This window comes from Apodemus sylvaticus, chromosome 2 (genome assembly GCF_947179515.1).
Source record: "Apodemus sylvaticus chromosome 2, mApoSyl1.1, whole genome shotgun sequence".
NCBI classification, from domain to species: Eukaryota; Metazoa; Chordata; class Mammalia; order Rodentia; family Muridae; genus Apodemus; species Apodemus sylvaticus.
The window spans coordinates 92,228,935-92,301,023 of record NC_067473.1 but is presented as its reverse complement, the minus strand read 5'-3'; the positions used below and the strand labels follow the sequence as shown (position 1 = coordinate 92,301,023).

Genomic DNA, 72,089 nt, shown 5'->3' with positions numbered 1-72,089 from the left:
TATTTGTTTGGGTTTCCAAATTCCCTTTGTTCTGTTAAAACAACACTGCAGCCAAAAGACTCTAATGAAGGTTTTTGTGTGACAAGTCTGAACAATGAACCAATGGGAATGAAAAAATCCAACTAATGAGAAAATGATGTAAAGGCCAGATTTCTGCCTTCCCAGAAAGCTTTTAATTACAGAGAAATCAACAGATGTGCCAGGGGTAACACAAGAGTGCTGGCCATGCAAAACAACACCTTGGAGTGGAATGAATTTGGAATAAATGAACTGGAAATATTGGCTTTCCAAGCAATCAACAACACATGAGGGAGAACACAGGGCCCTTCACTTTGGTAATAGTGCTGATCACAAACTTTTCTATAGCATCTGAACCCAATGGGCATGTGTCATGTGTGTGTAGTGAATACATGTATGTATACATATCTTTGAGAGAATATGTATGGGTACATGTACATTCATGTATGTACATGTATGTGAGAATATGTCTCTGTGTGATTATATGTGTTTCTGTGTGCATGAATGCACATATTTATGTGTCGGTATATCTCTGAGTGTAGACACTTCTGATCTTTAATCAAATAAGAGGTAGTGTTTGCCATGAACAGCCAGTTATCATTTAAGAAATCAAAGTGATGTCTACCCCAGAAATCCATATGTTTTTTCATATCTGAAATAAAATGGGCCCTTGAAACTATGACTAATTTCAGAAATAAACTATCATTTGTTTTTTCTTTTCTTATATCTTACTTTATATGGAATATTTCTAGCAAATGTTTTTCCCTTTCCTCTAGAAATGTTTTTGTTTGTTTGTTTGTTTGTTTTGTTTTTGTTTTTTCAAGACAGGGTTTCTCTGTGTAGCCCTGGCTGTCTTGGAACTCACTCTGTAGACCAGGTTTGCCTCGAACTCAGAAATCCACCTGCCTCTGCTGGGATTAAAGGTGTGCGCCACCACCGCCCAGCTTCTAGAAATGCTTTTAATCTTGCTATTTTTTCCTGTGAAGATTATGTATGGTTCAAGAACCTAAAATAAGCTTTTATTAACCAACTTCATAGTACATTTGAATATGTACTTAGTTATCTACAGTATTATCATATTGGGCAATAAAATCAATCAAGAGCCAGTTTCTGATGAGTTTGAGACAGTAAAATAATGGAAAAGCCAAAGCAAGAGAGTGTGGTGACTGGAAAATAACCTTGGGACCTGACTCTTGTTTTGCATTTTACTTAAATAGAGAGAGGAAGACTCTCTATTTAGCTTGGCTGGGATAGTCACTGCTTCATGACTTAAGAGTGGCTTTCACTGTATAATGACTCTTGTGCTAAGGTATCACTTAAATTTCATCAAGATGTAGCCCATTATACCCACTCTCAGCATTCTTCTCCTGATGACAAGGAAGAAACCCTGATACTGGGATGTGACCTAGCTCAGACCCTTGGTGCTCTGCTCAGGAAGGAAGTTAGGGATTGAGCCTGGGATTGGAAGTCTATGTGAGCTCAAATTTAAGCTTTGCTGTGTGAGCTCTGCAGTTTATAGTAACCTTTTTAAGCCTTGATTTTTTTCTTTTATTTTTATTCGATAAATCTTTTATTTACATTTCAAATGATTTCCCCTTTTCTAGACCCCCACTCCCTGAAAGTCCCATCAGCCCCCTTCCCTCCCCCTGTTTTCCCACCCAACCCTTCCCACTTCCCTTTTCTGGTTTTGCCCTATACTGCTTCACTGAGTCTTTCCAGAACATGGGGCCACTTCTCCGTTCTTCTTGTACCTCATTTAATGTGTGGATTATGTTTTTGGTATTCCAGTTTTCTAGGTTAATATCCACTTATTAGTGAGTCCATACCATGATTCATCTTTACCTCACTTAGTATGATGTTCTCCAGCTCCATCCATTTGCCTAAGAATTTCATGAATTCATTGTTTCTAATGGCTGAATAGTACTCCATTGTGTATATATACCACATTTTTTTGCATCCACTCTTCTGTTGAAGGATACTTGGGTTCTTTCCAGCTTCTGGCAATTATAAATAGGGCTGCTATGAACATAGTGGAACATGTATCCATATTACATGCTGGGAAATCTTCTGGGTATATGCCCAGGAGTGGTATAGCAGGATCTTCTGGAAGTGAGGTGCCCAGTTTTCGAAGGAACTGCCAGACTGATTTCCAGAGTGGTTGTACCAATTTGCAACCCCACCAGCAGTGGAGGAGTGTTCCTCTTTCTCCATGTCCTCGCCAACTCCTGCTGTCTCCTGAATTTTTAATCTTAGCCATTCTGACTGGTGTAAGGTGAAATCTCAGGGTTGTTTTGATTTGATTTCTCTAATGACTAATGAAGTTGAGCATTTTTTAAGATGCTTCTCTGCTATCCGAAGTTCTTCAGGTGAAAATTCTTGGTTTAACTCTGTACTCCATTTTTTAATAGGGTTATTTGGGTTTCTGGAGTCTAAATTCTTGAGTTCTTTATATATATATGTGTATATATATATATATATATATATATATATATATATATATATATATATATATATATATATATATATATATATGGGATATTAGCCCTCTATGTGATGTAGGGTGGGTAAAGATCTTTTCCCAATTTCTTGGTTGCCGATTTGCCCTTTTGACAGTGTCCTTTGCCTTACAGAAACTTTGTAATTTTATGAGGTCCCATTTGTCAATTCTTGATCTTAGAGCATAAGCTATTGGTGTTCTGTTCAGGACCTTTCCCCCTGTACCGATGTCCTCAAGGGTCTTCCCCAGTTTCTTTTCTATTAGCTTCAGAGTGTCTGGCTTTATGTGTAGGTCCTTGATCCATTTGGAGTTGGGCTTAGTACAAGGAGACAAGGATGGATCAATTCCCATTCTTCTGCATGCTGACCTCCAGTTGAACCAGCACCATTTGTTGAAAAGGCTATCTTTTTTCCATTGGATGTTTTCAGCCCCTTTGTCGAGGATCAAGTGGCCATAGGTCTGTGGGTTCATTTCTGGATCTTCAATCCTGTTCCATTGATCCTCCTGCCTGTCACTGTACCAATACCATGCAGTTTTTAACACTATTGCTCTGTAGTATTGCTTGAGGTCAGGGATACTGATAGCCCCAGAATTTCTTTTATTGTTGAGCATAGTTTTAGCTATCCTGGGTTTTTTGTTATTCCAGATGAATTTGAGGATTGCTCTTTCTAACTCTGTGAAGAATTGAGTTGGGTTTTTGATGGGTATTGCATTGAATCTGTATATTGCTTTTGGCAAAATGGCCATTTTAACTATATTAATCCTGCCGATCCATGAGCATGGGAGATTTTTCCATTTTTTGAGGTCTTCTTCCATTTCCTTCTTCAGAGTCTTGAAGTTCTTGTCATACAGATCTTTCACATGTTTGGTAAGAGTCACACCAAGGTACTTTATATTGTTTGTGGCTACTGTGAAGGCTGTCATTTCCCTAATTTCTTTCTCAGCCTGCTTATCCTTTGAGTATAGGAAGGCTACTGATTTGCTTGAGCTGGTTTTATAACCTGCCACTTTGCTGAAGTTGTTTATCAGCTGTAGAAGTTCTCTAGTGGAGTTTTTTGGTCACTTAGGTAGACTATCATATCATCTGCAAATAATAATAGTTTGATTTCTTCCTTTCCAATTTGTATCCCTTTGACCTCCTTATGTTGTCTAATTGCCTGAGCTAGTACCTCAAGTACAATATTGAAAAGATAAGGAGAAAGGGGGCAACCCTGTCTAGTCCCTGATTTTAGTGGGATTGCTTCAAGTTTCTCTCCATTTAGTTTGATGCTGGCTACCGGTTTGCTGTATATTGCTTTTACTATGTTAGGTATGGGCCTTGAATTCCTGTTCTTTCCAAAACTTTAAGCATGAGAGGATGCTGAATTTTGTCAAATGCTTTTTCAGCATCCAATGAAATGACCATGTGTTTTTTTTTCTTTGAGTTTGTTTATGTAGTGGATTGCATTGATGGATTTCCGTATATTGAACCAACCCTGCATCCCTGGGATAAAGCCTACTTGATCATGGTGGATGATCGTTTTGATGTGTTCTTGGATTTGGTTGGTAAGAATTTTACTCAGTATTTTTGCATCGATGTTCATAAGGGAAATTGGTCTGAAGTCCTCTTTCTTTGTTGGATCTTTGTGTGGTTTTTGTATCAGCGTAATTGTGGCTTCGTAGAAGGGATTGGGTAGTGTTCCTTCTGTTTCTATTTTGTGGAATAGTTTGAAGAGTATTGGTGTTAGGTCTTCTTTGAAGGTCTGATAGAATTCTGCACTGAAACCATCTGGTCCTGTGGTTTTTTTGGTTGGAAGACTTTCTATGACCCCTTCTATTTCTTTAGGGGTTATGGAACTGTTTAGATGATCTATTTGGTCCTGATTTAATTTTTGTATTTGGTATCTGTCAAGGAAATTGTCCATTTCCTCCAGATTCTCCAGTTGTTTTGAGTATAGGCTTTTGTAGTAGGATCAGGTGATTTTTTGGATTTCCTCAGTTTCTGTTGTTATATCCCCCTTTTCATTTCTAATTTTGTTAATTTGGATACTTTCTCTGTGCCCTTTGGTCAGTCTGACTAAGGGTTTATCTATCTTGTTGATTTTCTCAAAGAACCAGCTCCTGGATTCGTTGATTCTTTTATGGTTCTCTTTGTTTCTACTTGCTTGATTTCGGCCCTGAGTTTGATGATTTCCTGTCTTTTACTCCTCCTGGGGAAATTGGCTTCTTTTTGTTCCAGGGCTTTCAGGTGTGTCATTAAGCTTCTAGTGTATGCTCTCTCCATTTTCTTTTTGGAGGCATTCAGGGCTATGAGTTTTCCTCTTAGCACTGCTTTCATTGTGTCCCAAAGATTTGGTTATGTTGTGCCTTCATTTTCATTAAATTCTAAAAAGTCTCTGATTTCTTTCTTTATTTCTTCTTTGGCCAAGGTGTCATTGAGTAGAGTATTGTTCAGCCTCCATGTGTATGTGGGCTTTCTGTTGTTTTTGTTGCCATTGAAAACCACTCTTACACCATAGTGATCTGATAGGAGGCATGGGATTAGTTCGATCTCCTTATATTTGTTGAGGTCTGTCTTGTGACCAATTATATGGTCGATTTTGGAGAAGGTACCATGAGGTGCTGAGAAAAAGGTATATTCTTTTGCTTTAGGGTGAAATGTTCTATAAATATCAGTCAAATCCAATTGGTCCAAACCTTCAATTAGTGTTGCTGTGCCCCTGCTTAGTTTCTGTTTCCCTGATCGGTCCATTGAGGAGAGTGGAGTGTTTAAGTTCCCCACAATTATTGTGTTAGATGAAATGTGTGCTTTGAGCTTTAGTAAAGTTTCTTTTATGAATGAGGGTGCCCTTGCATTTGGTGCATAGATGTTCAGAATTGAAAGTTCTTCTTGGTGGATTTTTCCTTTGACCTGCAAGAAGTTTCCCTCAGTGTCTCTTTTGCTGACTTTAGGTTGAAAGTCAATTTTATCTGACATTAGAATGGCTACTCTGGCTCGTTTCCCAAGACCATTGGCTTGTAAAATTGTCTTCCAGCCTTTTACTCTAAGGTAGTTTTTGTCTTTCACATTTACGTGTGTTTCTGTATGCAGCAAAATGTAGGGTCCTGTTTCCTTATCCAGTCTGTTAGTCTATGTCTTTTTATTGGGGAATTGAGTCCATTGATGTTAAGAGATATTACGGAATAGTGATTGTTACTTCCTGTCATTTTTGATGTTATTTTTATATTTGAGTGGTTATCTTTTGGGTTGGATGAAGGAAGGTTACTATCTTGCTTTTTCCAGGGTGTAGTTTCCCTTCTTGTATTGGTGTTTTCCCCCTATTATCCTTTGCAGAGCTGGGTTTATGGAAAGATATTTTGTAAATTTGGTTTTGTCATGGAATGTCTTGGTTTCTCCATCTATTGTGACTGAGAGTTTCGCTGGGTATAGTAGTCTTGGCTGACATTTGTGTTCTCTTAGAGTCTGCATAAGATCTGCCCAGGATCTTCTAGCTTTCATGGTCTCTGGTGAGAAGTCTAGTGTGATTCTGATAGGTCTTCCTTTATATGTTACTTGCCCTTTTTCTCTTACTGCCTTTAATATTCTTTCTTTGTTTAATGCATTTGGGGTTTTAATTATTATGTGGCAAGAGGTATTTCTGCTCAGGTCCAGTCTGTTTGGAGTTCTGTATGCTTCTTGTATATTCATAGGCATCTCTCTCTTTAAGTTGGCAAAGATTTCTTTCATAATTTTGTTGAAGATATTTGCTGGCCCTTTCAGTTGTAAATCTTCACGCTCATCTATACCTATAATCCTTAGGTTTGGTCTTCTCATTGGATCCTGGATTTCCTGGATGTTCTGGGATACAAGCTTTTTTCATTTTGCATTTTTTTGACTGTTGAGTCAATGGTTTCTATGGTATCTTCAGCATCTGAGATTCTTCTATCTCTTGTATTCTATTGTTGATATTTGCATCTATGGCCACTGATTTCTTCTCAAGGTTTTCTATCTCCAAAGTTGTCTCCCTTTGTGATTTCTTAGTTGTTTCTACTTCTGTTTTTAGATCCAGGATGGTTTTGCTCAGTTCCATCACTGTTTGTTTGTGTTTTCCTTTAATTCTTTAAGAGATTTTTGCGTTTCCTCTTTCATGACTTCTGCCTGTTGACTCAAGTTCTCCTGCATTTCTTTAAGTTTTTTTTTTTTTTTTTTTGCATTTCTTCTTTATTGGCTTCTGTCTCTTGAGCCTTATTCTCCTGCATTTCTTTAAGTGTTTTTTGTGTTTCCATTATATGGGTTTCTAGCTTATTCGTGTTCCCCTGTATTTCTTTAAGAGATTCATTTATCTCCTTTTTGTGTTCTTCTAGCAGCATCATGAACAGTGATTTTAAATCCAAATCTTGTTTCTCTGGTATGTTGGCATAACCAGGACTTGCTGATGTTGGAGAGTTTGGTTCAGATGCTGCCATATTGCCTAGATTTCCGTTAGTAGTGTTCCTGCATTTGCCCTTTGCCATCTTGTTCTCTGGAGTTAGTTGGTCTTGTCTCTGGCTGGTGTTTGAGCCTCCTGAGGGGCTCTGGGGCTATTTCTGCAACACTGGATGGCTGGGTTTCCCCTGTCGCAGATTGCTGATGTGCTGTCCTCCTCTTGGGTACCCTTGCAGCCCTAGTGTGCTTTGCCCCAGATTGTGTCTGTGAACCAGATGGTTCCCGTTTGCTCCTTCAGGGAGTGCTGAAGGGTGTATGCTGCGGGGGAACTTTTCCGCGTGCTGATCACTCTGTTGGGCAGCCGATCTCCTGACCGGGTTGGTGCACACAAGGCTAGCCTAGCTGCTCAGGCCCTGAGTCTGGGAGGCCAAGGTCCGAGCAAAGTTCTGCTCGGGTTATGACTGTTAATTGGGTCTGTCAGGTGGCCAGGATGGCAGGTGTGTGCGCTCGCGCTCCTGCTCCCTGAAAGTGCCGGGAGAGTCTGCTGGGCTAACAACCTCCTGGCTGGGTTGACACACATATAGCCCACCAAGCAGCCCAGTTCTTGGGGTCAGTCCGGGGCCTGTTGGGGCCTAGACCCCCGCTATGTTAGCCTTGGGCTATGCCTGTTAGCCGGCTTTGCCTGCTAGAGCTCTTTGGCATCCTGTAGGCAAAATGGCGGCAAGCGCTCTGGGCCCGGGCAAAAAACCTCCTGGCTGTGTTAGCACCCCGATGCCCCCCCAACAGCCCAGGGCTCAGACCCCCGCGATGTTGGCCTCAGGTAATATTTGTGTACCTCAGTCTGTCTGATCTCTCTGGAGTCCGAGAACCAAGATGGAGGCGAGTCTCTTGTGACTGGCTGGAGGCAGAGTTCTGAAGTGGCTTCTGTGCGGTGAAAGGCGCTTTAAATCCACAGCTTCTTGCAGCCAGGCTGGTCAGTGAAGATCAGTGGTCGTGGGCGCAGGGCCTGCTTGGACCCTGTCACCTTGGTTCCACTGCTGATTGCCCTTCAGCTGGACCAGCCACTGCTGCTGCTGCTGGGGACCAGCCACTGCTGCTGCTCCACCACCGCCCCGATTTTTTTTTTTTTAAATAAAGCAACTTACCAGAAGCAACATGGCTAGTAGGCAGAAGTTTAAAACTTCAGTTTCTCTGACTTTAAGCCTGGTCTAATTTAGCTTTTGCTTTATTGGGGAAAATTGAGATAATCACAGCTTCACAGATGGCTGTCTGTTTGCCACATCCTGCCAAGACAATCATACCTGCAGTCCTCGGCTCTGACCTCTGACACCTACGACTGTGGCCTATCGGTACTTCTGATTTACTCATGTGACTCAGGACATGCTGTAAGCTTGCTGATCTACAAATCCAAGCAGGGAAAGAGTCTCCTGAAGCTAAGGAAAGAGAGCCTCAGAAATGATGGGTCTATGAAAAACAGAACTGTGCTGAGTACTCTCTTCTCTTCTATCTTTAGCTTACATTTTATCAATGATTGAAATGTTTCTAAAGACTTGGGTGCCTCCTCCTTTCCTCACCATGAGGAAATTCTCTGCTAAGGATTGCTATTGCTAGGTGACCGCAGTAGGCATTTCTCTCCACTTGAATGGAGACACTTATTGAAAGGAATGGCTATGCCCATTGCCTGTTGGGTACTCAGTAGCTGCCATGGGGCTCAGTTCTCAAAGGCACTCAACTAACATTTGATATTTTGCTTGCAGTTGCTCTTAGAAACACCTTGACCAAATGTAAATGGAGAGGAAAGAGTTTATTTCTGGTTACAGATTACAGTTCATCACAGAGGAAAAGCCAAGGCAGATTCTCAAGAGCAGAACCTGGGGGCAAGAACTGAGGCAGAGACCACAGAGGAAGTTTGCTTACTGGTTTTCTCCTCTGACCTGCTCTGCTATTCTCCTTATACAGCCCAGGACCACTTGCCTAAGCATGACACCACCCAGAATGGGCTAGGTCCTCCCCATCAGTTAGCAAGTAGAAAGATGCCTTGTTGTCTTGCCCATAGGCAAATCTAAGAGAAGCAATTTGTCAGTTGAGGTCCCTCTTGCCAGATGTGTCAAACTGACAACTAAACCTAATCCATAAAAGGCTTCATTATTCTTTTACAACTCAGTACCCTCATATAATATATAAAAATTTAGATGCTTAGTATATTTATAGGTAAAACTTTCAGGTGACTTCACCAAGACATGTGTAATTTTAACCTTATATCTGTTAAGTGATGTTTGTGAGATTTTTCTAAGGATACGGGTACATGTAGTTTATAAAACTACATGTATTTTATAAAGTTTACTTTTAATTTTATTTATTTATTTTTTATAATAATTTACATAAAAAGTCTATAAAGAGTATTAGATTGAGATTGATAGAAGGACATGGAAATGAAAAAAAGATAATGTCGACCTCATGGAAGCAGATTGTTCTTCAATCAAGCAGTCTTTCCACGGAGCTGGAGACAGTACACCCAAGCACAGGAGGCTTGGGGAGTTTACAGGGCAGAAAAGTGAATTTTTGAAGTAAGGATCCCACCTGGGGAGCTATGCCCCTACTGTCTGAAAGTTGTATATACCAACTGGAGGTTGATGTGTTTGGTCTTCTCAAGATCTTCCTGGATCCAAATGTCCCACAGAATATGTTATCAAACTGTCCACTTTCCTGTCTAGAGTTTGAGGGTTATTAGCCCTTTGAAGGTAGAACAGTGGGTTTCCCTGTACTTTACTCTCAATTTCTTTTACTAGCAGGTATACTGGTACCATGCATTTGTTGTAATAGTGAGTCATTATTCGTATCTTACCATTGGTCAAAGCCCCCACTATACCAAGGTTTGCTTGATTAGTGCCCAGTGTCTATTCTGTTACATGATCTCTTTTGGGAGTCCCACTGACAGTCAGTAGTTTTGTCTTTCATGCTCCTATAGTTTATGATGCTTTCTCCAACTCTTCTATGATGTTTTATTTAGACTAGTATCCTATCGTGTATGTGAGGACATTTACAGAGTGGTTTAACTGGTGGGGGATATCTGGCCTGCATATGGGAGGCATTACTCATAAGCTGCCTCATGATCCTGCTGTCAAGACTTCTACACCTGGGTATCAAACAAATGCACACCTGCATATTGAACTGTATATCAAACTAAACGTTCTATCCTTGTCTCCTTCCCTTTGTCCCTCCCTTTCTTCAATTGCTTTCCTCAGGTGCTTTGTCTCAGGTGTTGAATGACCTTGAAAATTATGGTCAGAGGTTTTACAGTTGTTCAGTTGTAATTTGAATTTTTCTCATGTTTACACTGGCAGATGGAGGCTCAGCAGGTAAAGGTGTTTGCTGCCAAGGTTGATGACTGAGTCGGATCCCCCTGAAACACACCTACTGAGAGGAGAGAAACAATCCCCACAAGTTGTTGTCTGACCTCTACACATGTATACACACATATAAATAAACAAGTAAATAAATGGCAGTGAAATAGTAGCTGATTTGCTAGGAAGAGCACAGAAGAGTGTAGTGTCCCTTCTTCATTCACCAGGGAACTTTCTCAAAGCTTTCTGGTACCTTGGATGTTGATCTTCCTCACTCAACCTTGGCAGGTGAGCCAGTCTTTCTACTGTGAAATGATGCTTTCCCCTCATTTTCCATCCAATATTTTTGAAAGAAAGTCACCATACACAGTGCATACTTGAATGGAAAAGTGTCTTCATCTTCTAAAAGAAAACTACCAACATACATAATTTAAGATTCTTCCTGGAAGAATTGTCTCTTATTTCCAGCCTGGTAATTCATTTGGCCCTTTGTTCATATTAGTATGGATTTTGTGCTATTTGCTTATGCTCTGGTGTATAATCCAAAGCTTCTTTGTAATAACTCTAGGTATGAAATTGAGAATCTTCTGTCTGGTTGCTATGTTTCTTTGGTATGCCCTCACCATGGTGAAATTTTAAATCCCTCACTGTTTAAGACACACATACTTTGTGGTATAAGGTGATTTGTCCTTGTCTTTTTTTTCTCTTGTGTCAGTCACTAGAATTATTATCTCCAAGAAATTACTTTTCAGAATGATGATAGATAGCACTATCTTTGTTTTATTTCCTCCCTATTCTCAATAGTCACGATATGGAACCCATCAATATGTCTCTCAACAGACAAATGGATAAAGACACACCATAGGATTTTGTTGTAAAAATGTAAAATAAAATGAAGTAATGATATCCACAGGAAAAATAGATGGAAGTAATAATCGTTTACTGAGCAAAATAAGCTAGACTCAAAGAGACAAGCACAATGTTTTATCTTGTGTAGAGTCTAGAATAGTGTGTGTGTGTGTGTGTGTGTGTGTGTGTGTGTGTGTGTTTGTAAAACAAAAGGAGGGTCACACTGCATCCAAGTCAAGGAGCAGAGACATAAATAGTACTGCTCAGCTCGCTTCCACTTCCTCCTTTTTACTCAGACCTTGACCCAGCCTCTGAATGATGCCTGCCACTCTCAAGGTAGGCATTCCCACATCAGTTAACCCACGCTGTAAATGCTTTCGCACATGCTGAGAGGTTTGTTTCCTAAGACACTCCTCCTCTGTCCTATCTTTATGTTTTCCTTTAAATCTAACAAGGAATGAGGAACACAAAAGGGTAACAGAATGCATATATTCATGTGTGTGTGTGTGTGTGTGTGTGTGTGTGTGAGAGAGAGAGAGAGAGAGAGAGAGAGAGAGAGAGAGAGAGAGAGATGAAAGCAGAACAAGAGTTCTTTGTGGGATGAAGGGGAAGGAAAAGATGTGAAGGAGCAGCATGAGGTGACAATGCAGTAGATAAGAAAAATATGATACACATATGAAAAATTTCACAGTGAATTCCATTTTTGTATGCATACAAATTGCCAACTGTATGTATAGGCATTTAGACTACAGCAATTCAATGGCCTTAGAATATCCATTCTCATAAAGTTTCAAGCATACAAGGTAAGGAACCAACAAAACCTACAATAAAGAAACAATTTAGAAGGTTGAGATCAATAGCTGCCCCCTCTGGAAAAAATAAAAATAAAGACAAATTTCTGAGGTTTTGAAAAAGCGAGAACCTGCCCCTAGAGGTGTTGCAGATGTGGCTGAGAGGAGAGAGAACTCTCTACCCTCAGTGTTCTGACCTGTTAATATCTGAAGCCTAACACTCCCTGAAAAAAGCAAGCCAGATGACCAGCAGTCCAGGGCCAGGGTGTTACAGGATATTTGATTATTGTACATAGAAAAGCTAATTGTTAGAAAATATGAAAGCTCAAATAGATATTATGTTAGTCAGATGCAGTTAGCTATGTCCTGAAGAGATGCAGGATGGGTGTGTTTTTAAAAACCTCCATAGATAAGAATGCCAAAGCATGGAAAGGTGCTGACTACTTTAAGGCAAGTTGCTTGAGAAAGAGCTTGCAGTATTTGCTCTATGACCCCAGGCAAAGTCAGCTGTGGTCTTGAGCTACCCTAATGTATCAGTGAAATGGTTCAACTTCTGCCAACTTGGCTTGGACACACCCTCCCATGGTGGTGACATAGTTCTTTCTGCCAAGGGTTCTCTATTTTACGGCTTGGAAGAACCTTCATGGAAGGAGATCCAGGTAAGAGATATGGATTTTCTCTATGGACTTTCAGGAACCAGAGAAGCATCTGGCAGGTAAAGAGAGCTAAGGAGTTGTATGGTGTTTGGAGGACCTCCAGAGAAAGGTAAATTAGCTCAGGAGGATGACAAAGATAAAGATTTCTAAAGGGCTAGCAGTAGAGTTGTAGCATCAGGCTTGTAATTAGATATTTTGAATATAGTTAATAAAATAAAGTTACCTTACTGACTCAGTTTATACCTCCCATGTCATTATTGGTATAACCATTAGATAATTTAAACCATTAAATATTACATCAGTGGGCCTGCACAGGGAGCTAGCCTGAGATGAGCACCAGTCTTGTAGGTTCAGACAAGCTTCCAGAGTGGGGAGTGAGCCTGAGACTAGAAGAATCTCTCCAAAGACAACCCTCTCTTGAGGCCATGTGAGCAGTCCAAGTGAGGAACAAGCCTGAGATGACCACCAATTGGGCATCACACAGGCCTGGGTGGGGAGACTGTAGACCATGCCTGAGATGACCACTGCCTGGTGCTACAATGCATGAGTGGGACATAGCACCCCTGAGACCACTTCTGAGATGACCAGACACTCAGAGACCCAGGGTGCCACTAAGAAGAACAAGCAAGTGGTGGAGAAATGGAAGAGAATGAGAAACAGGATATGGGACAATGAAGAGGGACAGAGCTGGAGACTTGAAGGTAGTGAGGAACAGCCTGATGTGAGTAGCTGGTGATGCCACCTGAGACCATGGGGTCCTAGCTTTTGATGCCACAGTGGTCCACACTTGAGTCTGCAGGGGCCTGGTGCCACCAGAGGCCAGGTAGATGTGCCTAGTCTGGCTTGCCACCCAGGAACATGTTGATGTCTGAGGGCTGTGCAAAACTTACCCCACCCCTTGCCTGGACATTGTGGGAGAGCTGGTCATGGGGTGTGAGCCAGCCCAGAGGGTATGAGCATGGGAAAGAAGGCCTTGCCATTGGGCTCCTGTATGGTGTCACAGACAATCACTGTTCACCACCTGTAGCAGGTGGGAGCTCTGGTGCGGAGGTCATGAGAGCAGGAGTTGGTCCTGCTCCTCGCCAGCTACAGCCCTCCACAATGGGTCCTGGTGGATGGGACATGGTGGGAAAGCTGGTCTCACCACTTATCTGCCATGTAGTAGCATGGGTGAGGGAAAGATGTCCCCCTTCACCCTTTGCCACCTACAGCAGGCCATGATGTCATCAAAGAGGGAGAGCTAGCCCTGTCTGTCACCTTCTGCAGAATTCGGGAGGCTCTGTACCTGACCAGGGCAGCACAGTAGAAATGGACTTGAATGTATGGGTTGAAGGTAAGCCACCCCTGAGGATATGAGCACAGGAGAGCCAACCCTGCTTCTTTTCTGCCGTGTGGTGTCCTGGACGAGGGAGAGGCAAGAATGGGAGAACTGGCTCTGTACGTTACCAGCTGAAACGTTTGGCAGAGCAAGTCCTGCAATGGCACAGGCAGCAGATTAGAGCTGACTCTGGTTGCAGGGTTGCTGGTGAGGCAGTCTGGAAAGCAGAAGATCCAGTGGGCTGACCAGCTCAGATACCTCTCAGGCCCAGAACCAGGGTTTGAATTGGCCCATCTCAACATCAGTCCAATTGATGAACCACTGGAGTGCACGAAGAGGCTGGTCCTACAGATCCAACTCCCGACACAGGGCAACAGCAGGATATCCAAGAGGAGTCCCAGTGAGGTTCCAGTATTGAATGAGTAGCAGAAGCCAGAGGCCTCTTACCAGACCAATGAGTCATTGAAATGAATATCAATAAGCAAAATAGTGCAGACACAAGGCTGAACTGTGGAATACATTGTGACACATGACAGCTTCCACAACAAGAATTTTTTTCTCTTTTGTTAGGGGGAAGATTGTAAGGGTGGAGGTTAGGTACAAAAGGAAGGGGAGATGAGTGGGATTAGAGTGCATGATGTGAAATTCACAAAGAACCAACACAAAGCTTTAAAGAAGACAGAAAGCAATAAAAGAAAAAAATCCGTGAATAGACAACACACATAAAGACTAGAGCATGATAATAAAAAGAACTTCTGAGCCTTACAGATATAGAGGCAGATGCTAGCAGCCAACCATTGGACTAAGCTCAGGGTCCCCAATGGAGGACTTGGAGGGAGGACTGGAGGAGTTGAAGGGGTTTGCAGCCCCATGGGAAGAACGATGATGTCAGCCAACCAGATGCCCCAGGCCTCCCAGGGACTAAGCCATCAACCAAGCAGTACACATGGTTTCAGCCAAAAGTGTGGCGGAGGAATGCCTTGTCGGGCATCAGTGGGAGGAGAGGTCCTTGGTCCTATGAAGGCTCAATAGAGGCCCCAGTGTGGGGAAATCGAGGGGTGGTATGTGGGAGTGGGTTGGGTGGAGGGGAATATTCTTGGAGGCAGGGGTAGGAGGATGGGTTGAGGGTTCTCTGGGAGGGGGGAAACCAGGAAAGGGTATAACATTTGAAATGTAAACGAAGAATATATTCAATAAGAAAGAAAAAAATAACTTCTGAATTTGAAAGTAACAAAATTTAAAGAAAATATGAATTAAAATTTTAAGCTAAAAATGGAAAATTTGTATAAAAAGAATCTAAATAGTGGAATAATGTAGCCATAACACCTCAAATAATAAAAATAGTATTAATAAAATAGTGATAATATCTCAAAATACAAGAATATAAGCCATTTTGCAGCATATTTTAGTAAAACTAAGGCATTCTTAAGATATTGCTTTCCACTCATTTTCTAAGACAAGAGTGTTTTAAAAGCAGTCAGTAAAGGCACTATCAGAAACAAAATTCAATAGACATTGTAGTCCTGGACCAGGAAAATACAATTCCAAGTCAAATATATTGTGACTATCACATTCCTTGTGAGAGTTTATCCTCTGCTTATGTAAGAAGTATTTTTATAAACTGGTTAACAAACTAGATGTTAGTATTAACCCTATATATTTTATCTTATTCAAAATAAATGAAATGTTTACACTTAAATGCTCCTTAAGCAACTGTTTAGGTTTTACTTTATTTCTCTGAGTTTTTCTCAAGAGCACTTTTGTTTGCTATGCCATTGTCCCTTTATATAACCAAACTTGAGAAGGAACATGAAATGAGAGGTTTAAGGGCATTTGGTCTATTGGTTGCTTATCAACTTGACACCAAAGTGCCTCCATCAGGTTGGCCAGTAGGCAGCTCCGCCTTGTGTTTTCTTGTTTAATGACTGATGTGGAAGAATCCAGCCCACTGAGGGCAGCGCCACCCTGGGCAAGTAGTCTTGAGTAGCTTAAGAAAAGCAAGCTGAGTAAGCCATTAGGAGCAAGAACAAAGCGGTGGTTCTCTGTGGGATCTGCTTTAGTTCCTGACCTGAGTTTTCTGCCTTAATTGCCATTTGTGGTGGACTGAGAGCTATAAGGTGAACTAAACTCTTCCCTTCCACAGTTGTTTTGGCCATGGTGCACAGCAATAGAAAGCAAATGAGGCCGGCATGTCATGTAAGCTCTTGACAGAGACAAAAGTCATGAGATTTATGTCATTTAACCTCCACAGAAGTGTGAGTGAGGCTGCATGTCTATACATGTCAGTCTTCTACCTGAATATTCCAGAAACTAGCATGGAGAGGATAGGTTTTGAAAGGATGCTAGGGGAAGGGAGATTCCTATCAAGCTTGGTGACCTGAGTTTGATCCTCAGGGCCCACATGGTAGAAGGAAAGAACTAACTCCTGCCCGTTGTCCTCTGGCTTCTACAGGCCTGACATGGCATTATCCCCCAATGAATAAATGTAACTTTATATTTACAAAAGAAAAGATGTTAATGAGACCATAGTCTCGTGGTCATTTAGGATACTAAAACAGCTGATCCACTTAGACAGCCTGAGTGTTAATGAAAAGATGACCTGGTAAATATGACGTAGCACATGTGTATCATGGAACATGATTCAAATTTGGAAAAACAAGTAAATTCTTCAATATACAGCAAGATGAGTAAACTTTATGAAAATTATATTAAGTTAAAAAAAGAACCTCCCCACCAAAAAGATAATTTTATGATTGATTGTACTTATAAGGTTAGCTAAAATATGCAGAGCATAACAGAGGGATGCCAGGGACTGTGGAGATGGAACATTAAGGGACACTCATCAGTGGTCAAGATCCACTTAAGCAAGACGGATTCAATTCTAGAGCTTTGCTGCTCAGAACTGTACAAGAGTCTAGATCTCACACTGAGTGTTTTACCACAATCAAATAAAATGGAAAAATTAAATGCTTGGTTTTGCCCTTACTGAAATGTATTTGGACATAACTTAGAGGCTTTGTGGATGATAAATGAGAAGCCAGGGGATGGCCTGCTTTTACCTCAGCTTTTATATCACATACATACAGGTGGCATTGAAACCAAGAGTGTCAACTTTACATGCCAACTTGATTAGTATGAACCCCAGACACAAGATCACCGCAGACACTAATGTAATGTAAATGTTAAAGTAAAAATTGCTGAACTGGGGCCTTCAAGTAATTATCTAAGATAATTAATATTAGCAATTATTGCATCTAAGCATTGAAGTCAGATTTTAAGAATCATGTTTTCAGGGAAGCATCCCCACCAAGGTGCTAAAAGACTGAACACAAATGCAGTTTCTGGAAGTGTAGGTTTAATTCTCTGCAGAAGAAGGTTCTGTACCAAAGTGAGCACAGGAGAAGTTGGATAAAAGTGTAACTGATTCAGACCTCCTCCATGTGATCACATAACACACACCTTCACGAATGAGGAAAGCTGGCAACAAAAAAAAGATTGTTTAACAATGAAGTCAAACTGGAATAGTCAAAATATGTAAAAATGTAAAATTCAGAGGAAGAATAGTCTATTTTGTATAATCTTATATATGCTAATATTGCAATGTTTGTGTGTGCGATTACATGTGTGAATAGAGGGATAACATATTAGAATTCAAGTTAAGCTGTTAAAATAACTTCCTTTGTGGAGAAGAATGAGAGGGAAGAATATGCTTTGTGGCACTAGTGGCAGTGATGCTGTTTGTATATATCTACTGAATACACTTCAGCAATAAAAATGGCTTCCAATTGGGGAGGGCAAGAGAGGCAGCAGTGTGTCAGCATCTAGTCCTTGTTCAGAAAAAGTAACCCATTAAACCACAGTGACTGACTCAAAAACCACAAAGGCTGTGCTAAAATCCTGTCTCTGGCCTTCTCCTTTTCCATGCAAGCCAAAAAGGTCAGCCTAGATCAAAGGAGGGTGTTTGGTGTGGGCACCTTAAGTCAAGCATGATCAAGCACTGAAAAATGTATGTGGGGACAAGGGTACATTTGAGCAAATGAGAACATCACCAGCAAGCTCAGGTTGGGCCTTCCAAGAAAGTCCTACAGAAAAGTGAGTGGCCTAACAAACCTAGAGCTAGTGAGGTTCATGGAAGGCAATTGGATGATCTTTCCCCAAGGAAGTGACTCAAAGCCAGCCCATGCAGGGTTGACGATCGAGTTATAGGGGTTGATTATGGCACTCTTGTTAGCAGCAGGCAGTTGGGAAGTTACTCAACCATTCTGATGGCAGTTTCTTTAGCAGTAAAATATAAAAACCAATAGAATCTATTCAGAAAGTGGTCACATGGATCAAAGATAACAGCATTTCAGCTCAAGATAAAGCCCTCAACACAAGGCTTGGCAGTTACATCATGAAAAGCCCCCCCCCCCCCAATACCTTGTATTAAAGAAAGAAGTCACAGAGAACAGCAGTATGCACACAGCAAGACAAAAACAATGACAACCACAGGCAGCTGTTTGTGTACTGAATGGGAGCATTAAAGAAACCTTTATTAATACATATCACAGACATTCGTACCATATATGAGAATCACAGCAAATTCTACAGACTAACAGATGGAATCAAGTACCAACCAATTATATTGTGGTAGTATATGACACAGTATAAGATAGGAAAATTCTACACAATATGAAACATTCAGCAACCATTTGTCAATGGCTTCTCTTCTGTCTCATGTTTCCCACATTTATTCATCTCACAGGTGTGTCAATGTACAGGGCAAGCTTCAAGCCTGTTAATTTATTCCTTTTTCTGTCATATGACTTCTCAGTATCCTATCCTAGTGAATATTCTGGCTCATAACCACTCATAACCATAGGGGTTGACAAAGAGATGCACTTGTTCTGAGCCAGAAGAAGCTCACATATCCTGGTTCTACTGTAGCTTAACCTGTGACTTTGTGCACATTTGTCACTTCTTTGTTCTTTCCTTTTGTTAAACAAGAATGCAACCCTGGCCCCATCTGATCATCTGATCATGCTATGAGCACTGAAGTACTATGTTTCAAATGTTCAGCACTAAGTGTGAACTTTGTTTCACCTGCTTTTCTAAGAAGGAAACAGGATGACCATCACTGCTCTCATTTTACAAACAAAGAAGTTTACTTCCCAGATGTTTTTTAAAAAAAACACCCAAAATTTCATTTCTACTACTATCCTTTCTCTTATTAACAAGCATACCTTTGTCAGGGAAAAGAAAGCTCTGCAGAATAAAGGAGTACTTTCTTCTTTTTAATATGGGTAAGCCATTGCAATCAGCAGTCTAAGAACTCTTAAAAGCAGTAGCTCTGATCCTCCCAGACTTCCTCAGAAGAACATGAATGTTCTGTATGTTTTGGCACCCAAATCTTTGGAACACAATACACACCTGCCCACTGCAGCTACGTATGCACAGCACACAGCTGTACTGAAGCTCCAATCTCTAACATTAGTCATTCAGACCTGGACAACAGTGAATTGTTTGTGTTGGGACTCAATATCATTCTTTCAAACTTCTGTCATTTCCCCATATGGAAAAGCATTGTGTTTTGTGTTGGTGAAAAGTCGAGGAATTCAACAGCCTGTACCTTACAGCCGGGAGGAAGAAAGCTTCACACCCATAAGGAGATAGAGAGTTAAAGCTACTAATTTAAATGGCTTATAAAACACTTGTCATGATAAAGTGGCTGGAAATGTTATTTCCACATTTAAGCAAATGCAAGTGTGCTTGTGTGTCCCAGCTGCAGCTCTTACCATATGTGGAAAATGCAGGAAACATGAAATGCTCTAAGGTTTAGCCATTGCTGACCCATGTGGAAACCAAGCATTGGACTACAGAGGTGCTGTTAACTGCCTGTAGGTAACTGTGCCCGTTGTCATTACTATAGGAATAGTAAAGTCACAATCTAGTTATTTTGCATTCAGACACATTTAAAAGTAATATATTTATTTTATGTGTATGGATGTTTTGTCTGCACAAAGTCTGTGCACCACATTCGTGCCTGGTGACTGCAAAGTTCGGAAAAGGGTGTTGAATATGAGACCGAAGTTACAAATGGTTGTGAAATGCCATGTAGGTGCTGGGAAGTGAACTCAGGTACTCTAGAACAGCCAGTGTTCTTAGCCTCCTAGCCACTTCCTCAAATCCAGGTACAGAGAATATTCAGAAGAGAACTTCTTCCTCTGTGCTTCTCCAGGTGTCTGACCAGCCCTGTGTGGCTGTTCCAGCCAGTGAGATGAAGGCGCTTGTACACTAAATCTTCCTTGACAGTTCAGGGTACATTTTAGAATACTTTAATCAACTTCCTGTGTTCCAAATACTATATGCTTGGTTCTGCTTAGTATAGATCATTTTTCTCAGAAGCGAAATCTTGTTAGAATAGTGGTTGATGTATTCCTTGGGGCTTTGTGAGGTTCACCCTGAAAACTGCTTATATTATCCGGTGCTACCATGTTTTCACACTTAGAGATTATACCAAGAGGCAATTAAATAAAAAGTACATATTTGCTTATTTCCAAAGCATGATAGTTTGAATGGAAACTCATTTTAGGCAGTTTATGAGAAGGTGGAGTAAGGGGGAGAAGAATAAAAAGAGAGGAAGAGCGGGAGAGGGAAGAGAGATAAATGAAGGGAGCGAGGGAGGGAAAGAGAGAGGGAGGGAAGGGGAGAGGGATATAGGGAGCATACAGCTCAAGTCCAAGTGGATCAAGGACCACAACATGAAACTAAATACATTGAATCTAATAGAAGAAAAAGTGGGAAAAAGACATAAATACACTGACACAGGGACAATTCTCTTGAACAGAACACCAATGGCTGGGGCTCTAAGATAACAATTGATAAATGGGACTTCATGGAACTGGAAAGCTTCTATAAGGCAAAGGACACTGTCAATAGGACCAAATGGCAACATACTGATTGGAAAAAGAAAAAGAAAAAGACTCCCCAAAAGGGAGCTAACATCGAAAATATATAAAGAACTCAAGAAGTTAGACAACAACAACTCAAATAACTTAATTAAAGAATGGGGTACAGAGCTAATGAGAGAATTCTCAACAGAGGAATCTTGAATAGCAGAGGAGCACTTAAAGAAGTGTTCAGCATCCTTATTCATCAGGGAAATGCAAATCAAAACAACCCTGAGACTATGATTTGAAACTGCTGCTTAAATAGCCCAGTTTTATGCTATGTCTCAACCTGAAACAGTAGGCTCATTCCAGCTGCTTTTTTGGCCTTGTTTTTTCGACTGCATTATCTGCACCCCATCACCCTCTATCAGGACTCTTCTCCTCCAGCCCCTCTGATTTACACCTTTGTGTTTACTCAAACGTAACACCCTTACCTAATCTTTTGAGACAAGACTCTGCTCTGGGAGGTTGCTTTACATGTCTGCCCTTGGCTTAGTCTCAGAATACATTTCTCACAAGTTTCAGGAACTTTCCCGGAAAGTTCTCCTGGGCAGTGTAGTGAGTAGTGGCTACGTTCCAGTAATATCCTTGGTCTTCAATGCCTCTGGATGCAATCCCTACAACTATGAAAACATGGTAGTGCAGAATAGTATAAACATCTTCGGATTTGACTAGGACCCAGGGTCCCTTCCCACACCAAAGCTGGTCCCTTGCTGTCTGTATTGAGACCTACATAGGGACTGTGAAGCAGTGGCACGATGCCTAAGACTCAGTTCTTCAATTTTGGGCCAATTGTTTTTGTAGGCAGTGGATCAACAACCTTTCTTTCCCATTTGCAAGTGAGAAGAATCTTACAAAACTATCTGTGAAAGAACTAAACTGGCTCTGAAAGGCTGTTCTAAATGGCCTCAATAGGTAAGAATATTTTTCATAATTGGGAAGGAAAGGTGTAAAGAGAATTTAAACCACCTGTGTTGGGCACACCAAGGAAATGAAAAATTTCTGTCAGTAGGATACAGTTTTAATAGAGGATGGTGATTTGGGTCAGAATTTCCAGTGTGAGTTGCATGTAGGACAGCACACAAAAAAAAATCTTAATAAAACTGATTGTTTTAACAGCTCTCACGTCTCTTTATCTCCTGGGCCTCTGAGAGAAGGAAATTGGATAAACCTGCCCCTCTTTATGTATTCTGTTGTTAGTGTTGCTCTCTTTTCTCTGGTACTTCCTGTTTTCAAACCAACAACAAAGGCCAAGATACCACACTACTGTGTATCCTTCCGAGCAAATCTTCCTGGGGAACACCAGTGGTGAACGTGCCCTGAGGCCTCCCATGCCACTTAGAAAAGGACTAATAGATCCAGCTGACATCCGTATGGAGTCACATCAGCTTGGTCCTAGGGAGGGAATCTGAGGGCAAGTTCCCAGCTGGTTTTATCTCTATGACACCGTATGAAGGTGGAAAGGAAACAGCCATCTTGATTTCCCAATGAGCTAGTTCAAGTCAGCCAGCATGGTTTTCTTCTTTTGTTTTGCTGTTCGGTAAGCTGTTGTATGCTTCCTAAAGTGAACTCATGCTTAAAACCAAGTCCCGAGAAAGCAATAAATTGGGAATAAAGGAGCCTGGGTTCCAGTCCCGGGAAGACTTCACTTTCCTCCTTCTAAAGTTGGATGGCATTGCTAGATATCTGTGGAACTCTTGACAAGGTGTTGGAAGGGAGTTAAGACACCTGGGTTGGTGTCTTAAGTAGACTCCATTGTAAGGCAGATAGATGGCAGAGCTGGTTTACCTATGAAAGGACATGCTAGAATGGATTCTGGATTAAACTCCACCTAATGACTAAACTGTTCACCAAAATCTGTTTGTGTAGGATTTCACTGAGTGGCCTCATCCCCAAGCCTCACAAAGTAATGAATACACATTAAGTTATCAGGTTGGTGAGATGGCTCAGTGGGTAAGAGCACTTGCTGCTCTTACAGAGGAATTCTGCAAACATGTGCACATAGAAAATCTGTACATATACAAAAAGACTTTTTAAAACTTTTTTAAAGAAATAAGTGTACCTCAGATTCAACACTTTAAAATTTGTCAATTTAAACTGAACACTTGTCATTCCACTTGACTATTGAGGACATAGAAATAACTTAAGATGGGTTTGGGGCAACAAAATCAAGCATTGCACGTGTCCTTTTAGCTCTAATCTTTGAATGAATGTTTAAATACTGATTTAGGGGCTGGGGCTGGAGAGATGACCCAGAGATTAAGAAGAGCACTGGCTGCTCTTCCAAAGAACTGAGGATCATTTCCTAGCACCCACATTGTGGCTCTCAATCCTCAGATTTTCACACCTAATTCTGGCCTCCATAGGCATCAGGTACACACTTGGTATAGAGCTATACATGCAGGCAAAATATTCATAGACATAAAAATCTACATACTGAATATAAGTTAATTTTTAAAATTCTGCCATATGTTTTGGAGACAAAGAATTTCTAATGTATGTGTGCCATACAAATTAATAAATAGATTAATAAACTTCTAGTCTTAAGTTTGTATGCAAACATACATTAGAAATTAGTCTTCAAAATTCTTTTCTTATAACTTTGATGTGATCAATTATAGACATCACAGTTCTTAAGAAACTTAAGAATAATTGCATTAAAAGACTACTTTTATTTTTTTGTTGTTTTTTAATTTTTTAATTTTTTTTATTTTTTGGATTTTGGTTTTTTCAAGACAGGGTTTCGCTGTATAGCCCTGGCTGTCCTGGAACTCACTCCTTAGACCAGACTGGTCTCGAATTCAGAAATCTGCCTGCCTCTGCCGCCCAGAGTGCTAGGATTACAGGCGTGCACCACCACCACCCGGCTAAAAGACTGCTTTTAAAACCCTATGAAGGAATATTTTTTCAAACAAAAATTGGTGACTGGTTCTTGGAAAGCATTTTGGAATCTATGTAGTAACTTGCTTAACTCTTTCAACTATAAAACCATTTGTTTAGTTTGCTTTGCTTCATTTTTCTGGACTGACTCTCACCTTGGAGCTCTTAGTGGGCCTGGAACACACTAAATAGACCAAACTGAACTCAAACTCACAGAACTCCATCTGCCTCTGCCTCCTGGTACACATGTGTGTGCCGTCACACTGGGGCAAAACTAATTTTCTAAATTTTGTTTCTCTTATTTTAAATATATTCTGGTTTTCCCCCTCTGTCATTGTGCTTGAAAAGGAAAGACAATGAGTTGCATATCTCAAAGCCTTCTCTTCTCAATATCCATCTATACGTGGCTTTGAGCCCCATCCCCCTCAGAATCTATTGTTCACTCAGAGATTAGCATAGGCCAGGTTTTGTTTTTATATTAGCAAGCTTGTAGCTATTTCTAAAATGAGAACAGATGAGTCTTTCTTTCTTGTCCCTAATCTACCTGGATGCTCTTGAAAACTTAGTGCATCTGTGAGTATCAAGGCATGGTTTTCATGGATTTCTCCTTTGTTATGAGGAATAAACATTTCATGATGTGTGTTTAATTTTCCTTAGTTTGAAAAGACAATTTTCCCCCTAGGGTCATTAGAGAATTCTTGTATTTGTCCACAATATGAAGAAACTACCATCACACCTAGCAGAAAATGCTTGGTTAGGTCAGCTCAGCCTGGTTCTCAGATGCTGGGAGTTAGGCAGTGTTCAAGATCTAGGAAGTCCTTCAAAGCAACAGAATCTGATTCATTGTAGTCTCACATGTTGCTCAGCAACATTAGGAAGCTGCTTTTCCCACATCAATAACTGAATATAATTTCTCTGGATGTTAATTTGTCAGTCTCTCCTTATAATGAATCTGCTTAAATAAAGCATTGGGTATATAATTGTCAGCTTTCAAAAAAATTATTTCAGATGTTGTTCCTGCATTGCATGGATGGATCAATTTTGCTGAAAGTTATTGCCAAAGATTTAGAGGGTGTGCCATAATGGTTGCAGGGCACATGCCATAGGGAGCGATAAGTACCCCTGACTCTGCCACAGTATTCCTCTACTCCATAGCAATGCTGCTGGTAAACTCTCACCAGCCAGGCATGCAGGGGAGAGCAAAAAGAGCAACCATTGTGCCTGTCCACACTGTAGTCATAGAAGGTAAGGGTTTAGAGTCAGGATTTTGCAAATAGCAACTTCTTATGACACAAGGTATTTCACAGTGTTGTTGTATCCACTTCTACCACTTCCTCAACTTTCTAAATGGGAAAGGGGAGAGTGGGCAGTAACATTCTCCTAACGTCATATTATTTTAGGTGACCAACAATTACAAGTATTTCTGAATCTTGGTTTTGTGGTCTCATGATGCCTTGGGATTTCCAAGTAAAATCTGTAGAGGATAAAAGTGCCCTCATGCTCCCTTGGTAGGGCCTGCAGATGTTATCTGCTAGACTTGTAACTTATACTAAAATTACCTTTAAAAAACAGTGAAAAACTCAAAAATTAGCTGCAGCAGTGCTTTGTAAATCTTGTAAGCAGCATTGTACTGTTGTGTTGTGACTGATGAAAGTTGTAATCAAGGTTACTCGCTTGTTTCCAGCTAGCAGTTAAAAGATTTGCCAAAATTTAAGCAAATGGAAAATAAATGTTTAAAATGATCAATTATCAGGTTGATAGTATTTGGCTTGGCCTCTGCTCAAACAAGCCTACTTAGAGTTCTTCAGCTCCCATTTAGTTCCTAAATTCAGACTTGAATAACCAGCTCTTGATGTCAGTAAAGGTCGAGAGAGGCAACATTCCCTCCTAGCTACTAAATAATACTAAATTTTGGTGCTAACTACAGAAAAGCACGGTTTTAAGGACAGATAGGCAATTGAATATACCACAGTACTGCTTAGGAAAATGAACAGTGTAATATTCTAATATTCTTAATTTTATGTACATGAATATAATGTATATCAACTTTTTACATGAGATACATACAAACAGCATTTAAACACTTTACTGAACAAATAAGAATTTACAACAATATTACTGCTTAGAGGACGATACGATCTTAGATTAGATCTATACTTTATCAGAGAAAGAATTTAATAGCTTACAATAATAGAAACACCAACATTTAAAACAGACTTTATAAAATAATTTATATTTATATATTTATATATAAATTTCCCCTAACATCTATAGAGAGGAATTATTTGCATTTGTGAATGTGTGCAACGAATGGCATATTTTAAATTTTAGGTAATAAAATAATTTAGAAGCAGTTCATGCAATGGTCAAAGCAAAGGGTGGTATCCATCGAGATACCCTCTTCCTTTGACATTAACCAGCATTAGACAGATGGACCCTAAGTACCACAGGTGTGCGTGAGTACAAGTCTCCATGTTACATTAGACAGGCATCATTGTACACATGTTGTTACCCTTTCTTTCAAGTACAATTTCTGTTTGTCACTAGAGTAGTCAGTTACAGGCAGTGTGATTCCATGTCTCTCCTGGAGTTCTCCCAATCTTCACTCAAGGTAACTAACAGACCTTCCTTGTTTTCACAAGTTTACTTTGATACTTCACAGAGTGTCCCCCTTGTCCTATGGCATAAACATCCAGCAGGTAAGACTTGCCAGGCTGCAGATCTCTGATTGTCTCTGTAGTCACTGCTTTCTGTAGGTTTTGACTGTGGAAGTATTTGCAAAGGACCTTCTCTGACTTCTTTCTGGTATCTGGTCCTAGGCACTGGTTTCGGTCTCTTCTCTTCTGGTCTTCACTGTAGTTTCCACCCACTTCCTTTCTGTAGATACAAAACTTTCTCCTTTCTTGGGTGCCAAGCCATGCCACCGTGACTGAAGAGCAGGTGCGTAGCTTGTCAAAGACTTTGATTCTCGTGTCTTCAGGAAGAGAGGGGAATGCATGCTTACTGGGCCTGGTGGTAGCCAGTATTTTCACCATTGATGTTCCTTTCTTGCTGCCTTTCAGTCGAATGAGGTATTTTCCTTTGGGTTTTCCTCTTAACTGAAACTGCCGAATGCCTTGCACATTGTGTGACAGAAGCAGCTTCCGGTCTCTTCTTACTTGGACTTGAATGGCATCCAGACAAGAGTGAATAAAGAAGGTGACTTTTTGGTGAGAGGAGACTGGAGCAAACCGTAGAAACTTTTTCCCCTTCCTTTTAACAAACACGTCTGTGACCCTCCCGTCTTTGAGCTCCACTGTCTTCTGTTTTGCCTCTTCCTTGGTTCTGGCAAAGGCACCTACATATGCTGTGCTCATGTTGGTGTTGGTATTGACCATGAAGACATCAAAGTAGTACTGGGTATTGGGCTTCAGGTCAGAGACTGTGAAAATATTTTTATTGCCTATGCAAATTTTTTGAATGTCAACCTTGGGCCTCCAGTAGACATGGCGCCCCACTTTGGGAGAAGGCTTGGCCAGGAAGCTGTGATCTTTACCCAAATTGTCTGCTGGAAATCCAAAATGGGCAAAGTCAAAGAGGCTAAAGTCTAGGCCAGGTTTGGGCGCCACCATGAAAGCATCATCTCCACTCATCTTTGTTTCCACTGCACAAAGGCTTTTGAAATTGTGTTCTTTGTTGATGACCACACAGTACTCTATGGGTTGTTTCAACATAGAGGCTGTGGGGCTTGGTTTCCAGGCCAAAGTAACGGTAGTACGTCCAATGGAGGTCACATCAACTCTGGGGTCATATGGTAAGTCAGGGTATGGCTGATCAGATTCTGGAGTGGTGGTGGCATAAACTTTGAAATGTGTGTCTTTCTCTGTTGAAAGAAGCTCCAACTGATACAAACCAGATGGAGAACTTGAAGACAGAAAATACTCTACATCATTGCCCTTGTAGGAGAACAGTTCTGTGCCCTCCACATCAGTCATCTGCTGCTTCTGCTGGTCAAGTGGTTCTGGGTCACCTGGAGAACAAGGGAGAAATATAGGCTGCATTTTACTATGGATTGCTGGCCTTAGATTATGTTTGTAGACATTGTATCTTCATTTCAAAGGCATGACATATCCCTAACAGAAACAATGGCACCAATGGAAGCAAGATGAACATGAGGTCACTAATTTCTCACCACAGAGTCCCTTCTTACTCCTCTTTTTCCAGTCTTTTACACTTTTTGGGGGGCAATTAATAACATAATAAAACATTGTCATACATATATGAATCTAGACAACTCTCTAGTTTTGGAACCCTATTCTTGCTTAGGTTATAAAATAATACTTTTGGTTTATCTTTTATTATTGTAAATGATGTCCATATATGAGCAAGACTTTTCTTCTTTGGGACAGAATCTAGTTAGAGGAAAAATTAGGTCAAAGACTAAACATTTTAAAGACTTTTAATCTGATGTGAATCAAAATGATTCAAACATGTTGCTTGCAGATGGTGAGCCATTATTCTAATTTCATGATGGTTAACATGAAACTGGATGACCTAGTTAAAATATAGGTTATAAAGCACCAGTAAGTGTGTTTAAGGACCAGTGTTCAGAACTGGTTCCCAAGATAGTACAAAGGAAGTCTACTTTTTTCCATTAAAAAATATTCAGTACCATTTGTACCAGGGAGCCAGGAAACTCCACAGCCTTCTATACACAGCCCACAGTGATCTCCCAGCAGCACTTCCACTTCTGAGCTCAGAAGAGTAAGGACACAGGTTTATAGGCCCACAGGAGAAAAAAACTCCAGCCAGAGACACCAATACTAACTACCACCAGATATAACCAGATGGTGAAAGGCAAGCACAAGAACCCTACCAACAGAAAACCAAGGCCACATGGAAACATCAGAACCCAGTTCTCCCACCACATCAAGTCCTGGATACCCCAACACACCGGAAAAGCAAGAGTTGGGTTTAAAATTGTATCTCATGATGCTGATAGAGGGCTTCAAGAAAGGCTTAAATCACTCCCTTAAAGAAATATAGGAGAACATTGGTCAACAGGTAAAAGCACTTAAAGAGGAAACACAAAAATCCCTTAAAGAAATACAGGAGATTAAGAGTCAGCAGGCAGAATCCCTTAAAAAGGAAACACAAAAAATGACTTAAAGAATTACAGGAAAGCACAAACAATCAAGTGAAGAAACTGAATAAAACCATCCAGGATCTAAAAGTGGAAGTAGAAGCAATAGTGAATGGAAACAATAAAGAATTCACAAAGTGAGACATCTTGGAGATAGAAAACCTTCAGGAGTCATAGATGCAAACATCAACAACAGAATATAAGAGATAGAAGAAAGAACCTCAGGTGCTGAAGATACATAGAAAACATTGACTCAATAGTCAAAGAAAATGCAAAATGCATAAAGCAGGTAACCCAAAACATCCAGGAACTTCAGGACACAATGAGAAGACTAAACCTAAGGATTATAGGTATAGACAAGAGCAAGGATTTACATCTTAAAGGGCCGGTAAATATCTTCAACAAAATTATAGAAGAAAACTTCCCTAACCTAGAGAAAGAGATGCCCATGAACATACAAGAAGCCTTCAGAACTCCAAACAGACTGGACCAGAACAGAAAGTCCTCCAGGAACATAATAATCAAAACACCAAATGCACTAAACAAAGAAAGAATATTAAAAGCAGTAAGGGGAAAAGGGCAAGTAACATATAAAGGCAGACCTATCAGAATTATACCAGACTTCTCACCAGAGACCATGAAAGCTAGAAGATCCTGGCAGACCTCATACAGCCCCTAAGAGAACATAAATGTCAGCCCAAGCTATTATACCCAACAAAATTCTCAATCATCATAGATGGAAAAACCAAGATATTCCATGATAAATCCAAATTTTCACAATATCTGTCCACAAATCCAGACCTACAAAAGATAATAGACAGAAAATGCCAACACAAGGAGGGTAACTACACTGTAGAAAAAGCAAGAAAGTAATCTTCTTCCAACAAACCCCCAAAAAGATACTCACACAAACATAAAAATAACATCAAAAATAACAGGAAGCAACAATCACTATTCTTTAATATCTCTTAACAACAATGGACTCAACTCCCCAATAAAAAGACATAGACTAACAGAAATGTTTCTCATGCAAATCTTCAATTTTATCAGAAAATGTTTGTAATTCCCCTTCTAATTAATTTAATAAAGTTTTTTATGTCTACCATTTTATCTGTATTATTTTTCATGATAATCTTCAATTTTAATATGTCTTTCTATTTATTTCCTCTTTTTTATCAGAAATTTTTTCAATATAAATCTTTGATTTTATCAGAAATGTTTCTAATTCCACCTTTGATTAATTTAGAATTTTATATCTACCATTTTATATGTAAAATTTTCTATGAAATAGTCAATTTTAACGTGTTTTTCTATATATTACTTGAATTTTACCAGAAATATTTTCCATGTAAATCTTCAATTCTATCATAAAATGTTTCTATTACATATTTCAATTAATTTAGCAATGTTTTACATGTCTACCTCTTTAGTCTTTAATTTTCCATGAAATTGTCAATTTTAACGTGTTTTCTATGTATCTCTTCTATTTTATCTGAAACATTTTCCATGTAAATCTTTAATTTTATCATAAAGTGTTTTTACTTCCCTTTTCAATAAAAAAAAATTGGCTATTGTTAACATTAACACAGTGCAGACATAAGCATACAATTTCTAGAATCTGGTGGAACACTGGTGAGCAGAGTGAACAGTTGCTTTTCAGCTTCCTACTGTACATTAAAAGTGTCTAGAATAAACTTACTCTACAGTTCTGAGAAGAACAGAACCACCACATCTGTTAATGTCAGAGATCCTGTACTATAAGTCTTATGCTTGCCCGTGGGCTCTTCCAAGATGGCTGGAGTACTATAATTCACCAGCATCCTTCTCATAGGCTCATCTGGCGGGCCTTTATCTTTCTGTTACGATTCCCTTAGAAGGAGCTTCAGATGTTTTTCACTTGATTTCTGCTATCTACTTTGCACCCTCTCTGTCATCTTTAGGTGACTAATTCTTTTTTCTACTAACTTGCTTTTTATTCTGGCCATTAAACACTGCTAAATATCTCTACTTCTTTGATGCACCTGTGATTCCCTAGAGATGAGACATTCTTCACCTTGTCTGAGCTGCAATGCCAGCTATGGAGAGATTTTAGGTCCCACAATAACTAGGTCAGAATGAACATCCGAGGTCGTACTCTAGCACCTAGGGTTTCAGATGCTGCAGGTAAGCAGACAGGCCTGCAGACTAGACTCAGAGGCCGTCCGACTGCGCGTGTGCGTCCACGCCTCTATTTGCCTCTTTAACTTTACTTATGTCACTATCCTCTCATGCCATTTCTTCATCACAGGCTCCAGGTTCACATGTGTGACTGGGTTGCTTCCCTTGCTGGCAGAAGGCTGTGTGTTTCCGAGGGCTTTCGGCCATCTTTCAGAAGTTTGAGACGAGGTGGATCCAGCTGCTTACCTGATCCGTCTGCACTGGGCTCCTCAGGCAGCTCCTGGAGGCTCAGCTTCCACTCCAGAGGTGCATCACAGGGGGTCACTATGACTGACAGTGGGGTGTTATCCTCTTCAACCATGAAGAAATACCTATGGGAAAGTTCAGACCCTATGAAGATGCTAATAAAGACAAACAAGACGTACCAGAAAAGCCACTTAGTTTTCAGTTTTACTCATTTAACACTTGGAGAAAACATAAAACTCTGAAAGTCCATGAGTTTGAAGTCCAAATGCAAATAGGAAGCCAAAGTTAACATCAACAAACACAATGAAGGTAACAAAAGGAGATTCAACTAGCTGTTCTGAGTTCAAGATGAACTCTTGTTCATCTGTAGAGACCCTCACCATGAAATAAGTCATAGCCACTAAGCATTCCCTATGTGCCCTATAGCACTGAGCTTTTACAAATGTCTCTGTCACCTTGATGGTACTCTGACACATCACCTGCTATGTCAAAAGAAAAAAAATCAGTTTCCAACATCATATTCCTAAAACCATAGTATCCTTGGTTGGCAAGATAACATAGCATGTGTATTTATTATCTATTATAACACGCCCTGTTGAATTAAGTATGCTAATAATTTTAAAACAGGATTAGAAAGAAAATCAGTTTATTCCATTCTTTGTTTTTACCTCAGACATTTTTTCATGCTACCTCTGAAGATATTTCATGGAGAACAAAAATATCAGTAACCTGTAAAAATGGTCATATTCTTACTCTAAATTCCTTTCATAATTTTACTTAATTATCTTTCATAGGCTGTAACCTTGCAAATGAGGGAAACTGCTGTAGGTGCGGCCTAGCTCACAGGCTCTGTGAGGAAGGATGGAGGTGGGTGGGCTTCGTTTGCTGTATGCTGTTTCAGCTCAGCATGCCTTGAGCCATTCTTCTCCACATGCCCACCACCAACACGCATGCCAGGCTGACCACAGTGCCCTGCTCCTGCTCTGCTCTCTCTGATTGCCTCTCCTGCATCCAGTCGCTCTAGTGAGCCTGGGCCTTCACACAAGTGTCTCTTGTCTACCCGTTCTTGCTCCCATATCACTCCAGAATTTATCTCTTACATGTTAACAACGCTCAGGTTTAAATGTCCAGCCTGGACTCTTTCCATCCTCAATAAGACAGTGGCATTTCAAACTTGAGACATTTAATCTGAATTCCTAATGCCTGCCCCCTTTCAGTAGATCAACTTCTGGTCCCTTCAGGTGAACATTTTAGAGTCCCTCTTGGTGTTTTATTTGTTTATTTTGCTTTGTTTTGTTTTACTTTGCCTTTGAAACACATGCAGACACGACTGCTTTCTCCTGGGTGCTCTACATCTTCAGTCCGTCTTGCCTGAGACTTGCTGTGGCCTCCTGATCAGGCTCTTGGTTTTGTGAACCTCGAGTACAGCATTTCCCCAGGCTCAAACCCCTCTGAGACCTGTGTGCTGCAGAGCAGAAGCCACGGAGCTGATGCTGTCTCTCAGGTCCCTTCCTGATCCGCCTCAACTGCACGTGCCTTGCCTCCATATCACTCGAGCTTGGTTCTCTGTGGTGCATGCATGCCAGCTCCTGCCTGCGCACTCTGCACCTCCTCCACCTGGGAGAGCTCTTTGAGATAAGGCCTGGATGTGCTCAAGCGCCTCCCTCAGCCCCTACGTCAGCACCATTGTGAATCCACTTGGACTCTGTATGTAAAATATTTCTTTCTTGCTAATGAGTGTCACTTTCCTTTTATTTTTAAAGAACTTATTGGCACCTAACATATTATGTTTTATTTATTCCTTTTTCATTTTTCTGTCTCCCTCAACTAGACTGACAGCTAGAGGGTAGCCATTTATTTCATTGATATACATTCAGATATGGAAATAATTTAAAAAAATTGTTGAGACAATGAAACAATTGTGATTTCCATTTAAATAATTTTATTACTTCCAACCATTCTTTCCATTGAAACAGGAGCAATCTCCATTCAAAGCCCTATTCCGAGTTTCTAAACCTGGTGAAACACCGGGTGACCAGAACAAGAACCACCCTTTTCCAACTTTTACCACAGATTGAAAGTGAAGTATGTAGAATTTTCTGTTCCCAATGGAAGAGAAAATCTCAACACATCACTGATAATGTCAGAGTTCCTTTCCTAGGTCTAAGCCTCATTATCACTCACAGGCACTCTGTACCACTCCCCAAGCACAACTCACAAGCATCCTTTGCACAAGAGCAGTCGTCAGGCCCTTACTTGTAAGCTAAGGTTTCCCTAGAAGGAGGCAACTCATTGCCATACCCCATACAGACCTTCCATTGTACCTGTATCAACCACACAGATTTTCCTTTTCAGCCTTGAGCCTCTTCACAGCTTTAGATTTTAGCTTTAGGCCAGTCTTTAACTGATCTCATGGTCAAACTCCCTCAGCGAGGTCCTGCCTTCTTCACCAGGTCCTGCTCTTGTCTCTGTCTCTTTGGCTTACTTGTGCTATAACCACATGGGACTCCGGTGTTCTCTGAAACGCTTCGCATTCCTGGTCTTTGAGATGTGGTTTTGAGAGCTCCCTGCATGCTCTACTCGCATTTCAATGCCACTTCTTCAGAAATGCTTTTCCTCACTCATTCCAGAAGAGGTTTGCAAATTCTCTCTGGGGCCCATGGTCTGCACTTGTCACATTTATTGCAATTTGTGCATATATGTGTGATAATTTCATCTCACATTCCCCCAAGGCCCACTTAGGGCTCATCTTCATTGTCACTGTAATATGCCCTGCTCTCAGCATGCTAGCACAGATTTCTGCATAGAGCAAGCACTTGCTGGACAGTTTTGAATGAATGAATACTAAGTGAATGAGCTAACTCAGGAATCTTAACAGCACTCTTATTAGTCTAGCCTGAGGATATTATATGCAGAATCTGTTTCTATTTGAATACATCAAATATGAACAAAAATAGAAGCTTTTTCGCTTCACTCTTCAGAGATAAATTTAGAGATGTCAGGTGATGTGGAGCAAGAGAAGACAGAGTGAGGAACATACTAAACACATGCAATGTCTTAAAAATAATACTGGACAATCATCTAAAGAGACAGCTGGATAATTTAACTGTTCACTGTGTGAAGTCTGATATACCATTTAACCACGGCCACCCACAAACGTGACCCCCAACTCTCAAGTTACAGTTCTTCTTGGAGCTACAGCTCTACCTAACTAGTTAAAAAAAAGTTTACTCAGGTGTAGATACAAAGGGCCTAAAAATGTTTTCTTTTGGAAGTAAAAGACAAAAATAAAAAATTAGTAAATTAAAGAAAGGGGGGAGGAAGACAATTTTGTAATGTCACATAATGAAAACATGTTTTGAAGAAAAAATATCATTTTTAGTACCACCCTTGGAACTACAACTTACTTACTTTTAGAAGATCAGGGGGTAGGTCATTTATTTGACTGAGTGACGTGATTATATAATTAGTAAGCTGTATTTAAAGAATACTACAAAGAGAACAGAACCCAAGTGTATTTGGGAAATGAAAGACATGCCAAAAGATAAATTTTGGTTTGGTCTCTTTCACTAAAATATTTCAAGGACACAGTTCTAACTGTGCTCAGTGACAGTTCAGTTACTATTAAGGATTCCTCTGAAGTCATACATGGTTTTGTGTATCTTTTCTTATTCTTGCAAACTGAGCCTCTGCGAGGACCTGGGCAGCCAGCTCCTCCATATACTATGTAAACATTTCATCTTAAGACTTCAATCTCGTGAAAACCATTCAGAGCTTCATAATTATTTACACTTTGAGCCAGTTCTTATTCTGCTGCATTCCTTCACAGGAGTTACTCTATCACAGGGTTGAAACAAAGTCCACTTCATCTTTAAAACCAGGTCATCTGATCACAGGGTTGAAACGATGTCCACTTCACCTCTAAAACCAGGTCATCTGGCCTCATTCTTGGTCAAAGGATGAAATAATGGGGCCATTAAATAGAAGAGGTTTAGGGTACCATTCTCCCTCCATGAGGTTGAAAATATGATATAAGATCCCTCACCTCAGTCTTTGGAAAGTTTGTTAGTGATGTAGGACAATTTTATGTTTTGGAATGCCAACCCATCTCAGACCCCATAGGACTTTCTTTTTTAAATTCAAAAGATTTACAATGCAAGGCAAAGAAATGTTAAAGTATGACAGTTTGATAACTTCCAATATAATAATTTCAAGAATATCATATATATGTATATGATATAGGTGTCTAACTTTCAAAGATAGGCATATCTAGAAACAGATCAGAAGCCCAGTTGCTTGTGGTGGAGTAAAAGACATGATAGTTGTCAGTTTTTCAGTATTTGAATTTCTCAGAATTTCATCCTATCTCCTTGTACAATCATGCTGAAGTAATTTCAGTTTGTTCCTACAGAGCCTGTCTTAGAGTCCTTTACTCTCCTAGAAACTAGAAAGCAGTCATTTCAAAATAAGAACACCAGCGTTGCCTCTTGCACCTAAAAGGAGAACACAAGGAAGAAGACTCAGCCAGCCTCACCATGAGCTCACAATGAGCAGAAATTGCATGGCCACTATGTCTGTCTTACTTCAGGAAAATACACAATGCTGCTCATAAATTGTCTTTCATTACTCCGTTTGAAAGCTGTCTTCTAGGCAGCCTTTTTTATGGCATAGATGAGCCAGCACTATAAGGTCGGTACCTTCTCGGTGTATCTCTAAAGAGGTAACTGCTGATTTCGGCTCCATCTGGAATCACAGATGAATCATGAAAAAACGTCTTATCCCGGATTTGCATCTGAAAGAGTTCCTCATCTCGGGTGGGCAGCTTCTGGGTCCTTGAGGTGAGTGGTAACAGGAGGCACAGCAAGCACCAATAGAACAGCTCCATCCTGGGCAATAGAAACAAGTTTTTCAATTAGTCCTGAAGACCGATCCTGGGGCTGGAAGGAAACTTCCTGACAAGTCAGAACTCCTCATTTACACAGAATCAGTGATGTGGCACATGTCTCAGACCACACACACACACACACACACACACACAATTTTGAAGCAATTCTCCTGTGTTTCATTTAAACTATTTCATAATGTTGAGAATAGATTTACTAGAATCTCGACAGTAAACAAAATGTTTTGAAACAAAAAGGACTTTTAATGCATTAACTTCCCTGAGTCCTAAAAAAGAAAGTCTGCCCTTTATCATGGCAAAAGTCAACATGATCCCTCAGTGTTCAGAAGTTTGGAGGATCACCAAGGGTCAGTCCTTTCAGGTTTTACAAGATGTATGCCCACGGTTGACCAGAGACATGGCTCAGTAGCCAAGTTACTAATCACTGACACAGTTGAACAGCACTCCCAACCAAAGTCGTAGGGACCCACTGAAAAGCAGAAATATTTTACACATTTTAACAATTCATGCTAAAAACTTGACTCAGCTTTTTTTTTAATATTTTACTTAACACTAGCATTTCATAAATTAGGGTTTTTTTTTTTTTAAAGACTGAAATGCTCAGCTCTATCACTTGTAAAACAATTTGTTCAAAGCCACAAAGTTATTTTATTGATACGTGATTGTTACAACTCACAAGTACATTTGCATACAAATTTGCCTGTCAAAAAACAAGCCTTAGATTTCAGCTGTGGACCAAGCCACTCAGACTGTTAAGCCATTGGTCTTAACTTCTTGGGGGAATCTTTCTACTGAGTTGTACTGTGGTGTTTATGACTGACGTCTGTCAAGGCTCCCTGTCAGTAAAAGGGGCTCACTCTGCACTGCTCACACATGTAAGGCTGATGTTAAGGCCTCTGTCTTTCTTATGGCTTACTTCTGTGGGACAGCCTAGATAGGAACAAGTAAGTGAGGTTTTGTTCCTCTGGTTAACTGTTCTATATTTTTCTTACAAAATTTTGTAAAGAATTATTTCCCAAGAATTCAAGTATTAGAAAAATATAAAGGGTATTTTTTTTTCACTTAAGTACTTCTCATAGTGAGAAATGTATGTTTCCAATATATATGGTTGAAATAATTTGAAATGAAATGGATCTTAGTACAAATTAAAATATCTATTACTGTAAGTTTGGCATAATTTGACTTTAATTTTCTCTCTCTCTCTCTCTCTCTCTCTCTCTCTCTCTCTCTCTCTCTCTCTCTGAGTATCACAAAAAAGGAGAGTGATATCTCAATGGTTAACAGTGCTTACTGTTTGTTCTAGAGGAGCCAAGTTCTGTTCCCAGCACTCACATAGGGTAACTCATCACAGCCTGTAACTCCACTTTAAGGGAATATATAAGGTCTTCTGTGACACCCACACATATGTGGCATTCACTTGCAGACACCCCCCCACATACATATGCATATACATACATACATGCACACAAAATTTAAAAATTTTTAGTTATCTAAAAATGGTTTTTGAAAGCAGTAACATTTATAATGACAGCATGAGTAGTTTTTCACAGTCATCCTCCTCAAAAAATTCTTTTAACTACTTCTACATGTTTTTTTCTGCTTTGTATGTATTTTCCCACTCAAAATATCTGCAGGCATGGAGTTACTACATGCGACACCTTGCTTGCTGTTTTCCTTACTGTAGTTAGCAAATGTAAAAAAAGTTTTACACTGGGCTACAATATTGGTCAGAACCATTATATATAATGAAGCAGGTGCTGTTGTCATACAGTTGGAACCTCGGTTACGTAGCCAGAGAGGGATCTAATTTCAGGTAGAACTGCAGAACCTAAACTTTACAATCTCTCTCAAGAAAGCTGTGGGTTTTTATTGTCTATCCTTACGTAGTTGAACTGTAATTGAAAGACAACTTGATAGAGAACTGAAAAAGCTAGCAATCAGTTCAAGCTGTTAATACATATATGATTTTAGGCAGTTCAAGTGTTCTGGAACTCAGTTTTCTAGAGGGATTTGATGGATGATCCCTGAACTCCAAGAATGGACAGGGATTCTGTTAGTGAGCATTAAATGCATCATCTGAACCAGATGACACTCTGGGAAAACACCAGGCTCCCTTGAGTCTCCCTCTTGTGGCCAGGCAGGACTTGCAGTCAAAGGAGGAGGGGCCTTTAAACCAAAATTTGTCCTGCCTGCACGATGTGCAGAGATAAAAGATGGAGCAGAGATCGAGGGAACAACCAATCAATGACTGATCCAACTTGAAACCTATTCCATGACAGAGAGCCAACCTCTGACACTATTAATGTCTGCTATGATTGCAGACAGCAAGCTAACATAACTATCTCCTGAGAGGTCTTATCCAACCACAGATGAAAATAGATGCAGAGATCTCAACATTAGTTGAGCCTCAAGGAGTCTTGTGGAAGAGAGGAGGATAGAAGTGAACAAACCAGAGAGGTCAAGGACACGACAGAAAGACCCTCACAGTCACTTAACTTGAGCAAATGGAGGCTCACAGAGACTGATCATTCAGGGACTGGATCTAAGACCCCTACACATGTGTAGCAAATGTGCAGCTTGGTATTCATGTGGGTCCCCTAAGAATTGGAGCAGGGACTATCGCTGATTCTGTTGCCTGCCATTGGATCCCCTCCCCCTCCCTGGATTGCCTGGTTGGTCCTCAGTAGATGAGGATGTGCTGATGTAACTAGATGTCCCAGAGATTGGTAGTACCCAAGGGGGGGGCCCTCTTTCCCCTCAGAGAAGGGAGGTGTAATCCATGGAGGGAATTGTAAAGGCAGGACTCTGAAGAAGGGGGGAGGTGAGCTGAGATCGGGATGTAAACTAAAAAAATAACTATGGAAAAATAAATATGTTATACAAAATTAAAGGAAATAGAAAAAAGTCTCTTAAATACTCAGGTTATTGTCAAAGAGAACTAGAAGCATGCTGATGATAAGTACAAGCTTATGTGAGATCCTGATAGGTGTCTACCAGTGTCAACTGAATGAACCCAAGTCAAAGTCAAGAAGCTTGTCCCTAGCAAACAGGGACATGGTGGGCTGAGATGGGCAGGTAGGTGCCTTGTTCCTTCTTTCTTCCCCACTACTGTCTGTAGTGAAAGGAAAACCTGAATAGCATCTGGTATTTGCTAAGCATGAAATCAAATGTGGTTAGGGCCTGGAGTGATGGCTCAGCAGTTAAGAGTACCAGCAGCTTTTCTAGAGGTCCTGAGTTCAATTCCCAGCAACCACTTGGTGGCTCACAGCCATCTGTAATGAGTTCTGATGCTCAGTTCTTACATGCAGGTGGACATGCAGATAGAGCACTCACATGCATAAAATAAATAAATAAATATTTAAAAATATATTTAAAATGTACTTAGGAAGATTACCTGTTTTAACCAAATGGTCATTTCTCTTCGAGTAGTGCAATTCCCACACTTTGCCTCCAAAGGAGATCCCAGACAATGGTTTAAGTCTGTTCAGAATGGAGAGCATTTGGCTACTCCAGGGCAGCATACCTCAGTGGCCTCCCTGTCTGCCCAACTGTACAGTTCCATTAAGTGCCTTAGCCCCACTAGGCTGACTGGGTGTTTAGGAAAGCCCCAGAAAGAGCATTACATGACAATTAGAAATGGTGCAAATTTATAAACATAAATTTATATAGTAAATTAATGATTTTGTACATGAAGTAAAGTTTTTATGTTGAATTTTTGATGAGTGCTCAAAGTAGGGCTCATAGTAGGGCTCAAAAAGTTCTATATTTTAGAAGCATTTCAAAGTTGTTTGTTTGTTTGTTTTGATTAGGAATGCTTGGCTTGTTAACCTAACAGCCTTGGAGGATAAAGTGCTGGGATAGAAAAGTGAGAATAATTATTGCCAGTTGTCAAGGATGAGAATTCCCTAAACTTAGTCGCCTCTTTCATCATCTGTTGGAGTCAGGAGTCAGGAAGTCACTTGAAGAGAATGATATCATAGCTGAGGCTGTACTTCTGAAGGATGTAGTCTCTCTAACCCAGGAATTTTGCACCTTCTTTAGATAATGACAAACAAATTATTAGCTTGAATTTTGAAATAGACTCAATCCAAGAGAAATCAGAGTTAACTTTTGAAAATTATAAAATAAATTGGCATATAACATGTATTTAAGACAAACAGTATGACAATTTGATGCATGTATACAATATACACTGATCAAATCAGAATAATTAGCATTTCTATTTTCTTAAGCATTTATTATGTCTTTATGTTGGGAAGTTTTAGTCTTTTCTTCTAGTTCTTCAGATGCATTTACTGACTTATTTCAACACATAGCCGCACTGCTTTGCCCTAAACACTTCAGTACCGTTTCTTCCATCTGAAATTTGATGCCCATTATTCAACCTTTTTCTAGATCTAGCTTCCACTTTTATTTATGAAAATGTCATATTTTTGTAATATAGTTCATCAGCTATGCTTTTGGTTTCTATCAACCACCATAATTGCCATGCTAATTATGATGATCAGTGCACACTGGTTTTTCAGAGACAAGTTTAAAATTAGCATAACCTCAAAACACAGGAATTTATATTATATCACACACTTTGATTCAACATTCAGTATTTTAAGTATTTATTTATTCATTTATTCATTCATTTATTTATTTATTTATTTATTTATTTATTTATTTTGTGTGGAAGTTTCTACCATTCATATTCTAGAGAATGAACTCAGGTTGTCCCACTCACTGAACATCCAATATTTTAACATGAAATAATAGAGAAGGAGAAAGTTCTCCTGGTGAACGTTAGTCATTTGTTCAATGTCATCAGATTATAGACAGTATCTATTTTTAACAAAATGTGCTTTGAGAAAGCACCAATAGCAATCATTACTTTGAAAGCATAATATGTAGAATCTAATTCATAATTTATACTCGATCAAAAGTGGACTTAAGAGATTGTTTAAATGGAAGTCTTAAAGTTTTATAGTTCTTTAACCCATGTGTCCTCTCTAAAACTTTCATTCTAAGAATTAGCCACTTCAATTTTTTTTAAATAGTGTGCAAAGTAACAGGTTTTGTTGCCAGGTTCTCACATGCATTATTATACTTTCTGTGTCATTCAAGGCCTTCCACTCTGTTCTCCCATCCTCCTGGCCCCTTCCTTCCTCCAAACAGTCCTCCCACTCTCATGGTGCATGTGAGGAATTAGCCACTTTAAATAAACAACTGGAAATGCATTCCTCTTCAGAGGAAGCCAGGCTAAGTCACTCTCTGAGAACAGACTTCTAAAATTACAAAAGTGCCCTCTAATGGCATAACTTCTTTTGCTTATCTGTTATCTCTCCATACCCACTGCTTTGAAGTTTGAATTCAGTGACACTGATCAGGCCAGGCAAGGTGGCGTATACATACAATCACAGCTCTTGGGAAACAGAAGTAGGAGGGTCAGGGCTGCAAGGTCACCCTCAGCTACAGAACCAGTTTATGGCTAGCCTATAAGCTACAAGGAGACCTTTTGTCTCACAGAAACAAAAATATCATCTCTCCCCTCACCCAAATAAAACAACACAAGTCCTCAAGGAAAAAAAAATTCAAAACCCACTCATCAGAATTTCACTTTCAGAATGACTTCTTACACGGCCATCTGGTGGATAATGTGGGGATTGTGCCCATGTGTAGCTAAGAATCTTGTTATCCTTCTCCCACAGCTTGCGTAGCTCAATCAGATGCAAAAAGTTGCTGGGATGGTTTCACATTTACATCATATCTGTATGCAAATACAAATACATATGCAACTATGCATAAGCATACACTGCACTAAGAAAGTCAGTTGGCATTTACTGTATGACTATTAACTATCCAGAAAAACAGCACGCTGCCATTCTAAATACCAAGTAGGGTCACTGACATGGCTTGGACTGTAAGTTTCTGTTGCCTGGACCATAGAGATGCTAGCAAATCTCTGCCAGCGCTTATGTTGTCAAAAGCTTTTCTCTTAAACAGCACTCAGCTTTAAATCATGTGATGACTGAAGAAGGAAGAATCTGGGTGTCTGGACATCCCAGAGTCTTTGGGATTACAGGCCACAGACACATGAGATAATTTTATTGTTTGGAAGGACAATATGTGACAGATTAGAGTTACAAAGAAAAAGGTTTCTTTCTCTTTTCCTCTCCTCTTCCACTCCCTTCTCCATCTTCACTCCATCTCTGCCTCCATCTCTAGTTCTTTCTCCCTCCCTATCCCAGACTCCATCTATATTTCTATCACTATCTCTATGTCTGTTCCATCTCCTTATCTCCAACTTAATCTCCATCCTGTCTACCATCCCCATTTTATCTAGTTCTTTCTTAGGAACTGAGGAGTGGAGATGAGTTGTTTCTGAAATGTCATCTCAAGATTACCATGAATTCTCTACTGACAGAGATGAGGAGGGTCTGAGACAAATGGACAATAAGATCTGTGTTTAGTTGTGTGCCGTATGCATATATTCTTCAAGTCAAAGTATGTAGAAATGTATGAGTGCAGTCAGCTGATGTAGAAGTGAAAACCAATGATGAGTAGTCCTAAAGGAAGAGTGTGTTCAATACCAAATGTTTCAACTGCTGCTGCTGGGTGGTGGGCAAGCCAGCACTACATCGAAGCCTATGTGACAACAGTTTGGTTTAGGACTTCAGTGCAGACTAGCATCTACCTCATTGTCATCACCTTTGCTCTGAGGAGTACAGATTTCCTGGGATGAAGTGAAGACCAGTTTTAAAGAATAAAACAGTAAATAAGTAGATGCTTTATTTTCACTTATTGGGATATGTGTGTCTGTGTAATGGATATATGAATGTAAGTATAGGTACCCTCTGAGGCCAGTTAGGACTCACCCGCAGATCTGCTAGTACTAGAGTTAAAGGCAGATGTGAGTCACCTGATGTCAGTTCTGGGATCCAAAGTCAGGCTCTCTAAGAGAACAGTATATACTCTCAACTGCTGAGACATCTTTCTAGTCACAACCAAGGAAGAAATCAGAGCTACTGTCATTAAAAAAAACAAAACAAAACAAAACTAAGGAGCAGGGAAACTAATGGGAAACTGAAAATGCACTGTTTTAGTCTAAGAAATTCAGCATTCATTTGAAATTCTTATTCTTTTATAATTTTCACTTATTAACGTTTATTCAGTCATCTATTTGTGTATGTTTAGGGTAGGTATGGCTTGGTGTATGTGTGATCCATGAGTGTGTGGAGATCAATCAACAGCATTCTGGAGTTAGTTTTCTATTTCTAACATGTGGATCCCAGGAATCCCACTCAAACTTTCCAGCTTGGCAGCAAGAGCTTTTACCAACTCAGCCATCCTTCTGACCTTTAAATGTTTATCCTATGGATCCTTTAGTGTAGTTAAAATAAAGTCGGAGTGAACTAGGATTCTCCTTTCCTACAAACTTGGAGAAATGCTTAATGACCAGAAATAAGCAAAGTAAAACCTTAAAGTACACTGTATAAGCCAAAGCCCACAAGTGACTTCACCCACAAACAAGCGAAACCTGCATCCAGACACCTAGAGCATCCCCATACAGCCTGTCCATGCAATGCACTGGCAATTATGTAAGGTGGACTCACCCACCTGCCAGTCCTGAGCAAACTACTGGCTTGCTTGGTGAACACTATTTACTATTTAACCTGTTTAAACAGTGATTAAAAAGCTAACAAACTGCATGACATTTTGCTCTACAAACATATTCAATGGATTTTAGCCACAAATTCTAACAGCAGTCTTGAGAAGAACCCATTTCAAGCAACTAGAAGTCTTGCCTTTAGTATTTGCAGACTACTGTCCAGTTTGCTTCCTAGTGCTGTGGTTGGCACCATCACCAAAAGCAACTTGTGGAAGAAAGGATTCCTCTGACTAATTCATACTTCATCATGAAGGGAAGTCTGGGCAGGAACTCAAGACAGGAACTGGAAAGCAGTACCTGAAGTAGAGGATGTAGAGGAATGAATGCTGCCTACTGGCTAGCCTCTCATGGCTCATTTAGTTTGCTTTCTTCTATAACCTAGGGCACCCTACCCTGGGGTGGCACTCTCCACAGTGGGCTGCACCCTACCCCAGTCAATCATTGATCAACCTGTCTACAGGTCGATCAGATGGAGTCATGTTCTCAGTTGAGCTCCCTTCTTCCAAGATGATTCCAGCTTGGGTAAAATTGGCTACAAACTAGTCAGTAGACCTCTATTGTTGGGGGTAATCTGTAAGTCTCGTAAATAAAAACTGTGATTTGTGATATTTCTGACCTAGAGTTTCTGACTAAGGGGCAGCATGATGTGCATGAAGACACAGAGCTTCCTCAGCCATGCAGATGCCTCAGGACTGCCACCAACACTCTCCAGTAGTGTTACTAGAATCAAAGTGGACTTGTACAACCTGCCAGAATGGTAATCAAGGTCTGCAATATCTTTACAGAAATGTGACCATATTTGTAAAGAACAGCATCAGGTGATGATAGCCATTCTGTGCTATAAAACCTAAGATCAAATTCCTGATGTAAACATGATGCACAAAGGATACAGTTTTTTTTTAATTTTTAATTTCTTATTTTTTGGATTTGTTTTTTTTCCGAGACAGGGTTTCTCTGTATAGCCCTGGCTGTCCTGGAACTCACTCTATAGACCAGGCTGGCCTTGAACTCAGAAATCGGCCTACCTCTGCCTCCCAAAGGGATTGCAGGCATGTGCCACCACCGCCTGACTAAGGATACAGTTTTAAAACGCCTACAACGAGATTGACTTTATATTATTTGAAATAAATTCAAAGCAAACCCGAAGCCCCACAAAGGGAAGAATATTCCGAATGACTCGAGGATGATGCATCTGGAACAAATGAAATTTAATGTTTAATTATAGAGAGTAGAAAGTGCATGATTATAATTGAATGAGGAAAATTTAAGGAATGGTATGCCACAAAGATTTCTGTTACTTTCTTTTCATGCAAATATTTAGTCATCTAAATTTCTATTATTAAACTTGAGGGTGTTTGTCTTTATCTACATCATCCAAGCACATACGACAATATATTTAAGTGATTGATCTAGCTGAAGGGAAAATGTGGTGTTGGTGTAAGGACTGGTCCTTGTGCCTGCACCAACCTGCTGCAGTGAGCTAGGAGACTGTGCTGAGTGCCTACTGTGCAAGAGCTTGCCTTTTGGATGCAAAAGTCGCACCAAGGCAACAATGAAAAAAAATTAAATTCCTAGAAGTGGTTTGATTTCGTTGTATTTGCAAAGAAGAAAAATGCTGACTGAAGTTAGTTGATTGTAAAAAAATCCAAAAATATCACCTGCTTTCGTTGAATATTAAAGAAGGAAAACAAAGCACTGCGGTTTAAGATTTCCATATGTAAAAAGAAGGAACTGCAGTAAGAGGCTCCTGGTTTGTCCTGTGGTGTGGTCCCAGCAGGTGAGAATGGCGCTCCCTTGCAAAGACTATCCCTTGTGGATTTATCTCTGTTAACAGAAGCTGCTGTCACTCCATAGTGCCACAATTATCAAGGGCTTGAGAGTTCATTACACCAGTGATTCCAACATCCTCAAGCACTTCCCCCAGTGACTGCCAACTCTTATTCTGAAGGGAAATTAAATTAATATAAAAAAGCACTGTAAAATTAAAACCTGCCAGAGATTCAAATAAAGTTTCTGTGCTGTCATCCATCCGTTAGATCCTCCTGGTGCACAGTTCCTGACCGGGCCAAAGTCAAGGGCATTCTAATTTTAAATGGCCAAGTGTACAGAGTCAGAACTACGTGAAAGAAGAATTTATTTTAAAGTAAGTAATCTTGTCTTCTTACTGTTCTTAAGGCCAAAAAGAGCACAATGACAACAGAAATAACCAAAATAAATGCACCATAAATAGCCATAGTCTTTGATGTGGAAATCCAGACTTAATTTACCAAATGAAAGAAGATTTAATCTTCAGTGGATGGGTGACCACAAGATACAGCCAAGTCTGAGAATGATGTGATTCATAGGATAATGAAAAATAACACTGACACAAAAGAGAAGATGCTTTCTTCCTATCAAATGTCCTCTGGATGCTAGATAACTGTGCGAGCTCTTGCCATCTTGGGAACAACAAATGACTCCTAGACTGAAGAGAGCCCATGGGGAGGGGGAAAACACTCCGTTGCTTTTCTTGCTTATGTTTGACGGCTATGCTGGTTTTTTCCTCTTGGGTTGCAGCAGAATGAAAGTGGCTTCCTGTGCAATGTTCCCAACAGTCCATTCCCTTCACACCTCATTCTCTGCAGAGATGGGGCAGAGGCCATTATCCCCAGCACATGTCAGCAGAGAAGCAGAGACAGCAATACTTGACTATATAGTTACTTTAGCTGAGACGTGAAGTTACCAAAACTGAAATATGATCAAAGAGCTAATATTAAAAAGCCAAGTTGCTAATAAGTGATCTGTCAATTGCTAACTTAGTACTCCAAACTGAGCTGGGTGATATAAGAACTTAACAATGATAACAAAATATCCTACAAATGCAAAGACTACTTACAATGACAATAGAATTGATATTCACTCATTTTTAATTCACCGTCTTTGTGATGAGTGCAAGAACTCATTTGGGGACATATCATAAAGTGTATATTGTAGTCAGAATGATAAATAGCACACAAATACACACATGATAATGTTGACTGCTATTCATTGCCGTGCAGAAAATTAGAATAGGCTTGTATTAAAGAACACATGGTGACAGCAGCTTCAGGCTGACTATTTAGTGTTTCTCCAGCATTATGAGACATATTTATGTTTCTCCAGCATGCTGAGACAGATTGGGAAAGCAATGTAAATGAAATGACATTTACATTGAGATTTAAACAGAAAGATAATGCTGGAGAAGCAAAGGCCGAAGAAAGAGCATCCTGTACAAAGAAATGTCTGCAGCTAAGTTCCTGCGGTGGCACTACACTTGGGGTACTGACAAAGGAAAGGGTCACTGGTGGAACACAGAGGAAGAGTTGGAGGGAGGGAAGAGAGAGAGAGAGAGAGAGAGAGAGAGAGAGAGAGAGAGAGAGAGAGGCAAAGTGCAGGTCACATGAACTTTGCAACTATATCAAAGACCATTCTTTTCTGCTTGTGATGGAAAGCTCTGTAAGCAGAACAAGATCCTGGGCTAATCAATGCTGTCTGTCTGTCTGTCTGTCAGTCTGTCTATCTATCTACCTATCTATCTATCCATCTGTCCACACATCCATTTATCGTCTATCTCTCCACACAACCATCTATTATCTATCTGTCTGTCTGTCTATCTATCTATCATCTACCTACCTACCCACCTACCTGTCTATTCATCTATCTATCCATCTAAGCAAAATCAATTACTATATAGGTAATCAATTTTAGGGGGAGGGTGTTTATAGAAATAAAAAAAAAATCAATCTAATCTCTTAAAGACACAGAGGAAGACTCTGGCAGATGCCAACGGCAGAGTGTAGGTGACTTGGAACAGTCTTGGGAGATATTTAATAAACTAGGTTACAGAGAATACAAGGAGATGAAGACAGAATTAGGGTGAAGAATCAAGAATAATATATTAGGATGAAAGATTAGGAATCAGAGAGAATTTAAATTAGGTTGAACTAATATAATGTCGTAATGAATTGCTACCTATCTAAAATGCAACTTTTAAATCTAATTCTTTTCTTAATTTTCTACATTTATTATTTTTTTAATTTGTGCATTCCACAATGTGCATGTGGAGGGGTCAGAGGAAAAGTTGACGCAGTTAAAGCAGTCAGCTCTGTTCTACTGTCCTTCCAGGGATCGACTTAGATGGTCAGCTTTGGGAGTCATTACCTTTACCAACTAAGCCATCTTCCTCAGTCTAAGTGATTCTTATGCCAAATAAAATATTTCAGGAAAACATTTTTTTATGTGATGAGACTTCTATGCAGTGGAGAAAAAATTCAGGTGTGCAGTGTGACCTAAAAAAGTGTAAGTCTTGACTTCAATTGTCATAATTCAAAATAGGATCCAGAAATAAATAGAAAAGGCTGATGAGACAGATTGGGAAAGCAAACACACACACACACACACACACACACACACACACACACACACACACAGTTGTACCTAATAAAATTATATTTCAAGTGAGGGATGCAAAATGCTTCAGGTGCACTAATTTTTCAAATTTATCAAAAGTACACAGAGAACTAAGAATCCTAAAGCTGTATCTTAGCTTAGTGTATTACTAGTGAGGAGGAAACAAAATAAGAAAAATGGACACAGATGTTTTGAAGAAAATTGACTTGAAGCACTTAACAGACCAGCTCTCTTTCTGAGCTGTATCTTAACAGATAGCTAGAAAAATTGAGGAGCCCACCTTCAAATGTGCATTTGCCCGATGCACATTTTTAAAATTTTATTTATTTATTTATTTATTTATTTATTTATTTATTTATTTATTTACAAAGTAGTACCAGCTTGAGGAATCACACAGTATAGGCTGTGTGACGACACAGGAATCCATAATACTTTCTAGAACTAGATTTTCACTGAGGAAGCAGATGGCTGCCTCATAAAGAGTGGAAGGGAGCAAAGGCTCTCAGGGGCAGAGACAGAAAAGGAACAGCTGGCTGCTGGAACGGCAGCACACTGAGGGCATGGACAGTCCACGGTGGGAATCAGGGCTGCCTTTGTATGTTCCGTAGGAGAGTCAGGTGTTTACCAAGCTCTGCGGGACTGAGTGGCCTAATGGGCTAGCTACTGGACCCTCTGCTCTGAGAGGTGCTGGACTTGCTGGGCTTCATGGGCTAAATACCGGATCCTCTGCATTAAGACACACAAACTAGTCTTGTTTGTGAGTGAGAACAAAATGTCAATTAGAATAATAGAAAAACCATAGCAGGAAAGAGGAGTCTACTAAAACACATGGACTCTTCTCTCTTCTCATCTGTAAGTAACAACCTTAAATCTTCACCTATTTTCCGTCAAATTCAGGTAATATGTGCCACTTTCTCAAAAGACCATAAACATTCTATTCTCAAAAAAAATGGTATTTAAATTATTCAACTTCAAAGATATTCCTGTTTGTATGACAAACCTGGTTTTGAAAATTGCTTTGGTGATTCTCCAGCTGGGTCTGCTCAACACATGGGCTGCATCTTCCATAATGCTTTGATCAAAGAAAGCTTTTATAATCCAGCTCCTAGTGGTGTAATTAAAAGCAAGCCCCACCAACAAGAAGAAGCTGCTTTAGAACAGCAAGCATGGTGGAACCACAGTGCTCAACGGGCAATTGGCCAAGCACTGCTTGGGTACAGAGGCTTTGTTAAGATCTGGCCGGGAACCCTGAAGCAGCCACGAACAATTCTCATGAAGCATTTGCACCTGTTAGGCTCACACTGTGCTGTGAGAGACAAAGAACAAGAAAAGAATTACATTGGCTCAATATGCCTGTTCCAGAGACCAATGGGCCACGAACAAAAAATGGACCCACCGAAGGGGCCGAAGAGCATAGGGATGGTGGGTCTTCTAGGCTCTGAGGTCAGAGAGGGCAACTGTGAGGAAGAACATCTCAGCAGGGGTCGCAATAAAGGCTAGAATAAAGAGGAAGCTATGCAGAGCTGGGGAGGTGGGAACTGGAAGAGACTTCTTTCAACAGAGCAGACCCTGAGGAATATGGGCAGCACAATAGGTGGTCTCTCAGGCCTTACACTTACAGATCTGCCCACCTTTGTGTAAACTGCCACTACCAGCCAAGAAGGGTATTGTGTGACAAACACTTTTCTGGGGAGATATTACACATACATGTGAACTTGTTCCAGAGAGGGAGCCATGACAGAAGTAAGTTTGGATACCATCAAAACCTAACTTGGTGAACCAATGAGTTTTATTGGGGTTTCTTACAGGAGCATGGGTGAGGGGTTACTTATAGAAGCTGCAATTACTCAAGGACAGCTTCATCCTACCACCCCAGATAAAGACAGTCAACAAAACTGGGAACCTGGAGCACGCTGCACAGCCTGTAGGCAGCTCAGCCAGTTAGAGTATCCTTTCTAGGTGCCTTGGTTGTCTCAGCCTATTGTAGGCAGATTGGATGGTTTCTCCTTCAGGTCTCAGAGTCTCCGTTGTAGTTCAGGTTCTCTGAGAATCTTCATCACAGCTCAGCTTCCTTCCATCTGAATGGGACTCTCATTTTTTATTGCTTCCTGTGTCAGGGAGCCTACTGAATCTGGTCAGTTTCAGGGGCTTCCTGGAGCACTTTTGAGTTACTTACCTTCTGGCTTAAAAAACTTTCCTTCATGATGGAATGTTTTAGTGTTGGAGGAAATAGTTTCATTACTGTTACAATAGATCACAGGGCCAGGAAAACAGGTCCTAGCTCAGGTCAGGCGAGGAATAATGGGCTGGAGCCAAAGCAAGAGTAGATACAGTGGCTTCAAGTTCTATTAGCATACATATTAAAAGCAGAGAGACCTGGCAACTCCTCCCAAGGACCGAAAGGAAACACAGATGAGACTACAGTGCAGTTAACACCAAGATGTACTGGCAAGGTCATTAATGTCAGAGCTATTGTAACATACAAGGATGCCTTCCAACCTTCTGGAGCCAAGCACCAAAACAGGACTCTATAGACTCCAAGAGGCTCTAAGGATGGCAGCAAGGTACTGCTCACTTGTATGGTTTATTATCCAAGTTCTCTCTGTGTAGTGTCAGTAAACCAGCTCCTGTTTGTTAGGGTTCCTGTTGTTAGTCCCCAACCTCGGGGGGGGGGGGGGGGAGGTTGCTCCAGAAATAAATAAGGGAGAATCACAGTCTTTTGCAGAAACCAGAATTTGATTATTATTGTCCTATCCCATCTCATTGGAATTGTACAGATTTTTATATGCATTTTGTCCCCATAAAAGTACTCTTCATGAGACTTAAGGACCTATGTTTATGAGCATATATTTCTTTTTATTTATCTTGATGTCCTTAGGTGGTTATTTTTAGTTTGTTTGCACAAAATGGGCATGGAATAAATATTTTCTGAATTATAGTGTCTGCTTCTGAAATGCTAATATCAAAAAACCAAAGCAATCTAGACTGCCTTCTATCAGAAAAATCCCAAAAGTTTCTGGCATGCAAGATGAACTTAGGGACGCTTGCTACAGCATGTTAGCTCAATCTGAGCTTTAGACCTATGTTCATTCTGATCACACAGCAGTGGAAAATGGCATAGTGGTGACCTCTGCTAGCTAGGCTCCAGAGTCAGACTCCAATTTCTTTCTTCCGGCAGAGCATTCCTGTGCCATTAAGACTGTAGGGAGTGTGTGGCCCTGCTCCTAGGTTTAGTGTCCGGCATTTGATTCTGGAGGTCCTGACTAGGCAGCTGGAAGACTGGGATGTTGTGTTAAGGGAAGAGTGTGTCTCACTAACAGAAGTGGATCAGTGCTTGAAGCTATCAATGAGGAACATTGATAAAATCCATGTTCTGTTAACAGCGAATCTTGCCAACTCCTCTGCAGCATGTGCTACCTCTCTTATCCAAACGGTCAATGCCAAAAATTATTGACATATTTGCACTACCATGGCCTGCTTTAATACTTTGCACAATATTCACATGAAAATCATTTTAAAAATCTGTTTCCACATATTTCTGGAAAACAAAATGGTTGTGTCAGAGTGCTTTCCACTTATGCTAAGCTAAAATTCCGGTGGTATGAGCATCTAATCCTCCAACTCCTACTCACTTTGAAAAAATCATGTCTTCAACCTTCCCCAACTGTGCCTTGTACTTCCAGCAAAGGCCCCAGCACAAGCCAGTCCTGTGCTGAAAAACTTCTAGCTATTTCTCTGGAGGCAAGATTTTGTACCTTCTATAAGACTAAAGCATTGATAACAACAGGGAAATTCACTTGTACATTTTTTACTGGCAACCATCTTAAATACTGTTTGTACACATGAGATCCCCAAGTGTTCAACAGTTAATAATGCTAATCACAGAGCACAGCATCAAGCTGAGGCTCATAGCATTTTGTAGGAATACCTAAATTAATGAAAACAAGATTATTGAAATGGGCTTCTTATTAAATAAAATTATTTTACCATGTAATAACATGAGCTGAAGAGAAAAAAGAATTGTGTGCTTTTGAAATTTTTAAAATTACCAAATGTGTAACAGATTGTTATATGAAAATTAAGTAGCTTGGAAGCATATCCCTAGTATTTTTAGGTACATATCAAAGGGGCAGTCACTGACCAGGCTGCTGTGGCCAGAGGGGCATAAAGAAAACGACTCAGATATGTGTTAGAAAGATCTGTCTTTTCTCCTAAGGAACATAGAAATATTCTAGCAGTAAATTGAGTACTATGTACTTGGAACGGAGTATTATTTTCCTTTGAAAGTATATTAGAATACATTCTGATTGGAGGAAAGAAGTGTCGTATTCTCAAACTAACAGACACAAATCAGCTTGGTTCAGCAGGTCTGGGGCGTGCCCTCAGACTGGCCCTGGGACCTAAGGATGCCAGTAACCCCTGGGCTGCACTAAGTACTCAGGGTATAGATGGTTTTGTTCCTCAGAATCTTTTGATTTTCATGAATTTTTATTTTGAAACTTTTAAAACATTAATATATATCATCTTGTGTCTTGTGACTGTTAAAAAGGGAATTTTAAAGTAAAAATTGTTAAAAATATATTTTTTCTTTTAGAAAGTCCAGCCCCTTTTCCCAAACAAAGACACATTTTGGAAAGATGAGGTAATGTCCTCCAAGGAGGAAGTTTCTGGGCTCTAGTCTTCAGAGAACCTGGTGCGGACACAGCTCTCTCCTACTTTCTCTGCTTAGCTCTCGCATCTGACCCATGTTTCCACATCTCATGTGAACTCCTCTACATCTTGTTTTCCTGTCAATTCAAGACCCAAATCTCCTATAGATAGTTGCTTTTCGTCTAGCCTGTTCTGCGGTCTCTTCCATCGTACTCTATCATGCAATTTTTACTGTTCATTCACATTTGGAGAACACAAAGACTGTCGAAGCAAAGTGAAAAAAAAAAAAAAAAGAAAAGAAGGGGTGCCTGAACCGAGGCGCCAAAGGGTAAAAGATCCTCCAGGTGCAGACAGGCTGGCCAATCCTCCATCTCTGGACCGTGAGTGTTATCTCCAAAACCTCACTCTTAGATTCCTCCTCTACTATGGAGATTAAACACGAGAATTTTAAATTAAAGATGTTCTCGATTTACAGATGTATTGTGTAAAGTATCTGCTTAGACTAGCTGCACAAAGGCAATCTTTTTTCACACACTGGGGAAGAAACCCAGGGCTTTATTGACACTAGGCACACACGCTACCACTGAGCCACAGTCAGTGTCAAACTGGATTAAATAATAAAAGACAGGTTTTTAACATACTTTTAAAAACACAAATGGGGAAGGAGTTTTAGAGGCTAACTGATCTATTTTTACTCACTTACCTGTCAGGTAAATGGCTAGGTCTCTATTCAAATAGACCTAATAAAGAAACAGAAGGGTCAAGATATGAGATGTGGTGTGTGTCAATGTGGTGTGTGTGTGTGTGTGTGTGCATGTGTTGTATGTGTGTGTGTGTGTGTAACCATGGTCATACTTCTTACTCCCCATCAAGCATGACATAATCGTACATAATAGGAGGCCAAAAGGGCTCAGTTTTCACAAGAAAGCTCTTCTGTGTAGCTCACTCAACCCACAGAATGAAAGGGGTACATTTCCTTATTTTTCCAGAGGAAAAAGTAAATTCCCCTATGTATTGGTAACTTGGATTAAAAAGCTTTTGTGTGCTTAAAAGGTGCTTTTAAATTTAATTTGAAACATCCATTGTTTGAGAACTTCTTATATGAAACTAGTGGATTTTGTCAAACCCACCCCCTCTACCTCTCCCTTCCAGGCCCTCCCATTCTCCTCCCCAATTCCCCCCTCCCACAGTCATCTGCACTTTAAGTCCACTGAGTCCATTCATGTTACCAGGATGCATACCGGTGTAGGGCCATTTCCTTGAATATCGGTTACCTGTCAGGAGACCACATCTGAAATAATCTATTTTTCCCTCTCCTAGAAACTATCAACTGTCAATAGCTCTTCATATTAGGGAGGGGCTATGTGAGTCCCCACCACTACCACTGATGCTGGAATTTTGGTTCGCTTGATCTTGTGGAGTCTGGGGGCATTCAATTGCACCTGATGTGAGTTTGTGTCTTGCAACATTCCTGTCATGACCAGAAGACACTGGTTTCACATAGGCCTTCTGTTTTCCCTGGCTCTTAACAACATTCTACCATTTCTTCTTGTCTGTGATGTCCATAATCCTTGAGGGTAGAACAAGTGATATAAATATTCTATTTAGGGATAAGCACTTCACAGTCTCTTGTTCTCTGAATTTTGACCAATTGTAAGTCTTTGGATCAATTGCCATATACTGCAAAAAGAACCATCTATGACAAAGGTTGAAAACTGTACTAATTTATAGATATAAAAATAAATGTTTAGGATAGAGATGAATACTATATCCATTTAGCTAAATAATGGTAGTGAATTCTTTTCTGGGTCTATGGCCTATCCAGGCACCGGTTCTTGGATTACTTAAAAGTACATGCCTGGCCTCCATTTTCTGCAGTAAGCCTTAAATCTAGTTGGAAAAAAAATTACTGATTACTCCTGTATTTGTGACACTATTGGACCAAAAGGTAAATCTTGCCAAGGCTACTCATTACCAGAGCTTGCATAGGTACAGTTAAGTGGGCACTTTCCTCCCGTAGGAGCCCCTTCCAGCACTATGAGAATATATCTAGTAAAGATAAAGCTCCAAGGTCCACAACAGCTTGATTGTTCTGTTTCTTACGACTCAAGTCTATGGTGTTTTCAACAATAGGGTCTTACTATCCAGTGCTGGATAGTAACCAAGAGCAACATAATAACCTGTCTGCATTGTTTTGGAGGTCTGCTCACTGGTTAACAACTTGAAGGCAAGGAAATTATACATAGCATTGGACTTCTTGTTTGATAGCATATGACATTTGGGAGAGGCATTATCCTCTCAAATAAAGTCTCTTTAAACTCTTTTTTAATGTCTATGTACTTGTCTATATATGATTTCATCCATGTTTTTAGATATAATTTCTTTTTTTCGATCATAGAACTGACCTACATTTAGTCCTTATGCCTCAAGAACACTAAAGTTAACAGAATAAAATAACTATCGAACTATTAAATACAATTAGTTTGTAAGATGTTGTATTTTGTTTCTCAGTGATACAGTTACTATACATTACTTAAATTTGAATATCTTTGTCAATTTTACATAAATGCATACATGCAAATGTACATATATGTACACACTTACATAAAAAACACAGAGAACAGACTCAAAAATGGTATATCTGGCAGTATTCATGTTCACGTTTATATAAAGAAACACAGAGGACGGACACAAAAAATAGCATTCTGGCAGTACTCAATACCCAGAGACTTCCAACGCTGGTCAGTGAGAGTCAAGAGGAAAAAGAAGAAAGAAAAGAGTATGCCTGCAAGGGTCAAGTTCCCAAACACAAGCGGATTAACAGTAACTGAAACTTGCTGTGCCTTCCATGACAGAGCAGCATCTGTGAAGACTTATTTGCTTCAATGTTGGGGAGGGGATGTTAAAGGATGCATGAGTTTGTAGGTGACTTTCAGTTGGTTTTCCCTGTCAAAAAAAGTGCTAACTTTCTAGAAAGACAGGTGTGGGCCAACATTTGTCTATTCAACCTGTATAACTTCAGGGTTATTTGGAACCAGAATGGATCCTTTTTATTTTCAAACTAAAGAATAACTTAAACATAAGCAGTTAAATATTTTTCCTTTAAAATACTTGACAAATCATCCCCCAAATCAAACAAAAACATTTAGTAGACAGCACACCACTATGACCTTGCAAACTAAAGTGTGAATATATTTTTAAATGTTTTATTTATCTCTGTGTAGGGGATTTACACACGTGACTAACACACATGAAGGCAAGAGAACACCTTGCTAAACTTCATCCTCTTTTTTAACTATGTAGGGCAAAAGAATTAGCACCCAGGTCCTCAGGCTTTATAAGAAAATAGTATTCCCTAGGCAACACATTTAGGAAAAAAAAGCAAATTTTATCCATACAAATTAACTTGGTCATTAATTTCAACTCAAATATTGTAGAATTTTAAAAATCAACTTTGTGAACCAAAGAATTAGTACTATGTTCAAAAGTTCTCATGTGTTTATGTGTCTTTACTGAGTCAATGCCTCAGACTTTGTATTAGCAGGAGGATGCTATGGAAATCAAGGGATGTGGAAATGTTTTGTAAACAACCAAATTTTATCTAGGGCACTAATAATGTTAATGGGTAAAGCATTGTCATCTATGTTTAAAATGCATACAGGAACAACTTTAATATCAGTTAATAACTGGCAACATTGTGGAAGACCAAATTTTCAAGGAAAAGTTCAAAATGAAAAACTGTCTTCATGAAAAAGTGGAAAGTGATTTTAAAATGTAATATATATATATATTTGTTTATATACTATGAGTTCCAGTTTTGTGTCTTAATGGTATGTGCGTGTGAGTTTCTTATGCTTTTTTCCTATTTGTTTGCTTGTTTGATTTCATTCTGGGTTTTGTTTGGTTGTTTTTTGTTTTATTTTGCCTGTTTATCTTCTAAAGAGAGAGAGTTGGAGAGGTGGAAAGGATCTGGGAGGAGATGAGGGAAGAGAAACTGTGATCAGAATGAAGGACATCATTAATTTAATGAGGGCATCATCCAAGCATGAGCCCATTGTATTTGTATGTGTGACCCATGAAGATGGATTTAGCTATAATTTTGGTTAAAATACAAGAGACAGAATTATTAGAAAAAAACTACAGGAGAGACAGGTTGCTCAAAAAGCAAGCAAGAAAAAAAGAAAGAAAAGAAAGAAAGAAAAGAAAAAAGAAAGAAAAGAAAGAAAGAAAAGAAAGGAAAAGAAAGAAAGAAGAAAGGAAGAGAAAAGAGAAGAGAAGAGAAAAGAAAAGGCTTTAGGACATGCATGCATGTATATGATATGAATATTATATATATGCATATATGTTCAGTTCCCTAAATTTCAGTGTTATATTAGTCTGTTTTCTATTTGGCTTTATCTTTTAAGATCTTAGTTTATAATTTTATAATTATAATTATAATATAATTTTACTGTTACTGCTGGGGCAGTTTTACTTTTATAGAAGACCCTGAAAAGTAAATTTCCTTATAAATTAGTAATAAGGCCTTTTTCCTGTCAGCTCCACCTTGGTAACTGCTGGGCAGGGACACTTTCCTCACATTACTACCTATTAGCTCATTTGTTCGAGGAGAATCCTGCTACCAATGTGTTGGTGCTGATAGTTACTTAAGAGGCAGTTTCATTTTTCCATAAAAAAAGCCATTAAATTTTCATAGCAGATTCCCACAGCAGATTTTTATAGCAAAGTTTCATAGCAAACTTTGAAAAGTCACCAGTAAAGCTTGTAGAAGGAAGCGTAGGAATAATCCTCCCAAACCAGTTGCCCAGTGGGGAGCCAACCTCCTGCCCCGGATCTTTATTACTATTGTAGCAATAAACATCTCATCAATTAGTTGGTCCACAAATGTCAGAATCTATCCCAATCCAAAGTTTTTGATAATGAAGTCTGGTGAGTGCTTACACTGAATGATGGTGACCAACACAGCATTTAGAGCTATGGGAAGACATGCAACCATTCGCTGCTGCATCTCTTCCATCGAAACTGTACTTACTATATGGGGTTTTTTTAAATGAGTTTTAAAGCAAAGATGGATCATGTATGTTTATATTGTACAAATTGACTTATATAATAATGTGAGCTCAACTCAAGGATCATCACCAGCATCCCAAGATGTATAAGTGGGTTGTGGATTGCATTTTACCACAATATTCTATACACTAACTATTCATTTTCCAACAGCCTCTTGATGCTTGCTGCATCTAAGCCAGACAGACCACCAATCCTAAGCAAATAGGCCTTTTAAAGTTAGCACTGTTTCTCAAACATATCTGCTGCCAGTAAATAGGAAAACAATATCTTTGCCAGTGACCTGAATATCACTCTTAAGTATAACACTTTGTTCAGTTATTGTGTTATTATTTAAAAGTGGGTATGGTCCTTGCTCTACAAGATGCAATAGTGCTCTACAGTTTGTTTTCATTAGGAGCTCAGAGATTATTGTTCATTTTATAAAAAGAAAACTTCAGCGAGGCATGGCATGGCAGTACCTGCCCTTAATCTCAGCACTCCCAAGGCAGAGTCAGACGGATCCCTGTGAGTTTGTAGAACAGCCTGCTGTATATAGCAAATTTAGGTCAGTAAGAGCAACTTAGTGAGACTCTGTCTCAAAAAAAAAAAAAAAACCAACAAATAAAAGTAACAACAACAATAAAAAGGAAAACAAAGAGAAGAGAAAATATGAATCTTATTGTTTGATTTTATCTCCATCTTTGTAGATAAGGTCACAAAGCCACTGGGGAAGTTACCAGAAATATTGACTTCTAGTTGTGCATTAAATGTACAGTTAAATATGTCTATTTTCTTTTACTGCACCTTTAAACTGTAGTCTGCTTCAGACACGGCAGCTGGAAGACGGCATTCACCTGGAGTCCTCTTGGAGCAAGTTGCAGGATCTCCACTGAACTTCAGTCCATCTCCTCTGTCTGTGACACCAGCTGACACTATTGCAGTTAGGAAGCAGGTGAACATGCGTGTGTACCTTAATTACAAGTTTGTAATTTGGCCGTGTTTTAGCTTCCATACTGCAGAGTGTTGAAGGTTTCACTTTAGTGTGTTGATTTCTAGTCCTGCATAATCAAATTTTGAAGGCCTTCCAAACTTTACTAACCTATTTTAAAAAGTCTTTTACCATTTTCAACCAAGAAAAGGGCCACATATTATTTCAAAGAAAACTAAAGGAGATGTTTGATAAGTTAACTATATATGTTTTACTACTTTGGGGCCTGTAACATGTTTTTTTTTTTGTCCTCAGGATGTAAGGTGAATAAATAACTTAATCAATAAAAGAAAATAAAAATAAAGGAGATACTTGTTTCAGAGTTTTTACATGTGAGTCTCATACACTTCAGAAAAATGTATAAAATGTTAAATACTTGTCATTTAAATTTGCAGTAGGAATAACAATGACAAATAAAAAACTCAAATTATTCACCAACTGCCTATCCCAAAGGTAGAAAGAACAAGATTTAATCCTGAGCTCTCGCACTTTTGTTGTAGCACTGAGGACCACAGGCTCTAGAGTGAAGCTTAGATGGAGCCTTGCTCCGGGAGTTCCTTGGCAACAATGGCACTGTGGCAGAGCCCAGTGTCTAGCTATTCTGTGCTCAGACTTGTTCCTTCATCCAAACAGGATGAGGACACAGGGCTATGCTTCCCCTTTCTCTGCTCCCATCAAGTGCTCTACTCTGAAGGGCAAAAGGAGCAAAGAATTTTTATTTGTAACATCTGTGTTATTGTATACGCTATATGCTTTTCAAATCTTTCAGAAGAGTGAGGTTTGTGGAGTTGGTCTTTACAGCTGTTTTGTTAGGCTGGAAAGAGATGGGTCTGGCCTCTCTGAATTTGGTATTGAAGAGGTGAGCAGCTCACGACGGAGCTCTTTGAAAGTGCCAGGTGATAATATCTTCGATGTGTCAAAAGATATGTGAGCGTGCGCAAACGGACTGCATGCTCTGAGGTTATGGTCTATGTACTACACTGTGCAATACCGCAAACTACTGAATTTCCTGAGTTTAGTTTTCTGCCTAGATGGCTATCAACAAAGAAATTTGACTCTATACATCTTGCTATTTTGTCTTTTAAAGTCACTTTTAATATATAGGGAAGAAATAAAAACTATCTGGACTCCAGGGCATAAAACATGGAGTATTTTTACTAGTATTTATGAGTCTTTAGTCCACACATATGTATACATATCGCATATGTGACTCGTGCCCTTGGAGGTCAAGACAAGGCAATGGGTTCCATGGACATGGAATCACAGACAGTTGTGAGCCACTAGGTGGGTTCTGGAAACTGAAACCAGGTCTTCTGCCAGATGAACAAGTGTTGTTAGTCATCTAACTAAGAACTAACTGTTCTTAGTCACTGAGCCATCTCTCGAGCCTTCATATAGAGAGGTTTTTAAGGGAATATTGAAATATTAAGAGAGCTGTGCTTTAAAATTAGTTTTGAAGCCAATGTTTTGTGTTGTTAATTTTTAAACAACTCATCTGTGCTGTGTCTACTAACCAGAGAATGAGCCAACAGAGGATGGACAAATTATATTTTTCAGAATAATCACTCCAAAATAACTTCGAGAACACAGAAATAAATCGGTGGAATGGCTAAGTGTTGGTTGGACTTGCAATTGAAGCAGAACAGGAACCGTGCATAAACATTCTTCCTGGTGATTAGCAAGGACTCTTCTGTAACTGTGTACTTCTGTAGATTACAGTTCCTCCAGTAAGACATGGCGAGAAAACAGGGAGAAAGCATCACAGGAAAACTGAGGATGAGTCTCGAAAATAATAGAATCCATGCAGTTATGTGGGATTCACCTGGCATTCATGCTTTGTGATAATTACTCAAAATCTGTTCCTGTGCTAACCTGAGCATAATGTAAATGTATGTAAAGCTTCCATTCTCACTGTATCGACTGGGTGTTGGGAGATTGATACAGTCAGCTTTAAAACTGATAGAGCATTCTCATCTCTGGTTAGAGGCACAATAGAAGTGCTAAGAAACCAACACTGAGACCTTTCTTACATTGCAAATAATTTGTTAGAGCTTTAAAATACATTGTTTTCCCCACTACCAGCAGAGCCTGGTTCATAAATCCATATGAGAAAGCCTAAAGTCAGAAAGGCCAAATTGATGACGTCCCTGGAAAGTCCCTAAATTACATGAAGAAGGTCTGTTTCATCTGCTTGGGATGTTACAATTCCCTTGCACCATATGATAAAATTATGGTGTGAGTTTTTTTTTCTCAAAAATTCATAGTTTGGCACATGGCTGCTAAGACCCAGGACAAATAAACTAAAAGCCAAGCATCCCTTGCTCATACAAGGATGGTTGGCAACTACACATTTTGTTACATCTTCAGAGATAAAGGCTGTGTGTGTGCAAGTGATTAAAGGATGCTTTTATTTATACCGAAATAAATGCATAATAAGCCACATATAATTCATAATAATTTAGGCCCATTACAGAATTCCAGCTTCTTTTTTTATGATGGTTACTAATTAAAAGAGTATTTCTGCCTGATTCTTTGACATAAAAGTTTAATGACTAAAAGGTTCTAATATAAAAATGAAAATAAAAATACAAAGTGGCAAGCTGTTGGATTTCACGTGTATGGTGAAGATTAAGGACAGTCACGAAAGAGCTATGCAGAGAAAAAATAGGCAGTGGCTCTAAGTGACAAAGAGGAGTTTTAAAGTTTTATTTTACTCTCTCTCTCTCTCTCTCTCTCTCTCTCTCTCTCTCTCTCTCTCTCTGTGTGTGTGTGTGTGTGTGTGTGTGTGAGCATGTGCATGAGTATGCATGCACTGAAGTGCAGGTTCCAATCACAGCTGGATTTGCAGGGGCTTGTGAGTTGATCTCTGTGGGTGTTGGAATAGAACCGATGTCCTTTGCAAGAGCCTTAAAAGCTCTTAGCCTCTGAGGAGACATCACTCCAACCCTTGGAAGAAGAGTCTTTGATGGAAATTTGAAACAGTACTAATCTCTAACTTGGTGGGGGGGAGCACATTCCCAGTTGTTCCACCATCCCCCAAACTGGAATGTAATTTCACAAGAGTTTCTTTTAGCAAATGAGGGATAGGATATTTTAATATAATCCTGAATATAGGTTTAGATTGAAAATGGGAATTGGGACCATAATTAATTATGTTGCCAAGTTTTTTAAACTCTAAAAGTCAAAGCGACGAAAATGACATTTTGTAGGGTTGCAGCCTTCTACAACTTCCCGAGTTAAAACTGGTAAAATGACAGTATCTTTTTGACAGTTTGATTAATCCCATATGCGGAATGAGTGTGGGGAATGAATACAGTTGTGTTGATCCCTTTCTGAAACCCCTGTAGTAAGAGACTGACATAAAACCAAGTGAGTGTAAACACAGACTTCAGCTGGGGTGATGGCCTTATTAGCACTCTTAATGCTCAATAATGAAAAATAATAAATACCCGACAGCCCCCAGCACACGTCTACTCCAAAATCGCTTTGCCTCTTGCATCCATCCATCCATCACTCTTTCAGGTTAATAAAACAATTCAAACGCAGCATCCAATCCCCAGCAACTGCTCTCTCTGGAGGGAGGGATGTTTTATCTGTTTTATTTCCACTTCTGTGAGCTTGCAGAGGGTTTCACTTGCTTGAAATGAGGAAGGTAATGGCGTGGGGATCCTGTTCATTACCATTGATGACCCCACTCCAAGGTTTCCTTACAGGCACCCAGAAACCCGGCAAGAGGAAGTGGGGAGGACTGAAGCCCCCTTCTCAGAGAAAAAAAAAACCGAAAAGGAGGGTCACAAAGCAAGTAGGGGGAGGGGTAGAGAGAGAATGAGAAGGTAATGTGTTGGAGACCCGCAGCTCAAGGCAAATAAACAAATAAAGCGTTCCTTGTGATTGAGCGGGACTAAAAGAAGTAAACAAACCGTCAGCTCAAGTTACTTAAAAGAACTCTGTTTTAAAATATATATCAAACCCACAGACTTTTAAAGGCTCATTCTCCCACTCCAGGTCTTGGTTTCAGGGAGCTAACGGTCCCCAGAGCAGATAATGGACAGCGCTCTGCAGGGACAAGGAGGAGGGCAGTGACCTGTGGGATTGGGGTGAGCTAGCTCCAAGCCACCCTACTGCAGCTGGAGCGACCAACTTCAAGAATTCCCACACCTCGGCCCGGGACAGGGAAGAGAGGAAGAGTAAACACGAAGCTCGAACAACAAAATGAAAGAGCTCCCCAAATTACAGTTGCGAAGCGCCGGGAAGAGCAGAGCCGGTCTGTAAGCCAGCGCTTTAACTCCGGAGGCTCCCTGCTGGCTGGGACTAGAGCGCTAGGGCTGGCACACTCACTGGAGAGGTCACCGCACAGGGTGGCCGCTGAGGCGGCAGGAGGTTGTCCCAACCTCCGTAACTACTCTGCTAAGCTTCGCAAAGTATGAGCCGGACGTAGACCACCCAGCTTAGGGAAGTTTCTCTAAGGAAACTGGTCTGCGTGGCAGAGGACAAATGAGGAGAGAGCGAGCGCAGAGTCCCTGGGCTAGCGCGCAGCCACAGTCTGCAGGGAGTCCGCCTCCATGCTCCACTCCGCGAGACCCACGCTAGTGCCCACGAACACCTCCCGCCCCAACACCCAATCCCGCAGATCTAGCATATATGGAGGAGGACTTCGAACCCGGGGAGAGAAGCAAGAGCCCACAGCCAGCCGGCCAAAGTCAGTGTCCAGACAGAGCTGGGATAAAGCCGGCGGTTCCGGCGGTTCCGGGTCCCACTCCAGCCCGACGCAGCGTCCATCTCCCCAGCACTGGTGCTGTCTGCCCACCTAATACGTCTGTGACCCAGCCACAGACCGACCAGACAAGCCAAGTGAGAGCTGCCCACGACCGTGTTCTAGAGAGCCTCTGATCGCTCCCTTCCCTGTGTGAGGATGCACCTCAACCCCGACCATAAACCAGCCCTTAGGTGTGAACACAGTCGGGCCAGGTCCGCACCAGAGCTAGAAGGCGCCCTGGGAAGGCGAGGATCGATTCCATCTTGCTCCTTACCTTAAAGAATTTGTTTTTTTCTAGCGGGAAGAGGAAAGTTTGGTTGGTTGGTTTTTTCTCCCCGGGGGTGTGGTGTGCTGGAAAAGCCCAGGTTCCCGGGATCCCACCAAGTACTTGACAAAGTACCAGGATCCACGAACCGAGGGACCTGCACACTAGGGCAAAATTTAATGCCCAAGTGTCCCAACTTTGTGGCGGGCTCTGCAACTTCCAAGACAAGCAGAAGGCCGGCGACACGCGGCCGCAGAAGTTGCTGCGAAGTGGGCAGGCGGCGGCGGCAGCGGCGGGCCGGGGGTCTCGGACAGCGCGAGCGGATGCGGGCTCTGGGTAGCGGGAAGATACTGAATGCTCCCGTCGAGCTGGCACTGCCGAACCGGCTGGCTCGCCGAACGCCCGCGCGGGCTGCAGAGGCAGAGCCCCGTGCACCAGCGGCAGAGGCGGCGGCTTGAACGCGGCTCGCAAAGCTCTGCTCTCTCGCCGCTCTGGGCAAGGAGTGTGTGCTGGCTTCTAGTGTCACTGCAGAGCTTGAGCCTCTGCCCCTCCCAGCCCGCCCTCCGCTGCCCGCTGCCCCGCCTTCCTCTGCCCGCAGCTCCCCCTTCGTGCCTCGCGCCCTCTCTCCCACTGCGCGCCAGCGTGCAACACACACAGCATGCAACACACACACACACACACACACACACACACACACACACACACACACACACACACACACACCGTTCCTTTGCTGCCTCTTTCTCGCATACATTCCGGTCCAGCCACCAAGCGCGCTTCACACAAGACCCTCGTGGGACTGCGGTGGGTTGGGAATGGGGGGGGGTCACATTGTCACAGGACACATCATTTTCTTTAGGTCACTGCCACCGGAGGGTGGGGAGAGGGGTGGGAGGGCGCCTTAAGACCCCCCAACAATGCTGCACGACTAGACGTGTATGCGGGACCATCACACTGTCCAGAAACCAAGGGAGCACAATGGAGAGAACTCAGCTAGGTTAGTGAACCAGTGTGTTCAGTTGGAAGGCTGGAGGTTGGAGGAAGCGAGCACGCAGAATGCGACTCTTCGCAGACTGCCTGCCCTAGCCTTCACCCGGGGAGCTTTTGCCTAGGCAAATCCAGCCTCTGGGGCTTGAAACTCAGCAGCTGTTTTAACAATTGGAAAAAAAAACCGATCCTACAGGACCAGTGAGGCCCAGCAGAACTTGGAAAGCCATTAAGGCTGACTAGGTAATCATGGTAAGAACTTGCTTAATTAGCAACCCGGTCTGAGCCTGGATGTGTGTAGGGGTATGGAGTGATATTTAGAAATCTCATTTTCGTGGCTGAGAACCTAGACAAGCAAGTCTTTCTTTCTTTCTTTTCTTTCTTTCCTTCCTTCCTTCTTTTCTTCCTTCCTTCCTTCCTTTCTCCCTTCCTGTTTTTCTTTCTCTCTTTTTCTTTCTTTTCTTTTCTTTTTTTTCTTTCTTTCTTCAGACTCTGGCTTTTAGGATATCAAGCTCTAAGAATATATTATATAGGATTTATTAATAGTGTCAGTATTGAAAACATGAAAACACTTATCTATTTCCATTGTCACCAAAGCAAAGATAAGATGACATTCAATCTTATCGAACTTTTATTGAGAAGTATGGGCTTTCTGTTAAAAGCCTTTGAAAAGCAAGCATCTTGCAGAGGGCTGTTCAGTCCACTTTCCAAAGTCCCAATGCTCAGGAGACTGCTACTCTAGGTGGATTTGTGAAATGCTTCCATGCTGTGACATAGTTTTGTAAAAGCCATAAAAGGCTTAGAAGGTACTCGGGTATAGATTTCAGTGCAGAACTCTGGCGTATGAAGGAGTCCAGGCAAATAAGGGTGAGGGAGGGGAAGGAGAAGGGAATTCCACAGCGAGGTGAATAGAGAGGTCAGGAACGCGTCAGAGTACATGGGCTCCTGGGAACAGGGAGAAGTTAGGTGTGGCTGCATTGCAGGTGCAGTGAGCAAGGCCTCCCACCCCAGGCTCCAGGCTCAGAGAGACAGACCTTCTGAAGGTGACTGTTGTTTGGAAAATGATTAAAGTTGTTAAGAGGAAGTGGATCATAAGGTTTGTAAGTGTCACTGGGTACACGTTTAGAAAGGTCACTCTGATACCTCTCTCAGGAAGACAAATAGCAACTTAATAGTGAGAAGACTTCTACAAGGTAGAAACAAAAGTAGGTCTCAACCAATGAAGCTGAGAGGCTGGGGTCATTTCAGATACATTTAGAATTTGCTGACTGGGGTTAGTAAGCCCTTAAAGGAAGATGGAAGAAGAGGGTTAATTCTAAGTTTTCTGGCTGGCACGAGATACACCATGGGGCCATTAGCAAGGAGAAACAATACAAGAAATAGATAAAGATATAGAGATATGCAGATAGATATAGATATATGCATATACGTTTGTGAGCATACATGGTAATGTTTTCTGATTTATGTTTGTGGAGAAGGGTGTTGGTAATGTCTGAATTCAGTATTGTGTTGGCGGCTGGAGAGGGAGAAAGGCTTTTGAGAGAAGTGAGGCTGGAATCAGGGGTCATCAGCATTCAGGTGCTTTTTAAGTCTGAGAAGAAGGAAGTAAGAAGACAGGGGATTGGCCACACCAGGACACTAGTGTTACAGAAATAGGAAGAAGAAAACAGCCTGGCAAAGAAACACAGAAAGCCGGCCACACGGAAAGCAGAACAAGGAAGGAACAAAATTGGTAAAGCCAAAAGAGTTAGGGGCTGGTGACTGTGCTAGGATGTGAGAGACTGATCAATATAATCCAACTGAAGTGTGATTTCATTTTTAAAAAATTAACTTAAAAGGAAGAGTAATTTTTTTAAAGTTTATAAAATGTTTAACAATTAGTGGTGTGTGTGTGTGTGTGTGTGTGTGTGTTGGTGTGCATGTAATAGTCCTTGAGACCAGAAAAGGGTGTGCAGTCTTCTGGAGCTGGAGTTACTGGTGGTTAGGGCATGCCCAGTGTAGACGCTGGGACTGAATGCTAAGTCCACTGCCAAAGTAGCAAGCCCTCTTAAACCCTGAGCCACCTCTTCAGCCCCCAAGGTTCTGTGGTGACAGTCCCCATGCCACTTCACTTTGCTCTCATGTGACTTCCCACTGGTGTCTCTCTTCCCTTCCTGGTCATTCCCAATTCTCACTTTATTACAGTATATCCACCACCTTCTCTATGACCTACTAAGAGCTCTTCCTGCTATCTTATGATTTTTTTTCTAGTCTTGTGACTCATAAACATATACATATATAAACACACACATATGCATACATATAAACAATGTCAAATCTAGGTTCTATATATGAGCAAAAACAGAGTACTTATCTTTTCCATTCTCCTTATTTGACTTAGCATAATGATTTCTAGTTGTATCCATTTTCTTGTGTCATGATTTCATTTTTGTTTATGGTTGCATGAAATTCCATTGTGTATATATACACCATATTTTATTCCACATGTATTGTGATCAATAAACACAGACATGTAACTTTCTGTGGTATGTTGACTCAGGGTTCTTTGGGTACATTGTTAAGAGTGATATAGCTGGGTCATAAGTCAATTCTATTTTGGATTTAAATTTTTTAACTTTACTTATTTTTTAATGTGTATGGGTATGTTATCTACAAGCATGTCTAGGCACCACTTGTATATCTTATTGTAGATCCCCACACCTATCTGCCATTGTGCACCAGCTGGGGGTAGGGGTGGGAGCTAAGGAGCAGGGACTCAGGGCCTAGCAAGTACAGAAGGTCTCAACAACCCAAGAAACTGTTTCAGAGGACAGCTCCTTTATTGAAATAGGAGAGCTAGCATATATAGCTCAAGTGTGGGGCGGGGGAGGGAGAAAAAAGGTTAAGGGAGGAAATATGCAGTGAAGTCAGGGGACTTCCAGGCGTATCAGCTAGATTAGCAGACGGCCAGCCACATGATATCTGAGAAGCCTGCTGTCTGGTAGGGAAACAGAAGCTCAACTGGCTTTAACATAACATGGTTCATATCAAGTTGAGTAGGCCCAAGGCTAATTTGGGTAGTGAGTGGCTCCACTACTGCCATGCTCTCTGAGAGATGCCCCAGGTCTTGGCAACACTCTACTGTGCCTTCCACCTGATGCATGCAGAGACCAGAAGAACGCATCAGATCTCCTGGAACTGGAGTTGCATGCGATTGTTAACCACCATGTCTGTGCTGAGAATTGAACCCAGGTACCTTAGAAGAGCAGCCAGTGCTCTTAACCACAGAACCATTTATCCAGTCCCAACTATTTTTAGGCTTTTTTGTTTGTTTGTTTGTTTCTGTAAGCTTCATTATAGACTTCCATGGTGGCTCTACAGGTTTACATTCTCACCAGTGATGAATAGAGTTCTTCTTTCCTAAACCTACCATCATTTACATTTATTGATCATAGACATTCTAATTGGGTGAGGGAAACTCAAAAGCAGTTTTAATTTGCTTTTCTCTGATGTTCGAGAATGGTTGAACATCTTTCAACACATGTATTATCCATTTGTAGTTCTTCTTTTGAGAACTGTATGTTCAGCTCATTAGCCCATTTATATATTAAATCATATGCTTTAAATCTTGGTATTTAGAGGGTGTGTGTGTGTGTGTGTGCGCGTGCGCTGTGGTGTTTAGATTTTTTACAGTTTCTTATGTATATTCTGTTAGTCCTCTGTCTGATGTGAAGTTTGGAAAATTGTTTCCCATTCTACAGGCTGTATACTTTGTTCATAAGTTTCTTTTGTACTGAAGAGTTAATTTAATCCTGTTTGTATTTCTTAGAATTATTATCTGTGCTCTTTGAGTCCTTTTTGGAAAATCTTCCTAGGACTTTTAAAGTTTGAGGTCTCACATTAAGCTCTTTGGCTTATTTTGAATTGAGTTTTGTGCAGGGTGAGAGATGTGGATCTAGTCATCCTTTTCCCTGTGGGGCACAGTTTTCCAGCACCGTAATTTAAAGCTATCTTTCTTCCAGTGTATGGCATTGGCATCGGTGGCCTCGGCTGTGTGAGTTGATAGTGCATCCTCTCTTATATTCCTGATTTATTGTTTATAAAGTGTCTGGATGACCTTGACATCTCTTTTTGTGTTGTCAACATGTGAATAATATTCTCATGAGAGAGAGAGAGAGAGAGAGAGAGAGAGAGAGAGAGAGAGAGAGACTGCAGAGTCCTCAGAACAAAACCTTTGCTCTCATTTCTTTCCCTGTCTGACCTGTAGAGGAAAGAGAGGTAAGCACAATATGTTTGTGCAGCATTTGTCAGTTTGTTCATCTCATGCGAGTTACCTGGTCTGGATTACATGCAACTGAGGAAGAGGCGGTGGGCAGGGAATGGATGCGGATGCCACAGAGAGGCCTGCCAGTTCTCCGAGAGTCGGTTCCCGCTGAAGCAGCAGGTAGGCAGGTGTCCTGCCTGATCCGTTTCACAGGATGGATAGAATGCCCAAATGAAAATGCCCAAATAGTATGGAAATTATTCTAAATTTCCAGTAGGAAGAAAGTCTAAATGGCATTAAATCACTTATTGATTCTGTCTTGTAAAGGCCTGGGTCCATGTGAGAAACTCTAGAAGTACTCTTTGAAGATGTGTTTAATGGAAATTCATACAAATATCTATTCTGAAATTCAGGGTTTGCACTTACCGATATATTTATTTTCTCAAAAAAAAAATGTATCAACAGTAAAACCAGTGTATTATATTTTCACATTTATGTATTCTCTGTATGTTTGAAGAGCGTTGTATTAGATGCAATATATATTATTTAACCCGACAGTCATATTTAATTCTAGACTTGAAAACTTCTCATTATAGAGCAAAACATTTTCTGAACATTAGTGTTTTAAGAATATAAAACTAGAGCAATTTATAACATATGTTTCATGGAATAATATTACATATTAAATCACTTGATAGCTATTTGCTTATTTTTGCCAAAATTTACTGTAAAACTACAAAGTTCATATTCAGTGAATTGGAAAATTCAGAGTCGACATTAAGTTCATTTGGGAGGACTCCTAATTCAAGCCTGTGTCTTAGGCACAGTTCCCCAGATGTGTCCTGGTTCTGTTCACAGGAGACTATTTTCAGGTTAGATGTAAGACGCTAATTTGTCCTTTGTCTTGAGGGATGTTGGTAGTAACCACACCCTGGTGGGGAATCTGTGAGCACACAACTGAAAGAAGCAATGTCATGAAACATTTTTCATGGCTATTTCAGTTTTGTTGTCAAAACGTCAGTTACCATTACGGATGCCTTTGATGAAACACTTATTGAAATTTCATCTCTCTTTCTTTTTAATATTGCCTGTGCAAATTAGACAATGCATATAAGCCCTTCCATTGCACACACTAACATATACACAGCGTCTATCCTGAAATGACGTTTGAATAATTGAGTTGTGAACTACCCTAGCTGCTTTTTGCAGAAAACATAGACTTAAAGAATAACTGGTAAACATTCTGTGCTATTTTGGTTTGTATAATGATGGACTTCTTTCAAATGGAGAGCCTGTCTCTTCAAAGAAATAAGAAGCAGCAACTATTTTCAATGAAAAAAAAATCTGATCATTTAGAGAACTTGAATCAGTCCCAGCGAACCTAATAGCTCTCTGTACTGAAATTGAGGTGGTTTTGTGTAACAACATGTATTTGCAAGATTTGCATAAAACAGGGAGCCAGTATTTTCTAAATGATGCATCCTAGAATAAGCCCCGAGTTAAAGTGCCTAAATTTTAAAGCATAAAATAAACCACTGGGCTTGAATGTAACACAGCATTAGAAGCTAAGTGAAGCAATTTTGTGGTTTTTTTACACTACAATGATCAGGTAAAAGAGACTAGTCCTTACTGGGTTTTGGTGTCACACTAAAGAAGAATATGCCAAGTTACTGAAGAAGTTACTAATTTTTACAGCTTTTCTGAACAAAACTAGAATTTCCTCACTTACCTCAAACAAAAGTAAACTGCAAAGATTGTATACAGAAATGATTAGCAATGCAACTGCCTTGTAGTAAGCCAACAAAGAGACTTTTAAAGAACAAAAAATAATGCCTTTTTTGTTTAAATTGTTTTCTTTGGAAAATATGGTTATTTTATAGAGGATGCTTAAGTTTATTGTAAGAAATTTAAGTTTATTTTGGAACAAATACTTCAATTTTTTTATTCTGAGTCATAAAATATAGAATATTAATAAAAATAACTCATGAAACTAGAGCTCCTCCGGGTCCTCTCTCATATTCAATGATCGAAGGCCCACGGTTTAGTGAAAATGGCCATATCATAAGAACAGTCATGACACAAAAGTGGATTGTAAGGTCTTCAAGGCTTGGGCATCATCATTTCAATCATAATCATAAAATACATTTGTTACCCACCCACCAAATGTAACTCTATCTTTTCAAGAAACTCAGTTCTTTACAATGTAACATTTTACCTTCTCCTCTGGTGGCAGGGAGGGGCAGTGGGACAAGAAAACAAATTCAAACCATCCGCCAAGCCTTGGAGCATGGATAAAAGAGAATCTTACTCCTGGTCTTGCTGGCAGATGTCATGCCTGTTTGCCCATTCGGTTTCCATGTCTCAAGTAGCATACACTGTCTCGCTATGGCAGTGGCTGTAACCCCATTCTCTACAGTTTTGTCAGACTTAAATGATCATTTGCTTACTGTGACACATGTAGCCAATGCACAAGTGAAATAAATCCTAGCCAACATTCAGACTTTCTGAGGAAGTTCAGTCAGCATAATAGACTCAGCACTTACTATGTGCATACATTGAGCTGAGAGGGAAAGGATAAATGAATTCCTTTCCTTGTTGAACCTGTAGTCTAGCATATATATATATATATATATATATAATTTGCATGTGGTATAAGGGAATAATGAGGTGCTATGCAAATCTAGGGAAGCTTGGGAGGATGAAATCCTGGAAGGGTTGTTGGAGAAAGTAACAATTGGGGGTGGAGATGCAAGGGTAGCCCAGTGGTAAAGCACTTGCCTAGCATGTTGGAAGCAGGGGCTTGATCTCCAGAAACACTAGACAAATTTCTCACCCATAAAAGACTTAAACAGACATAAAATCATAGCTCAGTGGCCACAGGTACAAAGATTAGAACAGGGAACAGCCTAGACTTTGACACACTCAGAGAGTCTTACTAACTTGAAAAATGAACTGAAACTATAGGAAACCACCTG

General features: G+C 40.3%; 1 protein-coding gene across 3 annotated transcripts; it reads right to left on the bottom strand.

Moving 5' to 3' along the window:
• Positions 1-18,375: 18,375 nt before the first annotated feature.
• Ndnf (neuron derived neurotrophic factor) lies at positions 18,376-64,398 on the bottom strand. 3 transcript variants are annotated; one of them, XM_052173852.1, is made up of 4 exons: positions 63,894-64,398; positions 35,889-36,077; positions 31,192-31,316; positions 18,376-27,675 (listed from the first exon to the last, which is right to left on the bottom strand). In XM_052173852.1, exons 2-4 carry the CDS (start codon positions 36,074-36,076, stop codon positions 26,282-26,284), a joined length of 1,707 nt encoding a protein of 568 aa, XP_052029812.1. In that variant the 5' UTR covers position 36,077; positions 63,894-64,398; the 3' UTR covers positions 18,376-26,281. The 3 variants fall into 3 exon arrangements, with proteins under 3 accessions (XP_052029812.1, XP_052029813.1, XP_052029811.1); XM_052173853.1 differs by lacking the exon at positions 63,894-64,398 and adding an exon at positions 53,530-53,553; XM_052173851.1 differs by lacking the exon at positions 63,894-64,398 and adding an exon at positions 49,177-49,454.
• Positions 64,399-72,089: the final 7,691 nt, after the last annotated feature.

What these genes read in the sequence shown, in the direction of transcription:
- Ndnf (XM_052173851.1), bottom strand. Translation starts at nt 49,244, where the DNA reads ATGGAAGATGCAGCCCATGTGTTGAGCAGACCCAGCTGGAGAATCACC. An exon ending in TTTAGAGATACACCGAGAAG is followed by an intron (nt 31,317 to 35,888) that starts GTACCGACCTTA and finishes ACTTTCCCATAG; the next exon opens with GTATTTCTTCATGGTTGAAG. An exon ending in GCCCAGTGCAGACGGATCAG is followed by an intron (nt 27,676 to 31,191) that starts GTAAGCAGCTGG and finishes CTTGTTCTCCAG; the next exon opens with GTGACCCAGAACCACTTGAC.